Source organism: Pan paniscus, chromosome 1 (assembly GCF_029289425.2).
Source record: "Pan paniscus chromosome 1, NHGRI_mPanPan1-v2.0_pri, whole genome shotgun sequence".
In the NCBI taxonomy this organism is placed as follows: domain Eukaryota; kingdom Metazoa; phylum Chordata; class Mammalia; order Primates; family Hominidae; genus Pan; species Pan paniscus.
The window spans coordinates 84304374-84376458 of NC_073249.2; the positions used below are offsets into that span (position 1 = coordinate 84304374).

The window sequence follows — 72085 nt, forward strand, 5'->3', positions numbered from 1 at the left end:
TGATCAGGGCAAGAGTATATGAGGTTAGAGTTAAGAAAAAATAGCCAGGGGCTGGGTCATGGGAACCTCGAAGATTAAGTTACAGGAAGAGAATTTATTTCTCAGTGCAATGATAAATCATTAAAGGACTGTAAGCATGGGAGTAATATGATCAAATTTATGATTTATAAATACTGTTTTGGTTATTTTGTGGCTAATGGAATGGAGGTCTTAGCAGCAGAAACAGGGAAAGAAGTTAGGAAGTTTTTACAGAAGTCTAGGCAAAAGAAGATGATAGGATAAAGTGAATACATCAGAGACAGAGAAAAGTCACAGCATCAAATGAGAAATAAGGAGCTAGGGGGAAGTGGATTCATGAATGACTCTTAGATTTCCGGCCTGAGTAACCTGGTTGGGTCGAGATACCATCTGGGGATAGCAGACCCTGGAAAAACCAGGTTTGGAGGGAACATCGTGAGTTTAGTTGGGTAAGGTTAGGTGTGAGAAGATTATGAGATATCCAAGTGTGAATGTCTAGTGGGCCCCTTGACACTTGGATCTGAAGAGACTTGTGCCAGGAAGGCCAAGTGAGCCTGCTTCAGGAAAGGAAGGGAATAATCAGTTGTGTTGAGTGATGTCACGCTTGCAAATAAACATAGATAAGATTTATTCAAGTTTGAAGCAAAGGGATTTTTTTATGACCTTGGAAAGAGTGGTCCTATTAGAGTGAAGGATGTAGAGGCCAGGCTGTGTGGGTTGAGAAGGAAGTAGAAGGTGGGCATGAGGGTTGCCTAAACAACCCCTTCAAGGGTAGCTGGGAAGGGGAAGAGAGGGCAGCTATGAAAGAACAGTGTCACATAACACAGATTTCCATATCAAAATTATTCATTAGGCTGTGCATTCCGGAGAGCAGGAACCATTTCTTCAACTTCTTTCATCCTCTGGACCAGCACAGTACCTGGCAAATGGTAGTTCATTAAACCATATTTATTGAACCTATCGGAAAATACAAATCCTTAACAAAAAGGACCATTCTACTGCTCCACAGCATGTAGAGCTGGCTCAATGCTTAGCACCCCCTGCTGTTGTTAAGATTGATGACAGGTCCAGATAACTGCAGACTGTTGACAGCCATGGCTTGTGTAAGTTATCCCTATCAGCCTGACCCCTTGGGGGTTAAGCTGCCGAAGATTCTGCTTGGGAAAAATCAAAAGGATCCAGTGGATGTCTTGGTTAACTCCAGGGACTGGTTTTAGGGTTGAACTGTCCTCTCAAAATAAGAATAGCTGTAGACCTTCCTTATATTTATTGAGCACCTACTACGTATTGATCATGGTGTCATGTATTTTTGTACGTTTTTCAATCTGATTTTCATAGCTATCATCCATATTTCATAGATGAGAGCATGAAAGCTCAGAGAGGATAAGTATATTTCTGATATGGTTTGGCTATGTCCCTACCCAAATCTCATCTTGAATTGTAATTCCTGGTGGGAGGTAATTGAACCCTAGGGGTGGGTCTTTCCTGTGCTGTTCTCGTGATAGTGAATAAGTCTTGTGAGATCTGATGGCTTTAAAAATGGGAGTTTCCCTGCACAGGCCCTCTCTTTGCCTGCTGCCATCCATCTAAGATGTGACTTGTTCCTCCTTGCCTTCCACCATGATTGTGAGGCCTTCCTAGCCACTTGGACCTGTAAGTCCATTAAACCTCTTTATTTTGTAAATTGCCCAGTCTCGGGTATGTCTTTATCAGCAGCATGAAAATGGACTAATACAATTTCCTATGTGTTGTAAATAGCTGAGTCAGGATTTGAACCCAGGTCTTCTAATTTCACTGGGCATACACTTTATAAAGGTTAGAAAATTAGCAGGATAGAGGAGGACCAAGACAGGCCGTAATAATCCAAAAATATTGATGGTATGTCTTTTTGGTGACTTCTGAGGGACATGAAAAGCAGGTAGTTAAATGATCAGGGGTGGGAGGGAGTATAGAAGAGAGGAGGAGGAGGAGGGGCAACTGAAGAGTTTGAGTCATTGATGGGATGAGATGTCTCATGTAATTCAGGTGAGTGGGCCTCTGAGGGGCTGTATCCAGGGATGCTCATAAAATGTTGGTTTTCTGGTCCAGCCTTTTTTATTTTTAATGCATTTTGTTGTGTATATTTAAGGCACAGAACACGATGTTATAGGATACATAGAGATAGTAAAATGTTTCTATAGTAAAACAAATTACTATATTCATCATCTCACATAGTAACCCATTTTTTTTGTGGCCAGATCAGCTAAAATCTACTTATTTAGCATGAGTCCTATATGCAGTACAATTTTATTACCTACAGTCCTCATGTTGCACACTAGATCTCTAGGTGTGTCATCCTACATATCTGTTGCATCTCCCCCATCTGCCCTACTTGCACCCCACCTCTGGTAACCACTGTTTTGTTATCTCTCTATATGTGAATTTTTTTTTTTTAGATTCCACATATAAGTGAGGTCATGTAATATTTTTCTTTCTCTGTCTGGCTTATTTCACTTAGCATAATGTCTTCCAGAGGCATTCATGTTGTGGCAAAAGGCAAGAGCTCATTCTTTTTTAGGGATGAATAGTATTCCATTCTATATATGTACTAGAGTTTTTTATCCATTTTTCTATCAAAGGACACTTAAGTTGTTTCCATATCTTGGCTATTGTGAATATGTTATTGTGAATATGGCTTGGCTTCAGTGAACATGAGGGTGCAGACCTCTTTATGAGGCAATGATTTCATTTCCTTTGGGTATATTTCTGGAAGAGGAATTGTTAGGCCACGTGGTAGTTCTATTTTTAATTTCTTTAGAAAGTTCCATAATGTTTTTCATAATGGCTGTACCAATCTACATTCCCACGAGTAGTACACAGAAATTCCCTTTCTCCACACCCTTGCTAACATTTGTTGTCTTTGGACTTTTTGATAATATTTGGCTTCAATCTCATGGCTTTTTCAGGGAGATGAGGATTCCAGGCTATTTTTGTTTGTTTGTTTGATTATTTGTCAGCTGCTCGCTCTATGAAATAGAATGTATGGAGGAAATGGGCTGTGACTTGTGATATACCAATGGCAAAAATAAACAAGTCAAAAGATTAAAGAACATTTTTGTTTAAGATTTTAAAATATTTTGATTATTTTTCTCATTGTAAATGTAATACATGGTCATAGAGAATTTGTTAAAATATTGAATACTGTAAAATAAAATAAAAATCACTTCAAGATTGTGTGGTCTAAAGTTCAACATTGTTCAAATTTTGTTATATTTCTTTCCAGACTAAAGAATGTTTTTGAAAAATCCAAAGCTACTTGAAACTTAGATAAAATATTGAAAGGAATGATGGGCAGTTCTCTTTTTTATCTGCAGGCACATTTGATCTTACACTAATGAAGGAAAAGAAGAGTCTAGTTTTTCTTTAAAAATTCATAGAAAGAGGATATGTATAGCCACCTAAGGCATTACCTTCCTATGGACCCTACAGCCTGGAAGCCAGGAAACTCTTTCAGTTTCCTAATCTAAATCACTCTTCTTTTTTTATACCCACCTCCTTTAGTCCTGGCAGCAGTAGAAACACCTATGAAATAAACACACAAAATAGTCACACTCAACTTGCCTTTGCGGCAATTAATATTTACCGAAAGAGCTTAAGCCAAAATATAAAACCAAGAAGGAACTAAACTGTCTTCATTACTGTGATTGGCTCAGGACCTCAGTTATAAGTGAGGAAATAGCAGGAGGTAAAAACCAAAGCAAAGGTTAACTAGAAGACAGTTAGTGACCACATGAGGAGGAAGCTCTTTTAATAACAGAATCATAATAAAGTGTCTGTGAACAGATATGCTTCTCTTTAAAAAAAAAACCCAAAGCTCTCATAGCTGGCTGGTGGCAAGCTGGGTCCAGGACCCAAGCTATCAGACTCTGTGGCAGAAACTAATGTGCATAAGTGCCCAGTCCAGTGTCTGAAACATAGAAGGACTCATTAGGCGTGACATTTTTTTCCTTTGCCCCATCTAATGTGCTTTTCATTGCACCAACACCCTTCTAAGCTGTGCAGCATGTCCTCAGATGGACCAGTAGTATTTAATAAGGTTATGAAGTTTCATGGCATGGACATTGGCATTGGCATTGACATCTTCATAGTGCACAAATTTTCTGGTTCTCCACGTTGGTAGGACTTATGGAAAACATCTTGGGTCACAAGCCTGTTTCAAACAGTTATGAGAGAACTTGTTAAAATAATCCATTGGTGAATACAAAAAACTTGGGTTTCTAATTTTTTTTTTAATCACAACCTGGTTTTATCCAGATTTTACATGTGCTTATGTGTTTAAAAAGCCATGGGGGCTCTCAGTTTAAGTACATGGGGTTCTAAAATTGCAGTAGCACCCAAAAATCTGGAAATGTTCAAGAAACCCCACAGATAGCAGGGCCCAGACAGGAGAGGCCACTCTGAGAGACAGGAACCAACAATATTGTTTGTTCATTCCCGCTGGTGCTGACTCTATCTATCCACATTTGCGTTTTCCTCCACTCCCATCCTGTGTGCATCCCCACCCCCTTTTCCCATCTGCAGGCTCCCTATTCTTATCAAAACCTGCTCCTCTTCTCCAGATCATGTAATGCCCGTTACCATAGCACCCGGGGTACTTCACATTATTAAGACAATCTCTTTATTAGTAAGGCGGCTCCTCCCAGGAAGCCAGGAGCCTTGGAGCCCATTTGACAAGATGATGAACCTGTGTCTTGGAGGCTTAGAGATTTATCAGGGGGTCAGGACAGGCAGATTCAGAGAGCTTGGACCTCATGCTGCACTCCTGGCCCACACCTCACTGCTTAGAGAGGCACTGAGACTCCTCACAGCCATATTTCACTCCGTCGCCTTTTCCTTTTCATCATGCACTCACAATAATTATACATGTTATTACACTTCATGTTTTACAAAAGGCTTTCAGATACACCCCTTCTTTCAATCCTCACAATTTCCCTGTTAACTAAAAATTTTATGCTCATTTTAAAGCCTGAAGAAACTGGAAACTGACATTTAGAGGGCCCTAACTACTCAAGATCATATAGACACTCAGGAGCAAAGATGGACCCAAAACCAGACCCTGCACTATCTCTACAACCACTTCTCTAATCCTAGACAAGCAGACAGATGGACAGATAGATAGGCAGACAGATAGACAGATAAAGAACCCTATACTTTTTGCATAAAGAGTGCTTAGTAATTATCTGTTGATTTATTGGACTAAATGTGTTTTCTTTTGAATCAAATGTGATGCCACTGACTCACCATCACATGCCTTAGATTACTTGCCCATTAGAGGAATAGGTTTAACAACTATTTGTTTGAGTACCTACTATGGACAAGGCACTGTTGAAAGTGTTGGGGGAATACAAAGGGCGTCCTATATCACCTATATTCTTAAAGACAGTGAAGAGTGGATGAGACGTACACTGTGCACACAAAGCTATAAGCAGAGTGTGATAAATGCTATTCATTTATTCACCAAATATTTATTGCCATCAACTATTAATACATTCCAGGCACTGGGAATTCAATGATGAATAAAAGAGGTATGGCCTTGTCCCCATGGAGCTTCCTATTGTGGAGGAAGGCAGGTGTTAAACTACTGGTTAGACAGTTATTTAATTATAATTGTGATATGTGCTGGAGAGGAAGAATGCATGCACAGTAAGAAACTTGTGTGGAAACATAGGTGCCAACTTTGGCCAGGATTGGGGGATGTGGGGCACACTTGGGAAAGGTTCCTACAGAGAAGACTTTGATCCAGATTGGTGGGAAGACATGCCTGGCCCCCAAGAAGGGAACTGGGCTCCCTGTCTCATTACAATTATGCCAAGCCCTTGGTGTAGAGGCTAAACATCAGCTAAAATGCAAAGGCAAAAGGCATGAGGAATGAGTTTTTAGTAGCAGCAGGTTAAGTGATAGCAGTCTGTGAGTATGCTTCACATTGAGAAAGATTGAAAGATTACACAGTTTAGTAGCTAGTGCAGATCAGAAATAGAGGTACATGATGCTGGGGGCTGGGGGCTGGGGGCTGGGGATGAGAGCTCAAAAGCAGAGAGAGAGAGAGAGAGAGACAGAGAAAGACATGCACAGGGACACACAGAGAGATGGAAAGCAAGATAGAAGGAGACAACGACTACCTAGTTAGGAAGGATTAGGGAGAGGAGCATTTAGGACGCCCAGAGAAGGATGAGATGGGATTCATCTAATAGGGTGGGTAGTGGGTAAGATGCTATTCCAGGACGGGAAAGCAGTTTGAGCAAAACCTGGGAACAAGGAATGTGCAAAGTGTGTATGGGAGAGTACATGTGCACTTTTCTAGACACTGAAATGTGCTCAGTCAAGTGAGGGCCAAAGGGCATGGAGAAATGAGATGAAACCCAGTGTAGATATCTCTCTGGGCAAAGGAGAAGCCATTAAAAGTCTTTGGCTTAAGAGCCCAGCATAGTGGCATGTGCCTGTACCTCAGCTACCCCAGAGGCTGAGGTGGAGTAGTTGGGCTACAGGCACATGCCACTGTATGTGGATTGCAAGAGCCCGGGAGTGCGAGGTTGTGGTGAGCTATGATCACACCACTGCAATCCAGCCTGGGTGATAGAGCAAGACCCCATTTCTTAAAAAGGATAAAAAAAAAAAAAAAAAGGCCTCGGTCCTAGGAGTCCCATCAGAGCTGTGCATTAGGAAGATTAATCTGTCAGAAGTGCATAGGATGGGATGGGCGGGAGAGGTAGGGAGGAAGGGTGGCAGCCCTCCACCTCCCTCACAGCGTCTTCCTGGTTTACCACAGACAAATCGGTCAATAAATCGAAGTTTTAAAACAGTCCTCTGCCCACTCTTTCACAGGAAATGGGTGATTCATTTTTAGCGCTGATCATTACTGCTTTTCTTAATTACCAGGCAGGACTGATCCCTCACTGAAGTATGGAGAGGGCACATCCCTGTCCCTCAAACAGTCAGGAAGCCATGGCTGTTCAAGAACTACTTATTGAATTTCCTCCCTTTTTGCTTTTGCTTTTGGTGGCCTGATGTCTTTGGAAGCTCTCTTCATCTGCCAGGCTGTCAAGGAGAAGTCTCCTCCGTCACCATTGCAGTCTCCATTTCTGCCTTCACACCCTTTCAGTCTTGGCTGGCTGAGGCCTGCCAATGATCTGGACCACAGGTGTCTGTGCAGGACCAAGTGGCCTCCTGTGGAGGGGAGAGGGGGTGCAACATCAGCCTCACACATAGCCTTTGATTTGGCGTCAGAAGGGCTCTGGCCCCTAAATGTCTGTATCCCAGTCTGCTGATGTGTCTAAAATTCCACCACAAAAGTTGCTGATGTTTGGGCCATTTCAGAAATAGCGTAGCATCCTTAACAGCTGCTTGTGGGTGAGGTCACAGACAGCCAGAAAAGCCTTCCTCTCTGCCAAGGAATTGTTTCTAATATTGACTCCACTACTAATAACTGTGACTTAGGAAATTGGACTAAAATGGCATAATATTGACTCTTCAAAGTAACCAGAAGGCATCAACAAATAATCTCTGATGCTGTCATGCGGCATACCAAGTTCACACCTGACTTTCTGCAGATACCATTCTCTAAGGCCGTGATTCTCACATCATGCTCATGGGTGGGAATCATCTGTGGAGCTTGTCAAATGGACATATGTCTAGGCACAATCAAGCCCCAGATTCTGATTCAGAGGGTGGGAGCAGGCCCCTTAAGTCTGTGTGTTTAGCCACCTTCCAGGTGAGTCTGATGTAGATGGTGCCAGGAGACTTGGAGCCACCCTGCTGCAGGTGGAATGTCTCAGACCCCATCTTCCTCTACCTCCCATGGATGCTACTCCATGGTTGATACCAGCCAAACTGGGTCTAGTCCCTCTTCAAAGGCTAATATAATACACTAAATACAGAGGTTTCTCAAACTCTGATATTGCTACACATTCTGACTATGTCCTTCTGTACCTGCACCCCCCACCAAACTTTTCCCCAATCAACTATTTCTCTACCTACAGCTATGTCTATTCATTTTCACTACTGGACAGAGTTATCCAAATGCTGGTGGTTAGTGTGGTTTTCTCTCAATTCCTTCCAAAACTAAATGCCTTCTGGCCTTTTGGTATTAGCTGCCTGGAAATAGGGATGGTTACAGAAGGGATTATGCAGTGTTTGGCTTTCAGCAGTAAGAAAACTATGTCTCTATTGAACACCTACTCAAAAGGCCTTCCCTGCTATAGAGGAAATCACTATGGCAAGATAAATTCTCATGTCTTAATATCCAATATCATTTCTGATTGTAGCCTTCTTGAATTCTGCTTTAACAATATTTTATACCCATTTATAAATGGGCTACAAAAGCATATTATAAATTATCAGGTGTTATACATGTAGACAATTTCATTATTTAGTTATATAATTGCAAGACCTTCTTATGATGCAAATGCCTGAGAACAGAACAAGGTTGGTTTTGTCTAAGGCCTACCTTGTGACATCTACATGCTTTGTTCAGTGGGTCTTTGGAGGGCATCACATAGTGCTTTTCCTGCCATACAAAACCCATTCTCAGGAGCTCTTAAATGAAAACCAAGCCAAATAATAGACATTTGCCCTTATGTAAATATAGCTCTACAAGTGGTGGGGGCCTTTGAGTTGTGCTGAGGTTAATGGTGGGGCTCCTGACGTCCCTGTCTGCCCCACCCTGCTCAGCTGCCAGCAATGATAATCTGCCTCCTGCAGTCACTGGGTGGTATATTTAGAGCCTCTCCCCAAGAGTAAGTGGGATCTGAAAATAGACTGCTTTGCCTGTATGTGATTGGGTTGCAGCCTCCAAATCTACACCTGAATACATGAATACATGTAGCCAGTAGCCATTACACAGTGGTTCTTAATACATGTCCGTTCAACAAAATCCAAGTGGCAATGACTTGGTCTCAGAGGCTGGGCTGTATTTTTAAATTTCCTCATCTCTCTCTCGGGGACTTGAACACATTTTCCTGAGCTCTAATGCTGACATCTACTTCTTTGGCTGGGGTTCCTTGGATCTGGACCCAGTCTAGATTAGAGTCCTGTATTTGCACTGCTGTCTCCTCTCTAGAGGGGACCAGATATTTTCCCCTGGTCTCAGCCCTATTCTCTCAGTGTGGTCACAGTTGTTCTGTATTCTGAGAGCTCCCATGTGCACTGCAGCTGTGGTGGAGTTGTTTATGACAGGAAAGGTTTTGTGATCATCATTTGGCTGGGAACCAAGAGATGGAGGCATCTATGCAATGGTTCCTTCTACCTTGAAAATTTTGTAACCGGTGTTACCTAGTTTGGAGTTAAGGGTAATTATGTTACCCTTAACTCATAGCTTATAGCTCCATAAGAGCAGAGATAGCGTCTGCCCTGTTCATTGTTGTAATCTCAGCATTCATGCAATAAGCATTTATTGGGCATTTACTGTGTACAAAGCAAAATGCCACATTCTTTGACAATATAAAGATGAATAAAAGATTGTCCCTGAACTCAAAAGAAGATTCCAGTTTAACAATTAATTTTGATACTAAGGGAAATTAAATTCATGCTGTAATGAAGAAGTAAGAATTTTGAGAGAACAGTGGAAGTATTAACTACTTGTAAGGGAAGACTTGATAGAGGGACTGGCCTTTAATGAGGAAGATTTTGATAGCAGAGGCAGTGTTGTGGGAGCATGCTATGCTGAGGACACAGTGCCAGGAAACCTCAAGTCAGTATATTCTACGTCTACACAGCAGATGGCCATAGCCACCATATCTCCCGCTAAGCAAGAGCTCCTTGGACTCATAAGCCCCAATTGTGTGTACTAGCAGATGGGTAAAGTGGATCTTATTAGTTCCCTGGAATTATCCAGGGAAACAGTTTCTCATTTTCTGCTGTTGGGCTTTTCTTAGCTTGTTATGAGAATGTTCTCTTGCTGCAAGTCAATGGTTCACAAACTCTTCTGCACATTAGAATCACTGGGGTTCTTCTGGTAGTTCCAAAACCCAGACCACAATCCCACATTAATTGAATAATCTCTGGAGGTGAACATGGGTATGAGTAATTTTTTAAGCTTCCTGGATCGTTTCAACTTGCAGATAAATTTGGGAATCGTTTCCTTAAGGCAAACTCAGTCAGTTGGTTTCACCAGTGACTTGATCAATTAGCTATGATGCAAACTTATAGTTGGTTCCTAAGCCGTGTGTGACACATTTTAGATTTAATTTGTGTTTTTGGACAGGCCTTTTGGAAATGGCCCTGTTTTGGATCATAGACGAAACTGTTCTAATTTAAAGCTAATCATCAATCTTTCTGATTTAGGTGCCTCATTTCCATCGTCAGTGGGACTTAGTCATCAAGACTGATGTACCGCACTAGCGCCAGCATTGAACCTGTCCACATAGGAGTCTGCTTCCAGGAAAAAGGAGCTCATGAAATGAAAATTGGGCTGTTAAAAACTATTGGAACATAGGAATGGGAACACTCACTTCCTCATGCCCAGTGACCTGGAGTTGACATCAGGACATCTCAGCATAATCAACAAACTTTTATTCATTCATTCATCATGTATTTACTGGGTTTCTACTATGAGTTGGGTTCTGGCATTAAAGGCTTTTGGAGCTACAAAAATGACTTGGATTCAGTTGCTAGTCATCTAGTAAGAGGGTTTTTCAGGTGCAGTCATGATAATCATATAAGAAGGAACATATTGAGAGACACGAGAGTGGTGAGTTACTGGGGAGTGTCATAGAAAAATGGCGAGTCATTGATCTGACCAGCAAGTGAAGGTGAGGCAAAGCCAGGAAGGATGGTTTTCTGGCAGCACAGAGCCCAAAGTTGACATGGGCATGTCAAGCAAAAAATCGTAGGTGAGACAATGAAACAACGGAACTCACTGCAGGCGGGGCAGGGGATAAGAATGTTCAGAGCTCCCATGTTAGATGGCCAGACCATGGTTAGACCTCCCATGTTAGATGGTTCAGATCTCCCATGTTAGATGGCCCGACCGTGTCAGATGGCTCATGTTAGATGGCCAGACCACCTCACATGGGAGATCTGAACATTCTTACCCCCCAGCTTCTCGGATGCACTGACTTCAGTCCCTCCTCAGGGCTGTTAGACCTATTGTTCTCTCTTTCTGGTCCACCCTCTCCTCATCCTCCTGCTTTCTTCCCCAGATTGGATCCTACTCAGCCTTTAGATCTGAGTGTAACTGCCATTTTCTCAAAGAAGTCTGCTCTGACCTTCCAATTTAAATGAGATTTCCCTGCTATAGTCTTTCATCTCATCCAATTATTTTCCTTCATAGTTCTTATCATGGTTTATGCTGGTATATATGTGTCTACGAATATTTGTTTAATATTCATCTCCTCTATTGGGATGCATAAGGGACTATATCTATCTTTCCCCTTAGTATATTCCTGCTGGTTGTCAGATAATAAGCTCTCAGTAAGTGCTAGCTGAATGATAAGTGAATAAGTGATTAACAGCAACGAGAAAAAAAAAAACTATGTATAGAGAAACCCCATCCGCAGTAACACAAACATAGATAGGAAACATATCACTAATGAGAGAAGGATTGTGATTTCACAAAAGACACATTTACTAGACAGCAGAGTTGGGGACCTGGCTTTTACACCCATTTCTTTCACTACCTAGTTGTGAGACCAGATCCAAAACCCAATTTGTTAGAGTAACTGTCTTTCATTCTCTGATTTCATAGTCTTAATCTCAAATTGCCCATTTATAAAACTGGGGTAACAAAGCCTGCCCTATTTAAGTCTAGTATTGGGGATAGCACATGGAAACTTAATGTACTATTATGTAGGTAAGGTATTACAAAAATATAAAAATATTAATACATGATATTAGTATGGAGATATTTGCATCTAAATTCTATAGTTAAAGTTTATTGGCCATTGTCAAATGAATGAGTTTGGTTTTTCATTTGTATTTGCTGCAAAATACTATTTTATATCACCACGGGTCAAAAGAGAAAAAAAGAGCAGACGTAAAGCTATATCCTTTGATTACCAGGGTGAATATTAGATATTATTGTCCGAACTTGTGTCAAACAGTCAAACATACTAGTCAAAATCCATGCTCTTTTCACTTATTCAAAGGCACTAATGGCTTTAGTAAAAGTAGAACATATTATTTAAGAGGACTAGTTAATTAGCCTTGACAAGAAGTAGGCCAAGAATTCTTGTGAATGAATTAGCTAATTCCTACTGTAGACTTTGAGCATTTGGTCTTTCACTTGACATCCTAATGAGAATTCAGTAACAGCTGGAGACACAGTTGTGACTGAAGTCAGTGGAGCTGTTTGGGAAGGGCTTATGTTAGAAATACCAGCCACTTAGGATAACGTTGTTATACCAATAATGGTCTTAGGGAAGACACAATGGTGCCAAGAAAAAAAAAAGTGGGTTAAAAAGAAAAAACCACATTCATATTTCTTGATCTTTAGGCAGAGCTTATGGTTTGTTATGGGGTATTAAGCCATATGGAAGGTATCATAAGAAAAGCATACTGGGGTACTGTTTGGTATATTGTTTTTGATGTATTTGACTATGTCAAGCATTTTTGATACAGAAATACCTGTTGAGCACCTACTGTGTGTTTTAGCACTTAGGTGAGAAAACAAAGAGACATAATACATTATCACTATATTTGAAGAGTTAACAATCATGTTATGAAGATAAGACATATTCAAAGGAAAGATAAATAACCATTCCTTGCCATTTCACTGGGGATGCCACAAGGCCATACATACTAAGTGTCACCTGAACACACTGGACAATACGTTTTATCAGACCTAGGTTAGGGAGACATCTTTTTGGATAAGTGTTTTCATGGTGGGAAATGAGCTGGAACTTGAATGATAGGTAAGAATTTTAGTGATGAGAAAAAGTAAATGGGCATGAACAATGAACTATGTGTTAGTCCTTTTAGTGTTGTTATAAAGAAATACCTGAGGCTGGGTAATTTATAGAGAGAAAAGGTTTAATTGGCTGACAGTTCTGCAAGCTGTTAAAAAACAGCATGGTGTCAGTGTCTGTTCAGCTCCTGGTGAAGCCCAGGAGGCTTTCAATCATGGTGGAAGGCAAAGGGAGAGCTGGTGTGTCACATGGTGAGAGAGGGGTCAAGAGAGTGGAGGGGGAGGTCCCAAACTCTTAAACAACCAGATCCCCTGAGAGCTAACTGAGCAAGAACTCACTCATCACCAAAAGGATGGCACTAAGACATTCATGAGGGATCCACCCCATGATCCAATACCTCCCACTAGGCTCCACCTCCAACATTAGGGATCACATTTCAACATGAGATTTGGAGAGGAAAAACATCCGAACTATATCAAACCAGAAGTTGGAATGAACATACCGTACCCGTACAGTGGGCAAAACAGCCAGATCAGAAGGAACTCTCAGAGAAAGGGAGGAAAGAAAATCAGGAAAATATTAATTCTTTGCATTTGTTTTACAAAGCCATTGTATAGAACTTCGCAGTGTAAAAATGAGCACGTGCCCAACTCTCAACACATCTGATCCACAAAATCAAAACTAAATCCAGAAACCTTAGTGAGGCTGGCAGCATGGATGTTTTTCCCAGAGAGTGTGTATCCCAAGCCTTGTGATTACTGCCCCAAAGCACTTTCTTCTACATAGAGCTCACATGATAGGCCGAGACACCCCACAAATGGTGAGCCTTTTCCATGCCAGGTTAGGATTTGGTTTTTCTTCTGTGAGGAAAAGAAATAGACAATGTACTGAACTTAGAAAAAGGTGAAGAAAGAGTCTATCTGTTGGTGGCTTAACCAACAGATCATCTTGACAATGACCTTGGACAAGTCTGTAGACTGTGATTTTTAAAGAATGGTTTTTGAGTACTTGAGTACTTGGAAAAACCCTTGAAACATGGGTTCACACACACACAAAAAAAACAGTTTAAGTAACTCATTTCCTTCTCTGACATGCGTACAATAGAAAACTGTAGATTGTAAGACACTTGCTTCAGATACCACTATGGAGAAAATGGACAATTATGGAATGGGTGATGCATTAGTCTGCGTTCAGTTTTAAAGCTGAAGATGATATTGGAGCCCATGTAGCTCTGCTCCATCATTTTACAAATGAGAAAAAGGAGAGGAGCCATAAAGTGACTTGCTTAAGGTTACATCCTCTTCTTCTTTGACCTCCTCCTCCTCCCCATCATTTGCCTCAAATTAGATTACATGTATCGAGCATTTAGTATTTATCTGGAGTATTTCAAGTGCTTAACATGTATTGACTCATTTAATCCTCATGGTAACCCTATAAGGTAACTGAGGCTCAGGGAGATTTACTCATTTGCCAGTATCATGAGGCTGTAAGCAGCAGAACAGGGATTTGTACCCAGCAATGTTGGCTTGTGAGTTGGTGAGTTGGTGCTTTTACTATACATATAGCCTTTCAAGGCCATATAACTAGTGAGTAGCAGAGCAAAGTGTCTAAGGCACTAATGAATGGACTTTTTAGTGATATAAGATGTTGTCTTTGCTATGTCTATGTCAACATTTTTATCAATGAGTCGAATAAGATATGAAAAAGCAGTTCATCAGATTTTCAGAAGTCATGAAATAAGGGTATGAATAAGAAATACTTTGGACAACAGAAGCAGGATCCTAAAAGATTTGGGATGATGAATGAAGCCAAAAAGTTTTAACTTCAGAGGAATATAGGAAGCATTTCATGTAGGTCCCAAAACCAATTGCCCAAGGATGGGATGAAGAATATGCATAAGAGAACACAACTTAGGGGAGGTAGGGGTGGGGAGATTTTTATCGAGTTAGTTCTACATGAATTAACATGCAGAGCTGCCCACCTAATGCAAGTGAGCAAATGGTCCTCCTGTATTCTATATTACTTATGTCCACTGGACTCTCATCCCAGCAACAGTCAAGGCAGCTCTGGGCTCTCCAAAGCTCTTTACAGTGAAGGCCTGGATATTTCTTCCTCCTTTGTGACATGCTTTTGCTTTGATTCCCCATTTTGGCCTCCTCCTTTGTCATCATGACTTTGTTCCTGACTCTGGTCTTTTATTCTACGTTTTTGTTTTGGCTTCTCCTAGCATTTGAATCTTGATTTTTTACTCTGGGACCCTGATTTGACTTACCTCTCTGGCTCTCTATGTCTTATGCTGCATCAGGAGAAAATCTCTTATCTTTTTTCCAGCCCAACAGAGCTCAGCCCATGAAACGGACCTTCAATGGGTATGTTGACAGCACCCCATCACCGTGCCAACACATATACCATGAGGAAAAGGTTTGGACCATATCTGGAGTATTGCATCCAAGTCTGGCCAACCCCCTTCCTCACTGTGAGGGTATCTATGTAAACTGAAGTACATTATTAGAAAAAGGATAGGTTGGGAATAGACATGAACCCTTGGTGATACATAGAATTACTGAAAGAGCCAGAGATGCCTAGGGAAAGGGGGATTATGGGCACAGCAGATCAATCTCAGGATTTGCAGAGGATCCCACTGTGAAAGACTTTTTGTCTTTCAGCCTTCTCTTGTGTGGCCCCTGGGAGCAGTCTAGCACCTGTGGGCAGAAGCTGTAGGGAAAAGGAGCAGATTTTATCTCTATAACAAACTTTCTTGTGGTGAAAACTATCTAGAAATGGAATGAGAAAGTGGTGAGCTCCCCATTATTGGAGGTGTTCAAGTATAGGCTGAGCGGTGACTTGTCACGAAAACTGTATGACAGACCCAAACATCAACGGGGTGCTTAGATTCTTTGATCTCGGGTCAGTTCCACACAAGACAGGCTCTGTGTTAGTGAGGACCCAGTGGTGTTTTTGAACAGGCGGCAGGATAACAATGGTATATAAAATAAATGCAGAGAAAGACCTCCACATCAAGCCAACCCCTCCTCCCTACCTGTAAGTTTTCCACCTGAGTGAGCTCTGGCTCAAACTGCACTTGTCAAACTCCCATTGTTAGAGCACAGATAAATGCTTCCGGCCACCCAAGCAGGAGAGGCCCACCTCAACTTAAGGGCTACTCTATTTTAGTTTTCCGTAGCTGGAGATTGAGTATCACGCTTTTCTAATCTTGTGCTTCTGAAAGGGCCCTGTTCTCTCTTGAACCCTACCCCCTCCTCCTTTCACAGATCAAATACCATGTACATTGGACAGATAGAAGTTCGAATGAGAAAATGCATTTTAATAAAATCCCATTGATTTTTGTGGATGTAAGTCAAGGAACAGGCACCTAAAGAGTCTTCCATCCCCTGCCGTCTCCCGCCTCTCTCCTGACCTACACCGGGCGGTCATACATCGATTGGCTTCCTAGATAATAGATCGTGCCACCCGGTAGGGACCTCTGGGGACGCGCCGGGAGCTGGAAGAGTCGCACGCAGCAGCCCAACCCTGAGTTAATCAAACTAGCAACAGGATCTCAAGCAGCAGCGACGGCGGTGGCAAGAGTAGCGGTGACGGCGGCGGCGGCGGCGGCGGCGGCGGCAGCATTATGCGTGATTACTGACAGGCACCAGCTGCTGCCGCCACAGCCGTCTCAAACGCACTATGTGGACTCTCCGATCTAGAGGCAGATTCCTGACTAATCCCAGAGGGCTGGCCCAGCCTGTGCTCCCCGGGCTGCTAGGAAGCAATGACCACTCTTGTTAGCCCAAGTTGAAGAAAGCCGGGCTGTGCCTGGGAGCCGAGAGAGGCGGTAATATTTAGAAGCTGCACAGGAGAGGAACATGAACTGACGAGTAAACATGTATGGAAATTATTCTCACTTCATGAAGTTTCCCGCAGGCTATGGAGGTAAGTATCTCCCTTGGGCTTCACTGCGTGGACCTGTATGAGAGACTGAGAAGAAATTGGGAAATACGAATGACTGGATTAGTATTGAATTAAAAGGAGAACATATATGTTTATATGCATATATAGTGTGTATATAGCGTTTCAGCGTGTGTGTGCACGCGTGCATGAGAGAGAGAGGAGAGGAGGAAAGAATGGTCTGTAGGTGAGGATACGTTTGCATATCAGAATGAGGATATGGGGATATTCTAAGGAGAGAGTAAACCAACATGCTTGAGAATGTGTCTGAGACAAAGATAGAATAAGAGCATTGTTATAACCCAGTGTGTTTGTGTGGGTGTGAAAAGTGGAAGAGTTAACGGGGAATTACTATGATGTTCCTATTAGCCAACTTGTAATGAGAAAAAAATGTGATTAAAAAGGTTTTGCCTATCTTGAGGTTTCCTGGGATACTTTGTAACAAGGGCATGATTGTTTTACTCAAAAGCAGATTTCCCTTTAATTGGATTTTTAAAAAGAAAACATAGTGCTTTAATTTGCTACTGTGTTTTCCTTCCCCTGTTTTCTTTCCTTTTGATTTGCTAATAGCCTCTTCTCTCCTCCCCTGCTGCTGCCCCCAATTCTACTGCAAGAGTTGCTGCAATCACTTCCACTCTGGGGGTAGAGATCTGGGGATGGGGGGTTGGGGCTCTTAGAGAATTGGCAAACTGAAGATTCAAGTCACCGTGCCAGGCAGGGCAGCCCAGTCACACTTCACAGAAGCTTCCGGAGACTAGGTCCTCAGGCTGCCTTAACGCCCAAGCACATCCGTCCCAAGGATCCCTTGATTTAGTGACAGAAACAGTACAGCCGCCCAGCTCTGAGTAAATGGAAGCAACAGCTGACCAACTGGCCTGTCGCTTGTCAGTTGGAGGCATGTAGCTTATGTTGTTGGGAGCCAAAGAAAGATTCTGGCAGGCAAGACAGCAGAAATTCTTATAAGGTTTTGAAAATTGAAAAGTCCCTGCTCTCCAGACTTCCTCCGTGGACCAATTCATCTGAAGGCTTGGGAGTAAAGCTTGCCTAACTTGGCTGGGCAGAACCCCCTGGGAGGCATGGTGAAACACTGCAAGGTAGAAGTGATCTCTGTCACCAGGAGGTGTTAGACCTGGGAGTTTGCACATTCATTCAGGGTAGTTTTTATGAGGCAGGCATGGTGTTGGGCACTGGGAATACAAATATGAATGAGACACAGTCTCTGCCCTTTGGGACTGGGGCAGGCTTGTTACACAGGCACATTATAATACTGCATGATGTGTGTAATAGCAAACGTAGGTTGCACTTGGACTTGGGGTGAGGGCCATGGAAATGTTCCCGAGGTGATGTTCAAGTTCTTTGGGCCAGTCTGATGACAGAGTGAGAGCAGTGGCCGATGCTGTGACCTGGGCATTTGATCTCTAGTCTATGGTTGGGCTGCAGATGTGAAAAGCCTCCTCAATTCCCACCTCAGTCCCATTCAGAGCTGAGAATTGCTTTTTCCTTTACATCTTAGTTCATTTGTAAGATGTGCATGCTCATTTTGAGCCAGATTCGTGGGCCCCGCAAGGTCTGTGAGACTGTGGCTTCATTAATGCCAAAGAGACCCTTGGAGACAGTTGGGGTGAATAAAAGGGTTGAAGCTAGAAAGATTTAGGGAGAGAACTAAAGTAAGAGCCAGAGAAAGAAGATCTAGTTAAAATTCCATGGGGGCTGGAATCTTGGAATGTTAGCATCCTAAGGCTCTCATCTTATAGATGTGTAAACTGAGGCTCAAAGGAAGGCAGGGACTAGTCCAAATTTATATGGGGCTGAGCTGCAGAACACTTCCAGAAAAGCCCCTTACTCAAATTTATAATATTGTTGCTTTAATATAGTGAAAAGAGCACCAGGAGGAAGAGGAGGCAGGAAGAGGTAGTGTGCTGAGTTTGGTTCCCAATTTTTCACCTACTAGCTGTGTGACCTTAGGCAAGCTAGTGAACCTCTCTGAGCCTTAGCACCTTTCTCTCTAAAATGGGATTTATAATCTCATCCTAGAGTATTGTGGAAATTAAATGAGCTAGCATGTGAAAAACAGCTGCTATAGTGTTGTCCATATATTTGCTACCTAATACAATATTTTCTTCCCCTCTATTTTACTCAGAGACTAACATGCAAAATAGTTAAAAATCAGACATTATTGTAAAATAATAAATAAGGAATCTGGGAAAATAAAATTAAATCCACAAAGACCCTCATATTTTGCTGGCATAGATTTTCATAATTGTGGGGGCTCTGATATTTAGCGTAATTAGATTTCAGATAGAAGTAAACACAATGGTTCAGCTATGGAAGGAAATAGTTCAGTATAGTATAGGGAACTTGAGGGGAAAGGGTCATGTATGTTGTCTACATGTCTCCTGTAAAGCTACTTTTCTTTGTCATTCTTGAGGGAGGCGAAGAATTATTTTGTTTAGTTCTGTTGAGGTTTTCCATTTTGTTGGCATGTGCCAGTTAAGAGGAGGCCTAAATGCTGAGCCAAAGGACTCTGCCCCCCTCTGCAGGGAGGTCTGTTTGAGAACTTTCTGTGATGAGGGAGAGGGACAGAGGACTCACAAGCAGGCACAGGGGAAAGCAGGATTAGAGTGGACGTCACCTTTGGCCTCTAACCTCCCCTGCCACAGTGCAGCAAGTTGCACTGCACTTATTAAAATACTTGGTGAATAAACCCCTGCCCTGTTACATATTAGCACATGGAATTACAGAGGGCCCCATGATTTGTATAAGAATCTCCAGGGAAGCAAAGTCACCTTTTGGAAATAACACCTGAGATTTGTGTCTGGGACCATGCTTACCAGATGTCAGAGCATCATCTCATCAGTGAGGAACAGATTGCTCAAACTGGCCAAAGTGTGGTGGCTACCTGGTGGCTCCACAAAGGTGCCCAATCTCCCAGCTTTGGGCCCTACCATGTGATGATGAGAGAAACCTTCTCTTCTCCTTCTCTGTCAAGTCCAGGGTTTGCCAGCTGCTCAGTAATAGGTTTGTTTTTCTGGGATGAGACAGTTGCTGCCTCTTAGAAGATGGCAAAACAAAGCCTGTAATCCCCCCCATCCAATTGTGTAGTAATCCTCAGGGTGAGAAGGAGATCAGGGAGAGAGAGGACTTCTCTCATTTCATTTAACAAACACACTGTAACACTAATGCTCGCTACTATTGTAAGCACTTTACCAGCCTCGGCTCATGTAATCTTCATAACAACCCTAGGAGTAGGTACTGTTACCATTGTTCTCGTACTCCTTTTAGAGACAAAGAAACAGAGGAATTGAGAGGTGAAATAACTTGCTTAAGGTCTTATAGCTAGAAAATGGCACAGCCAGGGATTTGAACCCAGGCAGACTAGCTCCCAGAGTTCACACTGCTGAGCTGCCTCTCACAGCTTCTGTGCGTGACACAGTTGCTCTGCAAAGCCAGGGGCAGCAGCACACCCCCAGGGAGCTCCCGGTGCTCCAATACAACCTCAGATATGCAGCCTCAGCACTGACTGGTTGTTGCAGACCCAGTGGACTGGCCATTGAGGAATAAGCCACGGGATAGGTTAAGAGCAACAGTGATCTCTGCAGAATTAATTGGTGGCTTCCCTTGGGTACATACTTATTTGCAAGAGTCCTGTCCAACTGACCCTGACCATTCATGTAGAATAGTTGCTTTCACTTGAAAATAGCCATAGAGAAGGGGTTGAGTTGGACCTGCTTGTATGTGTGCATGTGCACATGTGTGTATATTCTAGAACATATTTTTCCCCTCCACAGATATGTGGGTGGCTAATTGGAACCTATCATGGGCATAAGTGGTTAAGGTTTATGTGGAAAGGAGTAACTGTTTATGAGATTTAGGAAGGAACATATTTCGTATAAACTATTTTCTAAAACATTTACAATCTCACCAAGAGATAGAGAGCTGAATAGCAACTGGGGGAAGAAATTGTGCAAAGAGAATCTAAATGCCCCACCTCTTCCTTCCCCTCATTATGAAGCTTCTAGGTCTGCAGAGAACTTAGCCACCAGCATTGGATGGCGGGTGTGCCAGGGGCTCCCAGAGGAAGCTGGTGTTTTCTCCTCTTTTTAAAAGGAGAAGACACAGAGGCCCAGGGAATGAAGTTAATTTTCTAGAATGCATGGGCTTTGGTGGCTCTCATGAGATTGACTCAGTCCTGGCTCAGTGATCCTCAGAAAAAAGTGAAAATACAGGTTGAGTATCCCTAATCCAAGCATCTAAAATCTGAAATGCTTCAAAATCCAGAACTTTTTGAATGCCAAAATGATGCTCAAAGGAAATGCTCATTGGAGCATTTTGGATTTCAGATTTCTGGATTATAGATGCTCAATTGGTAAGTATAATGCAAATATTCCAAAATAAAAAAAAAATCCTAAATCCAAAACACTTCTGGTGCTAATAAGCATTTTGGATAAGAGATACTTAACCTGTATCAACTCGTTTCATAACTAAAACACCACTTTAAGGTCGGTAGTTTTATTACCCCCATTATACAGATGTAAAAACTGGGGGACAGAGAAATTAATAATTTGCCAAAGGGAACTTGGCTAATAAATGATAAAAGTGGCATTTGAATATGAGGAAAAGCAGCAGATCTGGATTTTAATCCCAGCTCTACCATGTACTATACTGTACTACTCTGTAAATTCTTACAGCAGTTACCCAGCACAGACCTTCCTGCCCCTTCCCAATTCAATACTTGGCCTCTCCCAGGATTTTGACCCTGGGCCTTTCTCACTAGAACACTCCACATCTTGACTCTATCTCTTCACAATTCAACCCCCAGTTTGGGTTCCCTTCCTCAGGGCTCCCAGCCCAGCCTAATCTTCTTCTCCCTCCTCTTTCCACATAACAGCCACTCAGACACCAGGGATTAGCTAATATGCATTTCTTATATTTGAATTATTATCAGCATATTCAAGGGGACTTTCCTATAAACATTTAGGCTGCACAATCACCCTGAGATGGAATGGGAAGGTATTTTATAACTGTTTTACTGGTGCAAAGCTTTACATTTTAACCGATGTAGAAAACAAGATGTTAGACATTAAATTTCCAGTGAATGGGGAGCAGAGAGAAGCTTTCTTCTGATGGGAAGGAAACCTTTTCTGCTACGGAAGCCCTTTCTGGCTTCCTCAGTGGGGAAAATCAAGGAATGCGTTGGAAAGTGGAGAGCATGTAGAAGAGGCCCTCCTTCTGCCCCCGGAGGCTCAGCCCTCTCAGCCTCTCAGTGGGAATGTGAGAATGAAAGCATGCATTAGCTGATGGGTTGACGCTGCTGCATGCTTCACGCAACCCCAGTTCGGACCAGCTGGCTAGCCTTTCGAAGCCGCACAGGGCAGTTCCACCTGGATTCATGTAGCCCCCAGAGAAGGGCTGATGAGCTGCTCAGGGTGGGAGCTGGGGTTGCTTCCAGTGCTTGAAGGAAGGGGGAGGGAGAGAGTGGCATCCTTGCCTGTCTCCCTCTCCTCCACCCCCCTCCTCCCCTCGCTCCCACTCCTCCCATCTTCCTCCACCCCCGCCCCCCTCCCCTAAAATCTGTAATGATGGAGGTAGTGAAAAGCAGGGAAAGATTGATAATCAGCCTCATTATTACCAGCATTATATATAATTATAGCAAAACCTCACTCATTTGGATCAATTGAGAGAAAAATCAGTCTAAATTCGTGACAAGTTGGCAGATTACTTTTAAATTACAATTTTATTACTTCTAAGTAACACATGTGAACAGTTTGTGTTTCAAGTACCACAAGCTAATGGTTACTCAGTGGGGATTTTAGAAAACCTGCTTTAAAAGATTCTTTTGTAATTAACACCCCGTTAATATGCTAATGTGCTCCTACTATGCTTTTTAAATTGCTTGAAAACATATGTATCTTAAATAGGCTCAACACTTCTACCATCTTATTTGCTTAACAAACCTTTTTTATTATTATTTTGTGAATGAACAAATACAAACTAGTTTATACCATGACCAGTTTAGTCACCACTCTGAATTAATTATGTTGTAAATTAGTAAGACCATGTTGGTTGTTTTTGTTTAGAAATCAGACTTTTAGAACTTGAAGAACCACCTCATTTTATAGAAGAGAAGTTGAGAGACTTGCCCAAGGCCATATAGGCAAAACCAGCAGATCTTCTGGCTCCTGGGTCCAAGTTTATTCCGTCTGCTAGATAATGCCTTACATTCCTAAAACTCTTTATAAATATGTGCTATTTATTTCCATACCAATCATTGGGTTATCTGTCAAAAAATATTTGGTGAGTGTCTATTCTGTGCCAAGCCCTGTGCTTAATCCCCATATAATGGGGATAATAAAACTACGGACCTTAAAGTGGTGTTGTAGTTATGAAATGAGTTGATGCAAGTTAAATATCCCTTAACCAAAATGCTTAACACCAGAAGTGTTTTGGATTTGGGATTTTTTTTTTTTTATTTTGGAATATTTGCCTTATACTTACCAATTGAGCATCTATAATCCAGAAACCTGAAATCCAAAATGCTCCAATGAGCATTTCCTTTGAGCATCATATTGGCATTCAAAAAGTTCTGGATTTTGAAGCATTTCAGATTTTAGATGCTTGGATTAGGGATACTCAACCTGTATTTTCACTTTTTTTCTGAGGATCACTGAGCCAGGGCTGAGTCAATCTCAGCACAACAGATAGAGGGGCCCCTCCTGGAGGCCACCGTCTATTTCATTCAAACTTCAAACTGACAGTGTAGTCCGTAAGGCAGAAATTATTCCCATTAGACAGATTAGGAAACTGAGGTTTAGAGTGATAAAGTGGCCCTTTTGAGGGCTTGCTGCAAATTATTATAGATCTAGAATTTGAGTCTAGTCTAGCAGAATTTCTGTGAACATTTCTGCATATAATGAATGACATTTTGCTTGCACACCACCTTTCCCAGCCAGCACCAAATTATAGACCTTGCTAGTACAGATGGATATTATGCCATCTCTAACAAATGAGAGGCTCCAGGGGATCCTGCTAACGAGGACCGGCTGGCTGTCCCTTTAAGCCAATTCCGTATACTGGTACATCATGTACCAGTTAGTCCATGGAGGCAGATGTCAATGAGTGTTTGAAGCAGATGCCAATGAGGGTGCCCCCAGTTCTCCTCTCATTCCTAAAGTCCTTGAACATCAATTATGTGCACACCCAGCTCTTGAATCCATGACCTCTGTCCATTACTGTCTCTGGATTTCTTGTTCAGATAGGCTCTCTCTATCTGAACAGGGCAATCTCTACAGATTGTCTTCTAAAGATGGCAGTCTCTTAAAATACAGCGAACTATATTCCTAGTCCCATGTTACCATTGGGTAATATTCAGAACATTATCTGTTCTCAGGTTCTAAAACCCTGAATTCTTTGAATCCATTCACTTAAACTCAGCCCTAAGAAAAATGTGCAGAAATAATTAATCTCCAAATATTGTGAAGACATCAGAGCTTGTAACTGGTTTGTACATTCTGCCAGGGCAGGGAATGGGCTTCATGCTCTTGGTGTCTTACACAGCCCATATACAAGCAGATGCTTAGCCAGGCGTGCTGGCTGACTGACTGACTGGCATTCTTCTTGGTCTGGGGTGTTCTTCCCCTGCTCTCCAACCTCTGCTCTCCACATCGCTAGGGCTGTGAAAACAGATACTGTGAGCCCTGAACCCTCCAGGAGGCTGCTTCCCCATGACACTAGTGACCAGTAAAATGAAAAGGAGGAGCAAAGGAGATGTTGAGTCACAGAAATGAAACCCAGGCAACCAGCCTAGAAGAAACACTCCAAAATATTCATTAAGTGCTTTGTTTTCCGTTCCTCTGACATCTTGTAAATGCTTTTTGAATTAAAGATGATAACAGGCTTTTCCACTTTTCAAGTTTGGTTGTTAATTCTGAAATCCCACCAGGAGTTTGGGATTGATCTTTAACCTTGAAACTCTTGCTGTCCCCCACTTCTGTCCCCATCTGGTTACAGTAGCTGATAAAAGAGGCCAAGGAACTCCAGGTTGTTCCATTTGCATTTGAGGAAATGGAGGGGGTCAGGACTTCTCAAGGTCACTGCCTGGGGTGAGGGTCTCCTGAAAATGATAGGAGTTGGAAGTCCCAGGTCATGGCTCCCTTTCTGTCTGACCTCATGAGTGCCTGCCCTGGGATGATTTGTTAAAACGTAGTTTTCTGAAAATGGTGCTCCCTCCGAGGCAGAATCCATGTCTTATTTACTTTGTCAGCATCTCATAGTGTGCAGTCTGACACTTTAAGAACAGGCAAATCTCCTCTAAGAAAAAGGTACATACCAAATTCTAGCTAAATTTAGTGCCATAGTCTCCAGATTTTCTATAAAGGGAGCTAACTTTTATTATGTGTTTACAATTTTCCAGGCTTGATTTTATTTAACCCTCACACTGTGGAAGGTTAACCCTTACCCCATGTGGTTGGTGGCATTGAGCTATTTTACCAAAGGGTGGGAGGAGGACTCACTGTGGTTCAGCCCCCTCTACTCCCCTTCCTGCCATCCTAGGTGGCTCCAAGGGGACTCAGGGAAACTCAGTTTGAAGACCACAAACAGCCACAGGTCATGGGCAAGCCTTACCTCCTTACCCCAGTGTCCTTGCTTGTAACTGAGGGGTTGAACTCGATGATCTGCAGGCCCTTCTGTGTAGCTTTGACAGTCAATCCAGCTCTGTGACGGGGACGCTGGAGGAAGAGCAGTGTGGAGCTAAGGTGTTGGGGATCACTGCTAACTGAAGAGAAATCAGAAATGGTAATGATAATAAAACTTCTCCAGAATGATCCCCTAGAGGTCTGCAAGCTTATTGGAATGCAGCCACATCTGTGTGCATTAGCTTACCCATTGACTGTGGCTGCTTTCACACTACAAAGGATATTGTGAGTAGTTGTCACAGAGATGGTACAGCCAGCAAGACTGAAATGCTTACTGTCTGACCCTGGAAAGAAAAAGTGTGCCAACCTCTACTCCAGAATGCAAAATTGGGTTTCACATATTAAAATAAATTGAGATCCACCTGGAAAAGTATTTTAATCCTTGTTTTATTAGCACCTTTGGGGGCCCAGTCCCCTGCCTCCCACTCCTAGTCATTTTGTTCATTTGGTGCAATTATGTGTGTTCAAAAGGAAAAGAATGCATTATGATCCATAAGTAAGTTGTGAAGAGCATAGGGTAAGAATTGAATATCTTAGTTATTCTTACATATAATCCACCCGTTTGGGGCTTATCTGGGCTTACCTTCCACTATCTCCCCTCCATCCTGGCAAGTGGCAAGCGCAGTGCAGGAGTTCAGCACAGCAGCCCCGGCACAAGACTGCTTGGATTTGGATCCTGGCCCTGCTCTTTACCAGCTAGCGGGTCTTGGGCAGTTTGCTCAATCTCCCTGTGGCTCCACTTTCCTGTCAGTAAAATGGGGATGAGGATACTAATAGTACCTTATTTCCAAGTGCCCTTGAGACTATTAAACAAGATGATGCATGCCATGCCCTTGGAAGGGTGCGTGGCACATAGAAGTTGCCTAATAAATGTTAGCCACTCCAAGCTGAGTATCCCTTATTGGAAATGCTTGTGAATCAAGATATTTCAGATTTTGAATCTTCTTTTGATTTTGTGATGTTTACATTATGTGCTTACTTGTTTTGCATTCCTAATCCAAAAATCCCAAATACTCCAATGAACATTTCTTTTGAGAGTCATGTCAGTGCTCAGAAAGTTTTGGATTTTGGAGCATTTTGGATTTGGGATTTCTAGATTAGAGATGCTCAACATGTATAAAGTGTTTAGAACCATGTCTGGCTTGTGGCAATTGCTCAGTAAATATTAGTTATTATTATTGTTACACAACAGAGGAGGTGACAGTCAGTTGTTGGTTGAAGTGCCTGTACCTGGCAATCTCCTGCCGACCTTGCTCAGCAGCATGTCTGTGTTAAGAGCGAAGCAGGGAAAGGATATACGAGTAAGTGTGCTGCAGACAAAGAAAAACAAGCCAGGTGTCTGAGAATCCTATCATTGTTGGGCCTTCACACCATATCCCTCCACTGGAGGAACAGAGACAGGCTTTGGTGTGCGACAGTTCCACTGTGGGAGAGATCAGAGTGGGATAGGGCCCCATGGTGCTCCCGTGACTTCATATGGAGACTCCTGACTCTGAAAAATGCCAAGTCTTTAGCTCTGTCCCTTTCCCCATGGGTGGGCATTAGCCGTTATCAATGATTCATTACAAGTTTCCATTCCAACCTGAAGAGGGTTGCTAATGGGAGAGCAAACTCTCTACCCTTCCTGGCACAGCAGCAAAGGGGTGGAAACACCAGGCCATTTGCTCCCTTGTCTGGCCAGTCAGAAAAACTGCATGCTTGACATTTTGCTTTTATTGGCTGAGGATGAGGTTGCTAAGCAACTTCCTTACCTTGGTAGGAATTCTGTAGTTCTAAGTACCCTGGCTTTTGTGTCCCCTTTCTCAGTAAGTCTCTCTCCCTCTCTGACACACACACACACACACACACACACACACACACACACATGCAATTCATTGTTTAGAGATTGTGGTTCTGGTAAACATCAGGGACATTGCTTTCTTATGCAAATAATTTCTGTTGATAAACTTTATACCTACTTGTATACATTAATTAACAAAAAATTAATGGACCTCATAGTCTCAGGAGCTCTCAGCAGTCCTCTGAGTTAGGCCTATTTGTCTCAATTTATGAATGAGGAAACTGCAGTTTACAGAGGTCATGTTCCGTGCTCAAATTTACATAGCTGGAAAGTGGCAGAACCTCAACCTAGAACTCTGACTTCCGAGCTGTTGTCTCCTCCTCAGTCCTGCATCCCTGAAGCCATAGTGCCATCAATGCACACAGGGACTTTTGGAGTCACTGTAGAGTTATGCACTGTACAGATTCCCTTCTCAGTTTTGGCTCCTGGTGACACTCTTAGCACCTTTAATTGGAATGCCAAATGGTTTGAAGGCCTAACGTGGTCCAGTTGATGGTGGGAGGTACCCCTCAGCATCTGGTCCAGACTCAGACCATTCCAGACCACCAACACCTGCACTTCTTTGTTTTCAATGCCAACAAGCCATGTCCTACCCAATGCTCATGAAACATTAGTGCTGGAAGTGATCTTTCAGGTCACTGAGTGCCAGCTCCTTACTGGGGGAAATGAGACCCAGGAGTATGCAATGCTATTCTTGGGTATGTTACCAGGAGAGAAGAAAACCTTTTGAGGAACTCCACTAGCGCTTTTTCATTAGGTAAGTTATTTTGCAAATAAAATCATTGCCTGAGCAAAGAGAATGAACTCTGCAGAATAGACTTGGTGCATTTTCCAGGCATCTGGCATAGGTGCCTGGAAGATCAAGAGGGCACAAGGGAAGGCAGGGAGCAAGGTTGATGAGATGGTGGGGCCAGGGGTCATGCCACAGAGTGAATTGGGCTGAGAGACTGGATCAGGCCATTTGTGCTGCTGGTATCTTGTGCTACAAAATACCTCAGACTAGGTAATTTATAAATAATAGGAATTTATTGCTCACAGTTCTGGAGACTTGGAAGTTCAGGATCAAGGCACGAGCGGGTTCGTGTCTGGTGAGGTCCACTATCTGCTTCCAAAGATGGTGCCTCACATGATGGAAGGGATGGAAAAATGGACAAATTGTGCATCCTCTGATGCAGAAGGGATGAAAGGGATGGAAAAATGGACAAATTGTGCATCCTCTGATGCAGAAGGGATGAAAGGGCCAAGTAGTTCACTGAAGTCCTCTCTTATAAGTGCATTAATCCCATTTATGAGGGTGGTGCCCTCATGGCCTACTCACTTCCAAAAGGCCCCACCTGTTACTACTCTCTTATGGTTTAAATTCCAACACAAATTTTGGAGGGACACACGCATTCAAATCATTGCAAGGACCAAAAGGGAGCATTAGGGAAAACCTTGACTTCAGATTTGGACTAGACTTATCCTAGGCTGAGGGCTAGACAGAATCTCTCCTGGATAAATTTGCAAGAAACACCACTCATCCTTCAAACAGGAGCCTGCCTACTTTCAGCTGGTGCTGAAGGGAAACCTGTCGGTTTTCTGCCTAGTTCATAGCTTAATCAGAAGGCTATGGGGAAGGAAAAGAAATAAGATATAATCAGGTATCTGGAAAACTTGTGGTGGCTTTTGGTATTGGCTGCGGTTTCCATGGGGCTGTGGAAAAACAAACAAAAAAAAAGGAGTGAGAGAGGCTGACAAAAACATCACAGACAGGTATGCATTAGTGTCTATTTGGGAGAATAGATTAATTTTCCACTGAGAAACACTTTTGTCATAAAAGTTATTGTTTTCTAACTTGTCTAAAAGCAAAGCTATTTATTTCTAAGAACTACTGGGACATTGTGAGAGGCAAAGAACTAAAATGCATTTGTCTAAGATGTATTTGTCTTTTAAAATTCTATTTTACTTTTTAAAATGTAGTTATAAAATAGCCCACCTCTTCTGGGTCATTGACTCAACAGAAATAAATCATATTTTAAAGGCCATTGAGAACCAAACTTTAACTCATTATTTCATTGTATCTCAACAATGTACCATTCTCACCACTGCTCTAAGTAGTCAAGTTAACTTACTTCTTATTAATAATGATAACAACAACAAAAATGTACTTTAATTTTCAAATCACTTTCACATCATTATCTCATTTTATTTTTGAAACAACTCATGAGTTCTTCAAAGTTCATATTTGTATATTTTTATGCAGGTTGATGTTTCTTAAACATCATTCCTTTGCATACTATTTTCATGATATTTTATATATCCTCTGTACTTAGACTTTTTCTTAAATCAATTTACTGTTTTAAGAAAGCTTAAATAGCTATCTTTAGGAAGATAATTTTATAACAAAAAATGAGAGCTCAGTCCCTCCCTATAAACAAAAGGAAACAGAAAACATATATAAAACTATTAATTTTTTTTTTAAGTTTGCTGACATACCACTTAAAATGCCCTTTGTCACTGGTGGCAGAGGGACCACACCCTGGAATTCTTGGGTTGATGAGTGTGAAGCAAATTCTTGCTCTTGCCTGTGCCCTCAGTCTAGGCCTGATGTCAGGCTTTGGTTCTTGACCCTGGGGATGAAGAAATAGAAGGCGCAGTCTCTCTGAGATCTGTTTAAAGCAGAATAAAAAGGAAAGTTGCAGGGTGGTCTGGTCTGTTTTTGGCAAGCCTAAGCAAGAAGGAAAAGTCAATTTCCTTCAGATAGCTTGGTCATGGGGGAAGGACAGCTGTCTTCTCAGTGGAGTTTATGGCTCCTCACCCATTGAATCAGGGCTGGCGCCTAACTCACCTGCCACACTTTATCTTAGTAACAGACTCAAGGTATACATTGGCCTCGTTAAATGTCACAGCCCCCAGGGCCTCAGAAGAGTCTAAAACTGCTCTTTCCAATGAGTGGCCACCTGAAGAGTCTTGGTTTTCTTGGCTTTCAGTTCTTGAGCGCTGCCCTCTTTTCTCTCCTTCAGATGAACTTTCAGCTTGAGATCACTTCATAATTGAGTCATCTTGTACTCTTGGTGCAGATGGCTCTCCAATCATCTTTGCTGTCCTTGACAACAAACACAGAGGAGAGCATGGGTTTCAGATTGGCAATTTGAATCAAGGCTTTGCCACTAAGTACCTGGGCAGTGCCAGGTAATCTGATAGAGATGGAGAAACAAAACTGGACATGGTTTTTTCCTTTTTGTTTAGTGGGAAAGACAGGGAATAAACAAATATAGTGATACAGTAAAACAAATGCTAAGATACAAGTAGGAACAGACAGTTTTAGGAAATAAAAAAGGGCAGGAAACCAGACCAGGAACACCAGGAAAAGCTTCGTGGAGGAGGTGGCACTTGAGTTAGACCTTGAAGGTTGAATAAGAGCTTCTAGACAATGGAGGCAGAGGTAAGTCATCCTGGAACTGGAAATGGTATGGGGTTAGATGGAGCCTAAGTTTTCTCATCTGCAAAAGGCTGAAATGATTTTCATAGGCTTATTGTCAGGATAAAGAGTTATGGAAACTGCCTGATGCTATTGAGAACACATAATAAATGTTTGAGTTATTAATTTTAACCACTTTGCCATGCCCCTGCGGGCCCACAGCATGTGTTTTCTCCTTGATTGTGGCACTTAGGACATGGGGTATTGGGACTTATCTGTTTATGAGGCAATTGTCCCTGATAGACCAAAGCTCCATACGTAGAATGACAAGAGGGTCACAGCTTCCTTGGAGTGACTTCCTTCCACAAGTAGCCCTCAACTAAGCTAGCAGAAGCTCCAAGAGAAACTGCAGGTTGACATTTTTTCCAGTGGGGTATTTACGTTTAAGAATAGTTACACAGTTATATTTCTGACACTTCCTGCTCTCTACCAGAACTTGAAAGAAGCCAGTTTCTCCTAGCATCCTACTCCTGACATTACACTTAGCACCCACTGATGTTGCCCAAAGGCTTAGGACAGTGCCTTGCATGTAGTAGGCACTCAAGAAATATTTGTTGGATGAATAATGAGCCACATAAAGTCAGGCATATGACTTCCTCCACTTCTTATCCCATCTGCTTGGCAAGGTGTCTGACCCACAGTAGGCATCTGAGAATGGGGTAGCTTCTCCAGCAGACTGTGCTTACTGAGCACTTAATCCTCTCCCTTTCTATCCATGTGGACAGCTTGGGTGCCATGGATGTGCTGCGTGCAGCTACTGTGCACATGGCTTCTTCGCATCTGTTCTTGCATGCTAGCTGCACAGGGATCTAGTGATGGGATCCACGGTGGGGTGCCCTGTGGTGTTTTCTAGTCTCTGCTTTGCTGCTACAGATCCTAAAGCTTATAGCTCCTCTCTTCTGGAGAGAATGTTCCATGCGGGGCTCCCAAGATGACAGGAGGGCACTCTCCTGTTTCATCTCGAGTTTGCTACTGACTACAGGGGAATGTGGGTTCAATTTATTGGAAGAAAGTGATACTGATGACCTCCTCACCCAGACCCTGTTCCACAGACACTTTTGGCTGCAGCATTCTATTCTTGGAGGCAGAAATGGTCTCGGCAGTCTGGTCTGCACTTGCCTTCCTGTGCTTCCTGGGCCTCTGTGGCCATAAAGCCATGCCTAGCCATTCCAAGTCTTCTTCCCTGAGTGCTAATTAACCCTGTACTATAGAGAGGGACAGGACAAGAACATCATGTACATAAAGCTTCAATAGATATAGGAAACTAGGGGTATGACAACAGCCACTGCCTTCCCCATCATTATTATGGAATGTGACTCCTGACGTCAGCGACTGTGTGCTCTTCTGCTCTGAATCCCCAGCACCTGGCACCCTAATAAATGTTTGTTGCATATAAATGAATGAATCTCAGCCCTGCCCTGATTATCAGAGCAATATGAGTTCTAGTCAGGGAATTATGGAGCAGCCTGGGAACCTACTCACTCTCCCCATCGAGGTTTGGTATAGACTCACCTTCCCTGGCTGGCTGGCCCAGGCCACAGTCACTCAGGCTGGGGTCTTCTGGACTGTGCCCCTTGTTGCACTGGCTGTGGATCCAGCATAGTCCAGAGTGGATTCCAAGCTGGGCCCCAGAGAACATCCATGCTTATTTCTGTCCTAGAGCAGGCCCTCTCCCCTCTGTGTCCCTCGCTTGTCTTTATACCACCAGGGTAGTGTAGGTGAGAGCACCTAGGGCTTACAGGTGTGTAGGTGTGGCTAAAAGAGGGGCAGGATACAGGAAAGAAAGGTGGGGCTGGGCCTCTGTCCCCCAGGGTCCCTTTCCATGTTCCCCAACCTCCCACCATCTATATTCTTCTTCTTACAGGCTCCCCTGGCCACACTGGCTCTACATCCATGAGCCCATCAGCAGCCTTGTCCACAGGGAAGCCAATGGACAGCCACCCCAGCTACACGGATACCCCAGTGAGTGCCCCACGGACTCTGAGTGCAGTGGGGACCCCCCTCAATGCCCTGGGCTCTCCATATCGAGTCATCACCTCTGCCATGGGCCCACCCTCAGGAGCACTTGCAGCGCCTCCAGGAATCAACTTGGTTGCCCCACCCAGCTCTCAGGTAAGTGTTCTTCCTCTCCAAGGCCTTTCCAGCCATCTTACATGGTTTCACCCAGGCTGCCCCTGGAGCAGAACCAGCACTCAGCAGGTCCATAATGCGTGCTTGCCAAAGGGTTTGAATGGTCTCTGCAGACGTCCCTCAGGCAGGGCCTTCACTGCATGTGTCCTCAGGCTGAGCAGTCCTGAAGAACTGACAACTCCTCATGGTCCAGGAGACTGTGACCAAAAGGGGGCCTTCCTTGTAGTTTTAGCAGTTCAGCCCTGGCTGTGATTTCAACATCTCTCAGCAGAATGGACCCCTTTTATTCTTCTCAATTCAATCATGAGCATTTATTGAGTCACTGAAGTGCCACGTGCTCTTGTTAAAGGCAATGCAGAAATGATCAGGAAATGGCCATTGCTTTCCAGGAGCTTACAAATGAGAGGAGAAATAGGCAGGTATGTCAATGGATAAGTTGAGAACAAGGCAGACTGCATTACATGCTATGCTGTCTCTGAGACTATGGGAGGTTGGGAAGGAAACTTTACCTTAATTTTGAGTGCCTTCTGCTATGATGGAGGAGAAGAAGTATATGCATGGTGCATGCTAGATTGCTACTCTGCAGAGCCTATAGGATGGCCAGATAACTTTACTTCCTTCTAGCAATGCCACACTAAGTTCATCATCCTTCCCATCTTGTAGTGGTTGGCTATTGCTGCAATAATGCTGCATAACAAAAATCCCCAAACACTTATCTTCTCACTCATATGTCTACCTTAGGCTAGGACAGATGGCTCTGCTTCAGATGGTGGGTGAGTGGGCTCAGCTGCAGGCTCCTCATGTTTCAGTAGGAGTGGCAGCTACTTGGGGCATGCTTTTCTCGTGGTGTATCACAGAAATGCAAAAGTCCAAACCCAATCCAGAAAGCACAGTGAAGCCTCTGCTCAAATCATGCCCACTGATATTCCATCAGCCTAAGAAAACCATGACTGATTCAGGCCGGGCGCGGTGGCTCATGCCTATAATCCTAGCACTTTGGGAGGCCGAAGTGGGTGGATCATGAGATCAGGAGATGGAGACCATCCTGGCTAATACAGTGAAACCCCGTCTCTACTAAAAATACAAAAAATTAGCCCGGTGTGGTGGCAGGTGCCTGTAATCCCAGCTATCGGGAGGCTGAGGCAGGAGAATTGCTTGAGCCTGGGAGGCGGAGGTTGCAGTGAGCTGAGATAGTGCCACCATGCCACTGCACTCCAGCTTGGGCAACAGAGCGAGACTCCGTCTCAAACAAAACAAAACAAAACATATGACAGATTCCAACATTGATGGGGCAAGGAAGAAGGCTGTGTCTATATTAGTGGGAAGTACTGCAGAGAAACAATGCAAAGAATATGAAGAACTAAAAGGAGTGAAGTATTAGGAACAATAATCCCATCTGCCATAGCTTCTTCTCTCCCTGTATAACAGCCAGAGTCCCTGCTGCCCCAACTACCAGCACACCTAGAGGCAGAACTGGCAGGGCCTTTATGTGTCAACTTGACTGGGCCATAGGATGCCCTCGTATTCGGTTAAACATTGTTCTGGGTGTTTCTGAGAGGGTGTTTTTTGGATGAGATGAACATTTAAATAGGTAGACTGAGTAAAGGAGTTTGCCCTCCCTAATGTGAGTGGGCATCATCCAATTAGTTGAAGATCTGAATAGAACAAAAAAGCTCACCCTCCTCTGAGTAAGAGAACTTTCCTGTCTGATGACCTTTGAACTGTGACGTCATTTTTTTTCCTGTCTCTGAACTTGAACTGAAGCATTTGCTCTTCCTGGGTCTCAAGCCTGCTGGCCTTTGGAGTATGTCATGAGCTTTTTTGGGTCTCCAGCTCACTGACTCACCCTGTGGATCTTGGGACTTATCAGCCTCCAAAATCATGTGAGACAATTGCTTATAATAAAATTTAAAATATATATACACATACACACCTCCTATAGATTCTGTTTCTCTGGAGATCACTGACTAACAAAGTCCCAAAGCCTCCTTTGAATACAGTTTTAGAGAGGAGGAAGGGCTTCTTTTATGTCAGCATTTTCTGCTACTCCAGAGAGAACTTCAGTGACCATGCCTAGAGTCTCCTCTGAGACACCTCATATTCTAGGGGTCTGAAAACAAATTCATGTGGAGTTATAGCATAGAGCCAGTAAGGACTTCAAAAATGTATTGCTCCATAGATTAGATAATTTGGAGACGGCCTTAGAGATCAGCTAGTGTAGGGATTCCAGGAGCTGGGGCCAGTCAGGTAACACAGGTGAGTGAAGGAAGGGGTGTGTAAGTCAATGGGGCAGGTGTGGACTGTGGAGAGCTGCCCTGCTCCCTCAAAGCTGTTCAAATTCAAAGACTTTTAAAGCATTCCTCAGGCCAAATAAACTACTTTACTGGGTATAATTTGGCCAGTAATCTTCACCCCAGTTTCTAATCTTATGGTTCTCACCTGTAGGACTTTTTCAGAGTACACATTTCTCTCTCATCCCATATTTTGACCCTTGTGCAGGTAGCAAAAGCCCCACAGGGGATCCTAACTGCCCCACTCTTGCTCAAATGAGGATCACTCATTCTGTCCAAACCCTTTATGCCACAAATGAAGTACCAAGACTTGGGGAGCCCAAGTGACTTGTGCAGCCTCACACAGCCAGTCAAAAACAGAGCCACAATGAAAACCTGTCCCCTGGCTTGCAGCCCTGTGTTCACAACCCTGCATTTGCCTAATGCTGTGATGTATGCTGACTTGCACAGTGACCCCAAGATCTTCCTGTTGGCAGCCAAGGATTAAAAGATGGATAATCAGTGCTCCCGGGTAATCTTGTGGGAGAGGTGGCCACATTATGCAGATCCATTGCACTTCAGTGCTGTCTGTGTGCTGTCATAGACGCAGGAGCAGACCTGAAGGGAGCAAAGAGAGGGAATTATAAACTGCTCAATATATATTCCTTGACCCCAGTGCTCAGAGGAGTGGGGATGGGGCAGCAGCGGGGGTGTACATGTATTTATGCCACCCCCACCCACTATAATCAGCAGGGCCATTGATACCCTATGCTTCATAATGTATGCGGTTTGTTTATTTCCTTTCTTTCCTGTGAACAGAGTCCAGGAAGGTGAGTAAAATCTGGTAGTTACAGACAGAAAGTACATTGTAGTTTTGGAATGAAAGTACAGTTTTGCAAAGGGCATTGACATTCATCCCAATAACTATTTATGTGGACCTACTATGCATCAGGTACTAATTGATACTGTCCTAGGTTTTAGGGATAAGCACGGAATAAGGTGGCCAAGGTCTTTACTCTCATGGCAATCACACAATAGCAGGCAGGACAGGCAAAAACCTAAGGAATAAACAAGATAGTTTCAAATAAAAATCGTAATATCTGAAAAGAAATAAAATAGGGTGAGGTGGTAGACAGATCCTGTGGGTAGGAATTGGGCAAGGCACCATCCCTCTGAGGCTGCTTTTAGCAACCACACTCAAGTCTGATTGAGCCAAACATGGCCAGTCAATTCATCTTCAGAGCTGTGTGAGTAGCAGGGCTGCTATTCCTGGACCATATGTCTGTACAGAGGGATTGGGGTTGAAAGGTCAGATGGAAGCTTTGGTCCTGGCCAACTGGGCTGTGTGCAGAGGCCAAGGCCAAGTTTGGCTTTGGGGAGCTATATTAAGCTTGCCAAGTGCTGGGGAAGCTCAGCAGCCTGAGACCCTGAGCAGTGTTCTGGGCTTGGGCTCCGGAACCACACTGCAGCAATGCTTTGCTCGGTTAACGAGATGACACTGGACAAAAGGCCTTGGTGTTAGCTACAGTGAGCTGGACTCTGGATCGTCTGGGCAGATTATTCCTATGCATCCTGCCTTCCTCGCCCAGGACTGGTCTGAGAGGGATTCATGATGGAAGCATGTTCATTCTGTGACCTGGGTCTCGCGTAAGTACAATTTGGGGGTGAAGGGAGGAGGAAGTGTCTAGGGGTGGGAGCAGCAGGCAGGGCCAGTCTCCTCTGTGCTCTGTCATTTCATTGTTTGAGCTTCTCTTTTTGCAGTTGTTGGATTTTTGATCTTGAGGAGTGAAGAGATCGGAACTGGTACGATGAAGGCAGGAATTGTGTAATCTTTTGCAAACCACTTTAACTTGTTTCTGTTTCAGTTTCCTTTTCTTTATCGTGGGGTTACAAATACTTGCCCTGATTACCCTACAGGGATTTTTTTAGGCATGTCAAAGAAGATGTGGATTTAAAAATCACTTCTCTAGACATGCAATGCTCTATAGCAGTAACTTGGTATTATTAGGATTATTCCCAGGTGATAGTATTATACACTTAGGTAATTCAGGTGTACTGTTTCTGAGAGGTTCTAGAGAAGTTCATTTCAACAAGCATTTATTGAACCAGGCCCAGTACTGGGCACTGGAGATACCAAAAATGTGTATGAGATTTAATCCCTGCCCTGGGGAGCATCTAAGTGGAGTGATGCAATTTCTAAAGACATCAATATATCATTGGGAAGATATTTATGTACTTTGTAGATAATGTGATATAGGAAACATTTTTCTGAGTGTGTTTGTGTGTGTATGTTTGATATTGCATCTTTGTCAGCATGATGTCTGCTGGCTGGACTCCGGAATGGGCCTCACAGATCTTTGCAATACTCCTGTCTTTTTCTCCCCTCCTGAACTCTGCAGCCTGACCTGGGTTCTATCATTGCTAATTTCTGCTTAGATATTTATTGATAACTGAATTATTATCCTCTTAAGTCTGTTTGCATTTTTATAGAAAATAAATAAAAATTGCAAATGTTAGAGCTGGAATAGACCTTAAAGTTCATCTCGTCTGATGATTTTAAAAAATTAAGTCATCAAGTCTTTTCTTCAGATGAAAGCATAGTTGGAAGCCTGATATACACATAAGATAAAAGCAGATCTGGTTGAGCCAGGGACAAAAGACTTGAAGCCTCAACCTCCCTCCCCACCCCCCCCGGCAACACACACACTCACCTAAAAATGGGGAAATAGAGTCTTTGCTAAGTGAAGTGACCTGATTAGGAAGTCGCAGGTTTAGACCAAACCCATGTTGGAGGTCCAGGCTTATTACTCCTCATGATGAAGGCCTTAGCTAGATTAAGGCTGTGCCACTATAAGAGTTCTGCTCCCTGGAACGGGAGTGCCTGCCTGCAGCCTAACCTTTGGTGGAAGGATTTGGGCTGAACACAGTTCAGAAATGCAGGACTCAATGTTCAAGGATGGCTCCAGAAGCATGCAGAATGAATTGGTCCCTGGCTGAGTCTGCAAAAGGGAAGACGATCCAGCAGACAAGTATGTTTCTTTCCTGTTCTCAGGGAGCAGCTGGCTTGCGTGCAGCAGCAGATAGGAGTTGCCTGGTGAATCCCGGCTCTAAAGTGCTTATTTCAGTAGACTGTTTCTAATGGAACAAGACAGCCGGGATTGGGGGACTTGGGGACCAGGCAGCTAATGGGTTTATGCTCTGATGGCTGCCTTTGATCTCATCTGCCATTGCTCTGAGCCCAAAACAAACCCCAAGCCAGCCAGAGAGATGGACAGAGAAAACATCAACCAACCTGTCTCACTGCCCCTCCTGCCACTATCCACTCATGAAGAGGAGGAGTGTTGGAGAGGGGCTGCTGGCTCAGACTGGGGAGAAAGTGCCCCAAAGCAAGTCTGCTCCTGCAGGGGCTCCTGGCCAAGGAGGTGAGGAAGGAAGCTGCTAGGGCAGTTGAGGATTGAGGATCACCTCTCACCCAAGGCAGACAATGTGGTGAATGGGGAATGATGATCTGAGATCCAGGATCTTGGGGTTCTGGCTCCAAGCAGTCAAACCTGGTAAGGTACCTAACCTGGTATCTGGGCAGGTGCAATACCTTGGATGTCTCCTCTAATCTTTCCTCATGCTGTACCTCATTCACTGTATTACTGAAATGGTTTCAGGTAATTATTTCTCTGCTCCAAGCCTTTAGTGGCTGCTTATTGCTTCCCAAACTAAATCAATTCTCCTAGCAAGGCAATTCAGCTTCTAGGCTTTGTCATAGCGCACTTCTCAGCATTATCTCCCATCCATCCACTGGACATGTTTGCTCCACAAACACTTGGGCTTCCCTCTAGGCCTCTGCTCTCAAAGCCTTCTGCCCATCACTAGCCCATCCAAATCCTACCCATTTTTGAAGGCTGTCACGTCCCAGCTCAAATGCCACTTCCTTCATGAAGCCTTCCCTGATCTCAATAGCATGTGATCTTTCCTTCCTGAATGATCCAAACTGACTTTTAATCACATTAATGGCCAATTCCTTGAGGCAGCGCCTGCATCTCCCTCCATTTTGGATCTCCATATTGTTCCTGAATAAACAAATGAATAAACCCACTTTAAGGCTCAATGTCCTTATCTGTAAATAGGAAGACCTCTTAGGGTTGTTGAGAGGATTAACATAATTAATTAGCACTGAGCAAGCTTTCCATAGATGGTAGCAATGGCAATCATTACTATCCGTGGTTGCTGCTGGCTGGTGGCAGTGGAGCTGGTCCTGCTGGAGTTGAGGGTCGGAGGAGAAGGAAGGGTGGGGACCCCTTGAACCTCAGGTGGTGGTGGTTTCTTCCTTATTCCCATGATTTTTCTTGTCCCTCTGAGGACTTGGGGACAGAGCCGTGGTCAGCTAGAGGGCTCTCTCTGTGGGGTCATCTGACCTAAAGTTCTTCCATTTCATGAGTTGGATCCAAGTGCTAATCTCTGTTTCTTTGAGGCACTTGAGGAAAGTTATTGCCTAGAAGTCATGCTATGGCAGTGGTTCTTAACCCTGGATGCACATTAATGTCATCTGGTGAAATTAAGAAATGCCAGAGCCAGCCAGGCACAGTGGCTCTCCCCTGTAATCCCAGAACTTTGGGAGGCCAAGACGGGCAGAATGCCTGAGGTCAGGAGTTCGAGACCAGTCTGACCAACATGGTGAAATCCTGTCTCTACCAAAAATACAAAAAAGTTAGCTAAGTGTCGTGGCATGCTCCTGTAATCCCAGCTACTTGGGAGGCTGAGGCAGGGGAATTGCTTGAACCAGGGAGGTGAAGTGTGCAATGAACCGAGATGGCACCACTGCACTCCAGCCTGGGCAACACAGCAAGAGTCTGTCTCAAAAAAAGGAAAAAAAAAAAAAAAAAAAAAGAAATGCCAGAGCCAAGGCCCTACCTCAGACTCATGGAATCATAATTTCAAGACATGGATGAGGTCCATGTTTTTTTTCAAAGCCCCCAGGGTTGAGAACCAGTGTACTACATGAAAACAAAGCAAAATACTGGTTACAAGTTCCACATGTCTTCTCATAGCCTTGTATAAAAAAAGGGGTGGTGCTGGAAGCGGGAATTTTTCTATCACATATGTGTTGTCATTTATTATGCAAATTAATTTTTAAAAATTAACAGTGATGTTGATTTCAAAACAAAGCACCAAAGGCTGTGTCTTTTCTTTTTTGTATCCCTCATAGTGTTTAACTGAGAGCCTCTGTTTGCCTCCTGCGCTCAATAAATATTTGCTTAGTGAATTGAAAAAGCTCGTGAATTTAGAAGGAACCTAGCTTACGCTCTATTGTAGTTTCTGTTTATTGAACCTTTCTTCTGTCCCAAAGGCCTTGAATAGAGAGGAAAATCATACCTTTGATTCAGTTTGAGTATTATTGTCACTTTGGTTAGGCAATATGATTCAAAATTCAGACAAACCATGGGAAGTCAGTGGTTCCTAACCACTAAACCTTTACCTCTATTGGACACTTAGTAACATGCATATCCTGCACCACCATCGTTTGAACTTGCTTGTAAGTGTTCTTATTTTTTTGTGCATGTTCTGACTCCTTGATGACATTGTACATTTTTGAGGAATGAGAGATATACCTTCTGGGTTTCTATTGCTGATTGGATGAGTGGCTCAAATGTATTCAATTTGCTTTCTTTGGTGAACACAAGATACTTAGCCTCAGTTTCTGAGGAATCTTACCAAGAGCACTGGGAGATACAGGGATGGTGATGGGGAGCTGATATTAACTTACAATAAGGGATGTATTCGAGTTAGCATCTTCAGTGTGCTTGCAGAGATGACCATTACACATGTCCTTTCTCATTTTACCGTGAACTCCTTCTGGGTGTGTATTTTTCTTTGCCTTTGTACCCCAGAGCCTGGCACAGTGTCTGGCATTCTGAGTGCCCAGGGAATATCTGTTGATTGACTAATGAATGAATTTGCATTTTTTTGCTTGGCTCTCTTAGAGCGTAAGTCTTTAGCCTGAGGGTCGTAGTTCCTCTTGCAGCACGGCTGAATAGGCAGTCAATAGTTGATAAAAATTTTAAAATACACAGTTGACATTGTCCTGGGTGTGTAATTTGGCATGGATTTCTAGCTTAAATAAAACATATGAGTAAAATGAATAAAAGCAAATAGACTCTAATGGAGATGTGTTGTGATTTTTGGTTTAAGTTTTGGCTTCTAGAAATAATTTTGTTCCTCCTATGGCACTTTTATCCCTCCCTTAAGTTCATCTCACAGATAGGCAGTTTCAAATACTCTGTACTTGGAAACTGTTTCTTGAAATAGAACTTGTTTTTTCTTGAGTAAGCCCTCATTGCCTTAGGCCTTGGGGATTGAGTTTACTCTGGCTCTGTGCTTTACAGTATTTTTTTCTCTTGCAGCTAAATGTGGTCAACAGTGTCAGCAGTTCAGAGGACATCAAGCCCTTACCAGGGCTTCCCGGGATTGGAAACATGAACTACCCATCCACCAGCCCCGGATCTCTGGTTAAACACATCTGTGCCATCTGTGGAGACAGATCCTCAGGTACATGCAGAAGCAGACACTCCCTGAAAAGTGCCACAGAGAAGGGGCTGCTCACTGTCTGCCTGGATACTTTGTACTCAATGAAAGGAAAATGGCCCTTTAGGATGGGCTAACTGGGGACCCACCTATACATTTATGTCACTGGGTTCACAGGCTGCCGTTTTGATGAATTTAAAGGATGGCTTTATTTTTTGAGGATGAGATTTACAGGAAACATTTCAGAAACCCTTCTCTGGAGTCACACTATTACACATGTATCTGAGAAACAGAAGCTGTTGTGATTATCAAGTATTTCTGCTGGGTGTGGTGGCTCACACCTATAATCCCAGTGCTTTGGTGTAGTCCCAGCTACTTGGGAGGCTGAGGTGGGAGGATAGCTTGAGCCTGGGAAGTCAAGCCTGCAGTGAGCCATGATCACGCTACTGTACTCCAGCCTAGGCCACAGAATGAGACTCCATCTCAAAAAAAAAAAAAAAGTATTAAGAATAACCCCTCCCAGATAAGCAATTGTAAAAATAATGTCCTAATGTAGAGGATTTGAACGAACTAGAAAACTGCAAAGAAAAGTAAAAAAATTACCCATAATGTCCCCAAGAAAAATAAACCCTTTAATATTTTAGCGTATTTCTTGCTATAACATTCTAGATTTTCAATGTGCTTTTATAGGCAGAAATAAATGTGTTTTCACCAACTTATCTTTGATTCTCTTCTCCTTTTCTCAGTTATTTCTTTCCTTGCTTCTTTCCTCTCCATTCTTCCTGCCCCATATTTCCCTCCCCATCAATTTTGAACACATCTGAATCTCCGATTTGATTATTTGAAGAACAATAATAAGAGGAGGTTATTCTCTTTTCTATAGCTGTCCATGATGGCTAACTGAATATTTCCTTATACTCTTAATGCCACCAAAGCCACTAAAGAATGTCACTCCATTGAAAGTTCCAGGCACCTAGAACTTACCTAGCTGAATGGCTGATGTTTTCTTGCTCTCAAAAAATATTTCCCAAATCATGCAGACTTGGCCATTGCCGTAATAGCACACCAGCCACAGCCCGACAGTGTTTTCTCTGCTATGCTTATTCTAGTTGAAAGTCTATGAGGTTCATTTAAATATTGAAAAGCCATGGGAATGACTATGTCACACAGTTGAAAAATTGGTCCCATATTTCTCTAAGACAAATATTTCAGAACTGAGAGCACTAGGTTTTCTGGGCCCAAGATAAAATCCTGTATTTATCATTGCTGTGAGTTCAGCAATGTGAAAAGCCGGCCTGTAGTATGGTCAACCAATGAGGCAAAGGCTGGCTTTTCTTCAGGCAGGCTATCTGTAACCATCATTTCATCTTACAGTGGCTTCCTCTGAACTGTAAACCCCTGAGATGCTGGAAACCTAAGTAAAACAGAATTAGAAAGTCATGTCATTTCTGTAACTCAATGACATCACATATTACATTCAAAGAATCAGACACAAATATGTTTTGAATGATTTGTTTCCTTATATTTTTGAAGTTCTGCAATTTCAATCAATCAAGCATAGTGCCTGGTATTAAGAAGACTTCTACCTAGAAAAAGGATTGTGATTGATTCATGATGCCTGTCTGAGGATGGGCTTGGTGGCTCTCCTGACCCAAATTAGCCACCCCTGCCTGGGGTAATTGAAAACTGCATGTGTGGACAGGTAATAAGGGCAATGAAATATGCAACAAATTAGTCTGGATTAAGCAAAATCACCTTCTTTTTTTTTTTTTTTTTTTTGAGATGGGATCTCGCTCTGTCACTCAGGCTAGAGTGCAGGGGCATGATCTTGGCTCACTGCAACCTCCGCCTCCGGGATTCAAGTGATTCCCATACCTCAGCCTCTGGAGTAGCTGAGACCACAGGCATGCGCCACCATGCGCGGCTAATTTTTGTATATATATATTTTAACAGAGATGAGGTTTTACCATGTTGGCCAGGCTGGTCTAAAAGCTCCTGACCTCAAGTGATCTTCCCACCTCGGACTCCCAAAGTGCTGGGATTACAGGCGTGAGCCACCATGCCTGGCTGCAAAATCAGCTTCTATCAGATCTTTATGTCATAGCTTGATTGTCATATGATGATATAAAGATCAAACAGCAATTAATTTCCTCAACAGTCAATAGCACTTAACAATTCATAACTCAGAATTCTGTTCATAGTTTATGGTAAAGGATAATAAATTTAAATAGGTTTCCTAAGAACTTGGGTCTCAATTATAATTAGTTAAGTTGGGGTTCTTTTCCTGCTAGGTAATATGTGACAAGCATATATATTTTTATTTATTATTACACTAATGTTTTGAATGGAGGCAGAACATTTGCTTAACTAAACCCAAGAGTTGCCTTTATAAAATAAATATAAAGAAAGACTTAGCTTTAGGAATTTTCTAATAATTCTCTCTGGAATTAGTAATGCAGAGGAAAGACACAAGGAAAAGTGTATTTGCTGTGTCTTAGTTTGGTTCCTGTGATCAAGCCTGCATTCTCTGCTAGTGATTATTTGCTTTCTGTCCCAATGCCCAAGTGATATGCCTGTTTCTCTGGGGGAAGAGCCAAGAGGTTCTTTTGAATGAAAGATCCAAATAAACACAAGAACAATCTATGGAATGTTCTTTTCTTCTAACCAGGAAAGCACTACGGGGTATACAGTTGTGAAGGCTGCAAAGGGTTCTTCAAGAGGACGATAAGGAAGGACCTCATCTACACGTGTCGGGATAATAAAGACTGCCTCATTGACAAGCGTCAGCGCAACCGCTGCCAGTACTGTCGCTATCAGAAGTGCCTTGTCATGGGCATGAAGAGGGAAGGTGAGACACATTCAGTTCCAAAACTTGTGTCTGGAGAGAGGCATTTCCTAGGCAAGGGGACATTCAACTGCAATACACGAGAAGTCATGGTGCCCAAAGTCATCCTAATCTCCACTTCAAATTTCTTCCCCACAGGGCTCTAAAGAGAAGTCTGAATAGGAAATTAGGATGACTTTGGGTACTCGTGTATTGCAATTGACTGTACCCTTTTCCTAGGAAATGTGTCTCTCCAGAGCAGAGAGGGCAAGAGGCATCTTCCTCCTCCACATTTACCCATCCTCTTCTGGAGCCCAGATGGTGATCCCCAAACTGGACCGTCTCCTTTTTTCTTCCAATAACCAGGCAGCAAGTCTCAGAGCCAAGGTTTCAGGGTCCTTATGCTCTGCTCTACCAATGGATCGTCAGACTGACCTTCAGGGTGGAGGTGACTTTTCTCCTCTAATCCTAGGTCTCTCTCTGGGGCAAACTGTAGGTTTCATTTCACTCACTGAGTTTTTTTTACCTGGGTCTGCTATCAAATCTTTGATATTAGTATATTCCATCATCTTTTGGCATTACTGGCATTACACAGGTTTGACAGACCTAACCTTCCCATTCAGAGAGACCACCACTGTGTGTTGAAACCATCACATCTTTTAATTTATAGTGTGGTTTAGCTGGGTATTCTAGTATGAGAGAAAAAAACCTCAGAAGGTGCTTTCTGTCCCGTTAGTAGACAGAAAAGTCTTTCCATTAAGTATCACAGATAAATTGAAGTGGGCAGTTAGTTAACTAGTGAGCTCAAGCAGGGACATGGGGATAGTGGTGAATCTTAATAGATTTTAGAGTAAGAAGGTCCTGCCTCTCTTTAGGAAATAAGAACAAGGAGTTCAGTCAGGCCCAGCACGCTCCTCATTCTTGAGGAACTTCTTTTCTGTGAGAAGAGGGCATCTTACTGAAAGGGTCAATGAAGAGGGGCTCTTTGTGTCCCTGCTAAAAGTGAATGTCACCCATGAGCAAACAAATTCTTGTAATCTTAACATGTCAAGATGCTACAGGTGGCCTTACAGAGTCACCTAATCAACTGTAACCATCCGCCAGATGAGAAAACAGGCTCACAGAGATGAACGGAGTTTCCTGAGGTGCCAAAGGCAGTTAATGAACTGACCCCAGGTCTCTGACTTTCAGATCAGCCCTAGTCTGTGTCTCCTTCCCTGCCAGGTTGTGAAGAAACTGAAGATGGCCCTCGCTGTGATATCTAACAGCAACCTCAAAAGTGAGAGACCCAAATCTCAGCTCCTGAAAATCTGCCCCACACCCCAGCCTGTTCCTCACACAGTCTTCCCCTTTCAGGAAATGGCCACTTATTTTCCAGTTGCTCAGAACAAAAACCATTGACTCCCCTCTTTTTTCACACACCACATGTAGTGGGTGAGGAAGTCTTGTCTCTTCCTCAAACTATGCCCAGAATCTTTCCAAGTCTCACTACTTTTACCACTAACCCCCCAATCCAAGCTAACTGTATATTTTGTAGTGATCTACACAGCATCCTAAGACATCTCCCTGCTTCCATCTTTGTCCTCCTACAGTCTCTTCTTAGCACAGTAGCCAGAGGGAGGCTTTGAACAAGTAGATTGGGTCAAGGCGTTCCTTCAGCAGAATCCTCCAATGTCTTTCCTTCTCACCCAGAAAAAAAGGCAAAAATCTTTGTCATGACTTAAAGTTGTACATAGTCTGGATGCCCTGTTGTCTCTCAGCCTCAGCCTTCCTGGCCTCTTTGGTGATCCTCAACTATACCAGAGATGCACCCACCTCAGGGCCTTTGCACTTGCTGTCTGTCTAGAATGATTTTTTTTTTTCAGGTATCTGATGGCTCACTTCTTCTCATCCTTCGTATCTTTACCCAATTCTCACTTTCTTGGTAAAGCCTTGCCTGGTTATATAATCTAAAATTGCACCAGCCACCCCCAACCCTTCCTTGTCTCTTTTACACAGTAGTTATCATGATCTAACACTTGTACTTATCTTGTTTACTGTCTGTATCCATGAAGGCGGGGGCTTCATCTGCTTTTTTCCCCCACTGCTTTATCACCAGTGACTAATACATTGTAGCCATTTAATAAATTGTTGAATGAATAGTTTAAACTGAATGCTGAAATCAGAAGTTTTAGAAGTGCAGGAGCTCCTAAAAATGACTCATTCATTTATTCATTGAGTATTAGCTGAGTGCCTACTCTGTGCTTATGTCATACTTGCTGTGGCAGTGGGATCAATGATGTTACAGATTGGAGCATGCGATATGAAATACCTGCTGGTGAAGAACATCTTTTTTCCACAAGGATAGAATTGGATACTCCTTGGAGCTTCCCCCACCATGATTATCAAAATGAAACTAATGACTACAAGTATTTCTCCCATTAACAAGAGTCCAGTGACTGCAGGGTCATTTTTTTCCTCCTAAAACACTTGAGATAAGTTTCCAATTGACTTGGAACAGTAACAGTTTTCATTAAGCACATGATATTGAATTAAAAGAAAGTGAATAGTCTCAGTCAGAGAAACCATCATTTCTATTTCTCTAGAGTTATTCTAATCCATCTCTGAAAATGCAGGCTGAATATCCCCAGCTCAGTTAGGGACAGAGTGGTCAATAGGCCAAATGTTGGGAACTGTGGTTCGTTAAATGTTTTTAAAAAAGGAAGGAAAACAGGGACATGTGAACTGTAAGAGACACTTCTATGGTTTGGGTACTTTAATAGAAAGTTGGACCCAATTTTTGCTCCTGCATTTTTTAAAAGAATGTGGAGAAACAGAAAGAATAGTGAAAAGCTGAGTAGTAAAAATTAGGAGAGGGAAAGGAGCTCTTAGGGAACTTTCTGAAGAGATTGGCACCGTTTACCCTGACAAAGGGAAGGCAAAGGAGTGAATCAATTCCTCCGCTGACTATATAAGGGGGTGCATTTCAAAAGGCTACTGGATAGCCTGTCCACCGCCATCATTTCTGGTCTTGATTTATAGAATTTGGGGCTCAGTTTGAACACTTTCTTGAGGACAAGAATAATAACATCCTGGAGCAGATAACAGAGAGACCATGGAAATCACACAGATAAAGAGATGGAATTGGGGTAGGTACAGAATTTACCTGCCTGGGATCAGGGGCCAGGACCTGTTGCCCCTTTAGGATAAATAATGTTAAAGCTAGAGTGGACATTTTCTATTCTCTAACGTAACACGTCCACTTCCTGAAAGACAAACTAGAGGTTTGGAGAGTCTAGGGACCTGCACAAGCCCACACAGCAAGCACATGGCAGACCCTGTATAGGACTGGGACCCTCTGATTAGTGGGCCACCTCAGGAATTCTGGAATGTCTATTTCCATGATTTCTTGTCATATACATGTAGTTTCAAGACTGGAGAATGGATTGCCTTTGAGGCAGTTCATGGGCAGCATTGGTATCCTTGTGAGCCCTGTGTGGTCTTTATTAATAGACCTAGCCCAGTACCTTGGAGGCAGTACTGAGAGGTTAGAGATGGGCCCAGGAGGAGCCATTGTGGGTGCATGTGCTGGCTCCATCATGGCCTACCACATGCCCTCAGATATGTTACTAGTTTCTCTGTGGCTCGTAGTATGTCAGAGCATTATCGTGAGGATTAAATGAAATGTAATCTATCTGAAATGTTGAGCATAATTCCTGACACAGAGAAAGAGCTTCATAAATTTTGCCTATTGTAATAAGTGTGAAATAAACACGTGTTGGATGAATGGTTAAAATCCTTTCCTAAGGCAGAAGTTTGGTTTTATTTTTGATCATCCAGGGTTCCCTGGATGTACCCTGATGTGTGTCGTAACAGTAGCTCAGAATGTCTGACAAGTAGAAGCTACCCCCCAATAACAATATATGACTCCTCATTTATGACAGGAAGATTTAAGGCACAAAGAGGAAAAGTGAATAGCAAAGGGTTTGCTCATACAAAACCAGAATTCGAATCAAATTCTCTGACACCAAGGATATTTTCTCTGAAGCTTGAAGGTTATTTTCCTTGAGTGTTACAAATCTCTAGAAGACATTGATTGAGGACCACGAATGAAACTTAACTTAGTTTGCTTTCCCTCATCTTTTAAAGTCAAGGCAAATAGAAGCTCATAACCTACCTTTAAAAAAATTAATACAAGAAGCATTCAACATTTCCCAGTAAATCCAAATATAATAAAAAATACATATTATAGTTTCTACATGTTGTCAATGAATGAAGGCTGACAGAGTGAGCAGAAAGTAAGGATGAGACAGAAGGAGGAAGAAAACAGGAGAGAGAGGAAGAGGCCAAAAAGGGAGATGGAGAGATGAGCCCAAGGGGGTAAAAAGACACCAAAGGCAAGAGGAAATAACTATTTGTATTGAGTTTTTATAATTGCTTCATTCATCCCTACGATATTATTTCAGTTAACTACTGAAGAGTACCAACCTTAACTAAGTACCAGCCTTAACTATCTCAGTTAATCTCTGCTTCACAGATAAGGGATCTGGGGCTTACTAAGCTCAGTCATATGGCCAATGCCATTTAGCAAGGAAGGGGTAGAGTTATATGTGAAAAAGTTTTCTTTGACTCCAAGGCACATGTTTTTTGCCCCTCTTTTCCCTATTTTCTCCTCTCTGTTCTCTCTCCCTTCTGTTTCCTCTTTTTCTCACCCTGTTTTGTTGTCTCTTTCCCTTATTCCTTTTCTTTCTACCCTCCTTGCCTCTCTCTCAAATGACACAGTACCATTCTTGTCTTGAAGCTTTTTGGCGTATCTCCACTAAGTTTTGGAGTATAAGTTGTGTTTTTGCAGTCATACCCTTCTCTGACCTACCTTGAGAGACTGATATGGCTCGCATGACAAACTAGATGTTCGGCATTGCGATTCCAGTCCATTCTGCAGCCTCTGGGGCTCACTATCTCCTCAGAGAGTAGGAGGCACTCTTGCAAGTGGACTATGGGGAGGAAGGGAGAGAAACAGAAATAGGAGCTGCTAGTGGAGTAGCTGTCATGGAGTTTCAGGCTAGTCACCTGCTTAAAGGATAATTTTCTTGACTTTGGGGATGTAAAAAATGTGTTCTAATATTGAATTCTCTTTATTGCTGCTGTGAATAAGATGGAAACTACAGCCTTCTAGATGATGGAAACTAACCCAACAGAGACTTTTCTCCTGATGAAGAGCATAGAATTGGAGGGGGCAGCAGTCTGCTTTCAATCCTAATGTATAGACATGGAGGGTTCTGAGAGTTGCACTGAACCTTGATGAAAACCCTAAGCTTTGGAGAGGCTGAGATAGTTTCAGCCTACACCTTTGCCTATGTACCCTCCCCCACCTCCAAAATGAGCCACTGATTCTGAAATGTCATCTAGGTGACATCCCTCCACCCCTTCACTTACTAAATACCCACAGCTGGCTCCCTAAAGATCTTCCCTGACAAGTCGGATCAGGTGATGTTGTGTTCAAGCTGGTGCACTAGGGGCAGACCTAATGGGACGTGAATGCCAAGGATGATGCATAGGATCTGACAGAGGGAGTTTTTAAAGTAATGTGCTTGTTACTTAACTATTTCATGCTCACAGTTTTTTAGAGGCAGCAGGTAGAGCAAGAATGTGGGGATCTGCAGGGATAGCAAGGAGTGGTTGGCCCATTAAAAGAGAGGACATAATTAGAGTTTATTAAAGCTTAAAATGCATACTTCCTAGTGTCGTCACCATAATGCATTGGAAAGAATATGCACTAAAGAACCCCTCATTCTCCTTAGGCATAAGCAAACAGCTTTGCTTTCCTTGTTTCATCTGTCAACATTCCAACATCCCCAATTCAGGATCATAATGATTCCCCTTTCATAGATGAGTAAATTGAGGCTTAGGTGGGTAATAAACTTTCCCACTGTTGTCCTGGGCATTATGGTAACCTCTGCATGTCCTGCTGCATGTCAGCTGTGCAAGAAGAAAGACAGAGGAGCCGAGAGCGAGCTGAGAGTGAGGCAGAATGTGCTACCAGTGGTCATGAAGACATGCCTGTGGAGAGGATTCTAGAAGCTGAACTTGCTGTTGAACCAAAGACAGAATCCTATGGTGACATGAATATGGAGAACTCGGTATGTGCTCTTAGACACACATGTGTGTTCCATTTCTTGGGTAGGGCTGGAAATGGGAGAAAGGGGTGTATTTGAGTCCTGGGACCTGTGCCTCACAGTACTTTGTTCCTTTTTCAGACAAATGACCCTGTTACCAACATATGTCATGCTGCTGACAAGCAGCTTTTCACCCTCGTTGAATGGGCCAAGCGTATTCCCCACTTCTCTGACCTCACCTTGGAGGACCAGGTCATTTTGCTTCGGGCAGGTAAAGCACATTGGTTGCCTTTTTTCCTGGGACAATTTTGAAATTGCTCTCGGGATCCTAAAAAAAGTAGCCTGATGGAGCTGCAACATGTCCAAGCTATGTACCATGCTGATGATGAAATAACCCTGTGCGGAGTTGTTCATTCCCAAAGGAAGCATCGTTAATGAAGGAGTGGGACTCTTTTCCCTTGCAAATTTTACCATGGCTTTATAATTTGCATAAATTTTAAAAAGACTATTAAATCATGTTATTGAGGATAATTTGAAGCAGTGGCTCATTATTGTAATGAAATTGGCAAATAGAGGTATTCCCATTTCATAGGTGAGATAAAGAAGCCAAAGATGTTTGCTCAAGCTTGTACTAGATGGGTTCCACTGTCTTCCTATTTTAAGACTCTATGTGCTGTATTTTCTTTTGTCTCCTATTTCTGGGACACTTGCAGGCCGTTGACATATGCCATATCTCCTCTTTGTCACTGAGCCAGCAGGGAAATTTCATGAAGATTGGCTGAGCATTGGGAACCAGTCCACTCATTCATCCCTGTTAGATAATGAGCACTCACTGAGTGTCATCTGAAAGCTACAGGCTGTGTTGGGTGTTACTAGACAATGCCAAAGAAACAAAACTAGGTTGTCAGATCCTAAGGGGAAAAACTGCAAGGTATATTAGCTTTATCCACCATGGCAGCTAACATAGTGACTATTATCTGCTAAATGTTCAATCCACATTTGTTGACTGATTAAGAAAAAAAAGAATCCTTGTCTTCAAGCTGTCATTCTGGGTTGCATCTGAGAGAGAGTGGGGGGATGTGCAGAGCCATAAGTCAGGAGACCCCAGTCTTATCCTTTGTTTCTTCGCTAATGAACTGTGTCATCTTGAACTAATTCTTAACCTCCCTAGATTGTCAATTCTGCTTGTGTTATGTGGGATAATAGTACATGCCTTGGGTGATTATAAGTAAAGAAAGAATGTGTTCTGTTTTCCCTCAAGACCTCCTCCTTATCCTTGCAGGGTGGAATGAATTGCTGATTGCCTCTTTCTCCCACCGCTCAGTTTCCGTGCAGGACGGCATCCTTCTGGCCACGGGTTTACATGTCCACCGGAGCAGTGCCCACAGTGCTGGGGTCGGCTCCATCTTTGACAGGTGTCTCTCTTCTGCTTCCAGTATTTGTGTGTATTATGTGTGTGTGTGTGTGTGTGTATACACATGTGTATATACATGAATTCTCACGTGGGCATGAACCTCTGGGTAGTGCTGGGATGGAGGATGGGCAGCCCAAAGAGTTAGCTACACATGACCATGCAGAGACCACTAGGCACATGAAACTATAAACCTGGGGAATGAGGGAGAGATTATAAGAAATATTGAGATCACAATAAGATGGAGCCACTCAGAGGCCAGCACAGTTGCCAGGCAGTTGGGAGAACCTATTCTCCCAATGGATTTCCTAAGGAGAGATTAGATCTTGACATCAGCTAGTAAGTTGTGGGTGGAGAGGGTGAACTGTTAATCCTGGGGGCCAAGGATGGGAAAGGGATCAGGATCTGTCCTCAAGAGGCCAGGCAAGATGGACTGTTTATGCTGGGCTCTGGATGATCTCAGAAGGAGGCCTGCAGCAGGAGCAAACCCATCTTTGTCAGGCAGGGATACCCTGACAGAAATTCTGTGCCTTAAATGATACTAAAGGAAAATTAAGCCATCTGATAAGGAGTTGAATAAAATGAGTAGTTAATGACTTGAGAGTGAGAGGATGGAGAACTAGTAAAGAGGAGAATTAAGTTGAAATTAATCTCTCTGTCCAATGCCAGGGCCCCGTGGTCCCTTTCTACCTCCATCGTAAATGGTCTTCTTTGGTCATGTGCACATCCACTGAGCTGTATCTACTACTTCCCTGCCCTTTCCCACATGTTCCATGTAGAGCCCAACATGGTGTTTGGAATGACTCATCCCCCTTCATGGTAACTGGACCTTTCTACCAGTTCATTGAATGCTGCCCTCTGCTGTGTTTTTCTAGACATGCAATCCCCTTACCTTGCTGTGCCTGTTGCGTTTCTAATTTCCAAGACTTCCATGATGCCTTTCCGTTTCCCTGCTTGGAGTTCATTGCTTCCTCTTTGGAACCCACTTGGACTTTGCTCATGGCAGTTATATTCCTGGGCATCATGCTGCTGCTAGTTTTTATGTCTGTTTCTTTAGTTAAACTGTAATCTCCTTGCAATGAGGGGTTGCATCTTTTTCATTTCTGTACCCCTAGTAACTGGTACATCATCTGGAAACAGAGTGGGCATATAAAAATTTTGGTTGAATTCATTTTATTGGCTCTTGGCCTGTTACTTATGGTTTTCTCATTACCTGCTTGTTTCCTGTTAACAGAGTTCTAACTGAGCTGGTTTCCAAAATGAAAGACATGCAGATGGACAAGTCAGAGCTGGGATGCCTGCGAGCCATTGTGCTCTTTAACCCAGGTGACCACCCTTCAACCCCAGGGGATGTGTGTGTTCAGCCCTCTTCCACGGTCAACCTCCAGTGCTCCCATGTTGTTGTCCTCCATCTCAGCTGAGACACAGATGGCAGAGCCAGGAATCCAGGAGAGCTCACAGTGTCAGCTAGAGCCATTTTGGAAAATGTTTTGAATGAGTGTGGCAGGCGCATGTCTGGGGCAAGTGGGGAAGATGAAAGATGACAGTGGCCCAGGGTGGCAGTGAAGGGGGTGGTAAAAAGTGATCACATTCTGGGTATATTTCTAGGTAAAGCCACTGTGATTTGCTGATGGATTGAATATAGAATGAGAAAGAAAGAAAGGAGTTATATATGACTCTCTGGGTTTTTTTTTTAAGTTTTGTTTTCCTGAACAATGGGAAAAATGAAGTTCTTATTCACTGAGATGGGGAAAACTCCATGAGGAGCAAGTTCTGACAGTGGGTGGGTAGGAATCGGGATCTTGTCTTTGGACATTAAAATAGGAAATGGGTAGTAGATATCCAAGAGTGGCTGCCCAGGAAGCAACTTCTCATGAGTCTGGACTTCATGGGAGAAGCCATGTGCATCTGAGAGCTGTCAGCCTCTGCCTGTGTATGGCTGTGACATTGGGGTGAGATCATCTGGGGAGATAGAGCAGAGAAGATGGCTGGGGACTGAGCCCTGGGGCATGCCAACATTTAGAGGTCAGGGAAAAAAGGGAGAGCCAGCAGAGGAACCTGAGAAGGGGCAGGCAGTGAGATAGGGACAGAATCAGAAGGGTGGTGTCCTGGAAGCTCGAGGGAAAATAGTCTTTCAAGAAGGAGGCGATCAACTCCAGCAAACCCTGCTGTGGTCAAGAAAGATGAACCTTCAGAATTATGTAGTCATTCATGCAGAGGCTTTATCTCCGGAATTAGGCAGTTAGTTCATCAATGCAGGACATGCGCCAATTCAGCTTTCATGCCCCATCTTATGACTCAGTCCATGCTCAGCACAGAATAGGCACTCGGTAAATGTGTGCAGGTAATATTTCGAGAACGGTCCGGATAAAATTAAGCTCTCCTCCTTAGAGTCAGTGGTGGGTACATTTGCCTATTCATGGAGTTTAAAATCTTTGCCCCAAGAGTTTGTTGGGTAAATTGGGCACAGAAAGAAGAGCAAGGGGGCATGAATGACCAGCTTTGTTTATTTCACCCTTGTCCCCATCCAGGGTGTCTCTAGTAACTCTAGAGATGGTGGCCAGAGAGAATGGGGACAGCCTCTGCTGGAGGGTGTGTAATCAAAGGCTAACTCAGTCATGTCTTTTAGATGCCAAGGGCCTGTCCAACCCCTCTGAGGTGGAGACTCTGCGAGAGAAGGTTTATGCCACCCTTGAGGCCTACACCAAGCAGAAGTATCCGGAACAGCCAGGCAGGTGAGACAGTGCTGGCAGAATGGTAGTAGCAGCAGCAACTACTCCCGCTCTTCATCTACTGAGCCCCTAAAGTGCAGCAGGCACTGTTTAGGTGTTTTAAAATGTTATTTAATCTTCATAACAAGCTGAAAGCCACAAAAATGTTAATTCCATGGGGCTAGCGGCCTTATCTGTCTTGCTCACCATTCACTCCTCTAGCCTCAACATGTAAAACAGTGCCCGACACATAGTATACACATCTTTAAATGGAGGATGAATAGCAAACAAATGAATAAATGTGGGAATTATTATCTCCAATTTCTATCAAGAAGCAGAACCTCAGAAATGTAAGTAACTTGCTGAAGACCATAATGCTAGCACGCGATGGAGGTGAGATGTGAACCCTGTTCGTGTGATTTCACAGAGCCTGTGTTTGAGGAGTGACTGCATTGCTTTCTGGTCTGCCCCCATAGAAACCCCCATGCAGTAGGAAGTACAGGCTTTGGTAGCCAGAAGATATGGATGCTGGTCCCCAGGGTGCCACTTGTGTGGCATCTGGGAAGGTGCTGGGTCTGAGTCTGGGCTCCTCATTTGGAAAGGTGGATGTTGGTCTAGCAGATCTCTGAGGCCATCTAGCAGATCTCTGAGGCCATCTAGCAGTATAGGTATTTCTGAGTTATTAAAAGATATTCTCAAAACTTTCTTCCAAAGTACAGCTAAGCCAAAGAGTTTTCCCTCTCTGCTAATGCCAGTTAAAATGAGAAAGTATGATCCTCAAATCTCATAGAAAATTGGAAATGAAACGGAAAAGCCTGTCTTGAAGACATTAATTTTGTTTGGGGGATTAATTTTACATGCTCCCAATGCTCACTAATGGTTTCCATTCCTCTGTGAAGTCTAATATCTACTTAGCTGTTTATCCTGAATCATAAGCCAACCTCTAGCAATTGTCCAGAAGAGACTGAGCTGTGTTTTTTGTTGGAGGCTGTGGATGAATTCGAGTAGGTGGGTTTTGGCCCTTTGGTGCAATGAATAGGCAGGGCCTAGTATATTAGTGAGATTAAGCTGTAATAGACCCACCAGATGCCACCAGTTTAACACAAACATCTATTCCTTGCTCACAAATCTGGGTGGGCAGTCAGTTCAGAGAGGTGGTTGCCTTGCATGACATCACTCAGGGACCAAGACTCCTTTTTTCTTGTGTCTCCACCATGACCCAGAGCCATACTGTGTTTTGCATCCAGATGATGGAAGGGGGAAGAGGTGGAGGGGCAGAGAGGCTAGGCCATATGGGCCAGACCTGGGTCTTAGAGGGCCCTCACCTTTTCATTCACTTTCATTAGCTGATGCCAAGTCACGTGGCCCAGCTGGACACAAAGGAGGCTGGAGAATGTATCCTGTTGTATGCCAAAGAACAGAAGAAAATATTGGATTTTGGTGAACCTGGTAGTTCACTATAGATGAGATTGAGAGAGCCCTGGCCAAGGGGTCAGGACCTGGCTGCCAGCAATAGCTTGGCCTCTGTCAGGTGTGAGCCTTGGGCAAGTCATCTTATTGAAGCCCTGAGTTGGATGCTTTCTATCAAATCTTCCATTTTTTGAGCACATATTATGTGCAGGACATTACAAATAATGAGTGTCGTACATATCATTTTCCTGAAATTGTCTCTGTCTTGCTGTTTATCTTAAAAAACCAACAAAAAACTCCAACTCACTTTTTTCCTATCTATAAAAGCAATGCATGCTTTGGTTAAAACAATTATAAAAATATTTTTTAAAAATGTGCAGTGGCTCACGCCTGTAATCCCAGCACTTTGGGAGGCTGAGGCTGGCAGATCACCTGAGGTCGGTTGTTCAAGACCGGCCTGACTAACATGTAGAAATCCTGTCTCTACTAATAATACAAAAATTAGCCAGGTGTGGTGGCATGAGCTTATAATCCCAGCTACTCAGGAGGCTGAGGTAGGAGAATCGCTTGAACCGGGGAGGTGGAGGTTGTGGTGAGCTGAGATCATGCCATTGCACTCCAGCCTGGATGACAAGAGCGAAACTCCATCAAAAACAAAAACAAAAAGAAAAACAAAAAACAGGTAATAAGAACTTATTGTAAATATTTTGGTATATTTCTTTCCAGTGTTGTCGTGTATCTATTATGTCTCGTGTGTATCCTCGTGTAACTATTATGTATTACGCATGTCATGTATGCATTTCTAGATATGAAATTATACAGTTTGGTGTATTATTTTCTTCCCTTAGCCATTCTAGAAATTTTATTCAATTATTGACAACTACAAATTATCATTTTCAATGGTTTTGTAATATTTTGCAGTGTGAACATATCCTAATGTATTTAGTCATCGCCCTGTGATTGACATTTGGGTTGTTTCTAATTCATATCACTTTGAAAACTTTGGAACTTGACTCTTCTGCCAGAATATGGCTGGCAGGGGGCTGGGCTGCCTCCACACACTGGGGAGAGAGGCCAACACTTGTTGCCAGGACTAGGGCAGAACTTAGAACTGCAAGGAGGTGGCAGAGTCCCCTGCATAGTCTCCTGGGTTTGTCCATCACAGCTTGGACTGAGGCTGACTGCCCTGATCAAGTGTTCATAGTTGGCTCAGTAGGTATATCAGGGGTGTCACTGGCCAGGCATGTGGGTGTGCTGAGGGCTGGTCACCTCTGGTCCGCAGAACCTGGTTGAAGGGGATCCTGGCACAGCCAGGTGGAGGCAGATTTCTCAGTGGGAGAGTGCTGCCACTCTGTGGAAACGTTTCAGAAGTACATGTCACAGGGGCCACATTCTGCTTTCACTCTGATCAGAAAGCAGAGATCAAAAGTCAGGTCACAGAACTCACACACACACTCTCTTGCACACACAGCAGGCACCTTCAAAGGCATAAATGCCCCTTGCTGCTAACCTGTGGGCGAGGAATGCTGTGACATTCATGGGTGTGTTTATTTCTATTAGCCTTGATCTCAGTTCCTAAATCCAGGTCACACAACAAAGAGGGTAGTATGATGGCATACTTCGAATTTTAGATATTGTAAAATCCTGCCTTTTTAGAGTTAAAAAAATTTTTTAAAGTTAATCCCAGTCTAACTTTGCACTTACAGAGAAGCCGTTTCCTTTGCCTACTTCCATAAAGCTTAACGGCAGAGGCACGGCCGGGAGTTCAGCCTCCTTATTCTCTAACTACCTCTTTCCTGAATAGTGATGCCACTCAAATGCTTTCAGGGGCTTTACCACTGGAGGCTTTTGAAGTAATGTGTGGCATTGGCATAGACCTTTAATTTTTCCATATAGGGAAGCAATTTCTACTTTTTTAGATGGTGCCACTTTGTTTTCCTTGTATTGCTACATTTCTTTAAAATGTCATATGGCATAAGTATAGAAATATACACATTTTCAAGGAACATTGAAATTCTAATTTGTAACTTTTTCATGAAACAGTGTTGTGACACTCAGTAAAGATTCATCTGGAACCAGAAATCTCTGACTTAGGGCCACAGTGACTACAGTGATTTTGGTCCTTGAGCTTTTTTTGGAAGTTGTGAGTAGAGTGACTTTATGTCTAGTAGCATTAATAACGTTAAAAATGAGCTGGCATTGCACTATGCACAGAGGGTCACACAGACAGAGTGAAAAATGTCACAGAGAGAGGTACCCGAAAAGACATGCAGATGGGAGATGAATTCCTTCACATGCTGGTCTTTCTCCCTTTTGTGAATCTCACAACAAATGTCCTCAGTTATAGAAAAATGTGTGTGAGGGTGTGTATGAGTGAGTGTGTGAGGGTATGTGTGTGTGCATGTTGTAAGAACGTTAGAGTGTGAGTGTGGAGTGTGTCTGCATGTGTGTATGTGTGAGTGCATGCATGCATGTGTGTGTAAGAGTGTGCATGTGTATGTATGTGAGACCACAGGCATGAGATATGTGAGAATGAGTGTGTGCACATGTGTGAGTATGTGTATTGTGTATAATGTGCATGAATATAGTGTGAGAGCATGAGTGTGTGGATGCGTGTGCAAACATGTGAAGTATGTGTGAAGGTGTGTATGCATGAGAGTGTGTGAAGGTGTGTGTGCATGAGTGTGTGTGAAGGTGTGTGTGCAGGCACATGTGAGTTCATGTGAAAGTGTGCATGAGTGGGCATGTGTGTATGTGTGAGGGTGTGTGTGTAAGTGCATGTATGCAAGGGAATGTGACAGTGTAAAAGAGTGTGAGTGTGCGTGTGTGAGTGGTGAGGATGTGTGTGCGGGCACATGGGTGTGAAGCATGTGTGAGTGTGTAGGATAATGTGTGGGTCAGTGTGTATGCATGTGTGCCATGTATCCTCTCCCCAAACAGACCATAGACTCCTCAAGGGCAGAGACTATGATTTTCTAACTCTTTTTCTAATTTAAGGGTAAGCATAGACTAATAAGTTGATCATAAAAATTGGTAACAATTGGCCAGGTGCAGTGGCTCACGCCTGTAATCCCAGCACTTTGGGAGGCTGAGGTGGGTGGATCACCTGAGGTCAGGAATTCAAGACCAGCCTGGCCAACATGGCAAAAACCTGTCTCTACTAAAACTACAAAAATTTAGCCAGGCATTGTGGTGGGAGCCTGTATTCGCAGCTACTTGGGAGGCTGAGGCAGGAGAATTGCTTGAACCCGGAAGGCAGAGGTTGCAGTGAGCTGAGACTGGGCCATTGCACTCCAACCTGGGCAACAAGAGCGAAACTCGGTCTCAAAAAAAAAAAATTGGTAACAATTGGTTACAAATTGGCAACAAAAATTTGGTGACTGTGGACCCCAAGGCATGTGCCTGTAGTCCCGCCTACTTGGGAGGCTGAGGTGAGAGGATTGCTTGAGCCTAGGTACTCAGGTCCAGCCTGAGTAACATGGTGAGAACCCATTCTTAAAAAGATTTTTTGTGGGGGCTGGAAATTAAAGCAAATTGATGGCATGATGGCTAGAGTAAGGTTCTCAAACGTGTCATCTAATGGTGACAGCTACCATGGGTTGAGCACATTCAGTGTCTCACGCTTGGCTCTAAGTGCCTCAGCAGATCTGTACGGGTACCCGAGGGACACAGAGAATGTGAGGAGCCAGTATGGCTGGCAAAGTGAGTGGACACAGTCATCTAGTTCTTCCTCTTCTCCACTGTGAATGAGGGGAGCTGAGGGCAGTCCTGGGACATGGCTACAGAATTCAAGATTCTTGAAGGGTCATGCGCTCCAGCTTCTGTTAAGGCTGACAAGCCCTCCAGCCTGTTTCTGAAGCTCTTTAGGCTTAGAGATTCTGTGACCCCCTTGTCTCCTCTTCCAGCTCTTTTATCACAGATGGGTCGAGAAGGCCAATTGGACGGCCTCCCGCCAGCAGGTGCAGGTGTGCAGTGCCTGCCCGTCCCTGTCCCTGATGCCTCTTGGCTTCCCTGCAGGTTTGCCAAGCTGCTGCTCCGCCTCCCAGCTCTGCGTTCCATTGGCTTGAAATGCCTGGAGCACCTCTTCTTCTTCAAGCTCATCGGGGACACCCCCATTGACACCTTCCTCATGGAGATGTTGGAGACCCCGCTGCAGATCACCTGAGCCCCACCAGCCACAGCCTCCCCACCCAGGATGACCCCTGGGCAGGTGTGTGTGGAACCCCACCCTGCACTTTCCTCCACCTCCCACCCTGACCCCCTTCCTGTCCCCAAAATGTGATGCTTATAATAAAGAAAACCTTTCTACACATGAGACTTTTATAGGTGGACTTTTGTATAGATGTTAAAGGTAATACGCTTTGCTGTCTACAGGGCTGGGAGACTTTCTGGAAGTTCTTGGGAAAACTAATGAAGCCTCTGTACATACAATTGGTTTAAATTATTTTTTCACTTGCCCTGGAAAGCAAACAAATGAGTAATAAAATAATATATGTGAAATTGGCACTGCTGGAGCATGGGGTGTGTTATTGTGCTGCAGGGAAGTCGTCTCAGACATAGAGAAGGGATATCAGAGGCTGGGGTCGAGGCTGGGGCTGGGGTCCTGAGACCATAAATCCCAGAACACAATGCCTGAATCTAAGCTGGGCTTTGCTGCACAGCCAGCTTTGCCCCAGGGCACATTCTGGGGAGACTGGGAAGAGATGCTGTCTTTCAAAATTAACTTGGTTTTTTGTTTTTGTTTTTCTACTAAGAATAATGAGCAGAAAAAGACTTATTCTAATTGGAGGCAATTGAGTATAAGGCCACAGGAGAGACGTTCTCTGTCCTGGGAGTTGGTGGAAGATCTCAGGTTCTGGGAGTTGGTGGGAGGCGGTAACAAAGGAATAGATTTTTCTGTTATATCATGAGCTAGCAATGATAGTCAAAAGACTAGAGTACACCAAAGTTATTTTCTAATCTTATCTAACCCTGTGCAGCCTGTTCTTAAAAGGGAAAGAGAGGAAACCTCTCCCACCTTCTAGTCTAGGATGTCCAGAGTCACCTAGTTTTTGGATCCCAACCATTGGCTGGACAATGAGCTCCTTGAAGGTATAGACTGTGTCTGACACCACAGACAGCCCATATAGCTCACTGTCTTCAACTCACGTTCCTGCCATCTGCAGGAATAGGGCTTAACAGATACACAAATCGATGTATGCTGTGAATTACATGGTACCCCCTAGGGTTGTAAATGTAAATGTGCAGCCTGAACAACTGTACACGGCAGTCCTGCTTTACCTTTTCCATACCACCAGAACCTGACCCAGGGCCTGGTGGACAAAGCACACAGTAATCTGTGTTGTTGAACTAGGTTCCACACAACTAGAAAAAATCCCCTAAAGGACAATGTGGATGACATTTGTCTCATTCCCTGTCAATAACTTGTCCCCTCAAAACCCCCATGATTAACTCTCCAGTCCAAATACATCCCTCAGTGATCATACAATGGTAGAAAAACTAACATCGCTTTATTACTAAGAAAAATCTAGGGATCTCTTAGCCTTGGACATTAAGCAATGGAATGAAAATCTTAATTCTGCTGTTCTTTCCCTTAACTTGTGTATCTGCATTTACTGTGAACTATGATGAAAATGGTTGGAGGTGGGTGTTAAAATTTAATTGTGGCCTCCTTGATCTCTTTCCTCTGCCAGCATAATTCACTGGACACATTCAACTGCCTTACAGGTAACAAGGGCCTTCCAGGAAAATTCACTTCCCCGCCACCGCTCGTGTCCCATTCCTTTTTTTTTTTTTTTTTTTAAGATGGCCTCTCACTGTCGCCCAAGCTGGAGTGCAGGGGTGCAATCCTGGCTCACTGGAACCTCCACCTCTTGGGTCTGAGCCATTCTCCTGCCACAGCCTCCCAAGTAGCTGGGACTACAGGTGTGTGCCACCATGCCCAGCTAATTGTTTTGTTTTTAGTAGAGACGGGGTTTCGCCATGTTGGCCAGGCTGGTCTCAAACTCCTGACCTCAAGTCCTCTGCCCGCCTTGGCCTCCCTAAGTGCTGAGATTACAGGCATAAGCCACTGCACCCAGCCCCATCCCAATCTTTGATCCCTTTTCCAGCCAACCCTAGCTCTTGCCTGCAGCAAAACACAGAGTGGTCAGGGCCCAGCAGGGTGCTGCACATCCATCAGGTGCGATGTCTCCCGAACTGCTGCTAGGGAGCCTCACTAAGCCTGAACAGAAGCTTGGCAGGAGCTGGGCTGTCTTCATTGCATGGACTGGTCCCATGAGATTCAGAGCCTCAAAGGCCACCTCCTTCCTGAGCTGGTCCTCCTTATACCCTAGGAAGAGCAACTGAGTGGATGTTCAGCCCCACCTGGATTGAGGTTCACCTTCCTGAAGGCCCGGCTCCACAGAAGCCATGACAAGCTTCTAGGGCCCCACATCGCTGAAGAGCAAAAGCTTTCCTCATTCCACATGCCTCACCTACAAGCGGAATCAGCTGCGTGAGGGGACAGCGCAGTCAAGGCTGACGAATGTTTTTGGAGTCCCACACCCTGTACTACGTAGCTGACTTAAAACAGAGGGATGAAGCCTTATTTTCCACAAATTCTCGTAGAGCCTGAGCTCATGGCTCTGGGGTGAAAAGCTTGTCACTCTGGACTTAGGCAGCCAGAGCCTGGCTCCTGGCTCTGCCAGCAGTAGTCTTGGATTTAGGGAAAGTTACTCACCCTCTCTGCCTTTTATTTCCTTCTCTTATTTGTAAAGGTCAGATAATAATACACATCTTATAAGGATAATAAGATGAAAGATGCATAAAGCCTAGTGTAAGAGAATGTACATAAGACATACTTGGGTTCTGAGTCCTGACTTTGTCATTCATGATGGACTTAAACCTCACTGAGCCTCAATCACCGAATCTGTAAAATGGGATTCTTGTGAGGATTACATAAGCTAATGCTCTTAGTGCTGTGACTGGCACGGAAGATGGGCAAAAATATTAATTTATTTTCTGCTGAAGATTGAGATTGCAATTAAAACATAATCTTGGAGTTTCGAGGAGATTGCCAGAACATTCTATTCCACAGCTTGCCTTGGATCATCCAACATACTGTAAAAGGGACAAACAATTTCTAGTTTCTAGTTTTGGTTTAACACTTTTCAGCAGGCAAATGGCAATGAACCAACCCATTTTGCTAACAAACAGTGCTGATAACAGGAAAGCCTGGGTGAGCTGCAGGGACCAAGCGAGTGCAGGGCTCTGGTGACTGTGGAGCCTGCCTATGAGTCAGATTGGAGGAAATGCAAGCAGGAAGGGGCCATGGTTACAAACACAGGCTCGGAGTCAGCCCAGCCGGCCTCAATTAAAATCCCATCTGATCACTGAATAACCCTGGGAAAGTGATTTAACGTTTTAGACCTTAGTTCTCTACCTTGTAAACTGTGAAAAATAATAGTACCTATCCACAGGGGCCTGTTGAGAGAAGCAGATGAGATGATCTATGAACCATACACAGGGCTATGTCCAGCACGTAGTGAGCTCTCAATTAATTTTAGTACACCATTATTATTATTATTATTATTCATCCAAATATCTTCTACAGGATTCCTGCTCTGGAAAGAAAGTCCAGACTCCATGGAAAAGCCCCGCCCTACACCTAACTCCTTCTCCACACCCTACCTAACCTGAGAGCTCTCCGCACCTTAGCCCCCATCCTCCACGCTGACAACTCACCTGTGCAGTGTGGGCCCGCCCTTCCTCACATGGTTGGTGTGAAAGTTAGGGGAGATAATTTAATGACAGTACTTTGTACACTATTAAAGACTGTGAAAAAGATGTCATTTGCACAGTAAGTATTTCTTGGCCTTGGCCATTTTTTTCATATCCTTTAGTGAAATCAACCAAATATTTGTTTATAATTTTATACTGCTTTCTTGTTCAAAAACTTTCAATGACTTCCTTTAGTCTATTAAGCAGTCTCAGGCCAGGCATGATGGCTCATGCCTGTAATCCCGGCACTTTGGGAGGCAGAGGCGGGCGGACCACCTGAGGTCAGGAGTTCAAGACCAACCTGGCCAACATGGTGAAACCCCGTCTCTTCTAAAAATACAAAAATTAGCTGGGCGTGGTGGCAGGCACCTGTAATCCCAGCTATTTGGGAGGCTGAGGCAGGAGAATCACTTGAGGCAGAGGTTGCAGTTAGCTGAGATCACGCCATTGCACTACAGCCTGGGTGACAAGAGTAAAACTTGGTCTAAAAAAAAAAAAAAAAAAAAACAGTCTCACCAGGGAACAAGCGTGTCCCTCCCCACCCCCAGGGACATTTGGCAATATCTGAAGACAATTTTGATGGTCATGACAAGGGGAGTTCTGCTAGATGGAGGCTGGGGATGCGGCTAAACATCTATAAGGCACAGGATGGCCCCACAGCAAAGAATTATCTGGCCCAAAATGTCACAAGTACTGAGATTGTGAAACTCTGTTACAAAGTGTCACTAATGGAATAAAATACCAAATAGTATTTTCCTGTTGTTTTGGAATTTTTGCTAAAGCCCCAAGGTGAGGCCATGGGGTCCCCTCATGTTCTAAGGACTTATGAAGGTAGATGAGCTGGTTCTGTGACTTATTCCTCTTCTTGAGCCAATGTTCATAGAAGATTGGAATTTAAGGAGAGAAGTCCGTAGAATAAGGAGTATTTGGGGAGTAGAGTCATGGCTTTACCCTACCCCTTCAGGGTATACAGCAAGAGGGAGGGATCCCCATTCCCGTGGCAAATGAAGGGGGCAGAAAAGAGCCACTTATTGAGTGGGCGTGGGTACCTACACAATGGGGAGGCTGGCACCTGGCATCCTGGCTGATGCTTGCCTAGCAGCAGAAACCCACTGCCCCACCTTGCCACAGAGGGTGGGGAGGGAGAGCTGGGAGGGGCCTGAGCTACCGTGAGCATCGAGATGGATGTCTCTTCTTGATAGAGACCTCTGAGGACAGGGGCCCATTGTGAGGGTGTAAGTGGGGAAGGAAAGGGAGAGCACTGTATCCCACCGCTCCCCTCCCTGTACTTCCTTTGTCCAGGATGTGGCATTTTCTGTGGGCCAAGTGAATTCCCTGGAAAAAAGTTGTGTTTAGAATATCCCGAAGGTACCAAACCAACAGAGTGGCCTCTCAAGGCAAGGGGACTCCCGCAGTAGGAGGCTGTGGGTTGAACTGCTGTGGGCAGGAACTAAGGGGTCAAGCAGAGCATTCGCTGCCCATACCTATTAGCTCGCAGCAGAGTTCCCCATGGGGCCTCCTGAAAGCTCACCATGTGCACTAAGAAGAGACACCTGTTGGTACTTGCCACATGGAAGGCATCAACAGCACCACATGCTTAAGAGCACTTCTCTCTCTTCTCATCCTTTCTCCAGGGCCCAATTCCCCGGTAGAGAGAGAGAGAAGGAAGACCCAAAAAATGAAGGAGGGGGAAGAAGGTAGAGGCAGAGAGAAAGAATTGACCACTAAGTTTGGTTAAGACCAGACTTTATAACTACTGAAGTGAGATATTCTGGGCTTTGCCTGAAGTACTGTTAATAGGCAAGGAGTGGGAACGGCAGAGAGTTGGTTTGAAGACTGGCTGGAAAAGCATAAAGCTTTTCTGTTTGCATTTCATTGACTGTAGAGGCTTTGCAATACCAGCTGCACTAGTAAAAACCCAGGCCCCAGGCATGCACCAGCTTGACTTTGCCTTCTTTGGTTACCAGTCTCTCAGACTTAGAAACATCATTTTCACTTCTGCCTCTGGAATAGCCTACATGGCTTGTCTGAGCCCATCTGCCCAAAGCATCAGCTGTTATGATTTAGTTCTGCCTCTGAGATAAGCCCCAGCTTTTTATCAGGGCAATCAAGGCTGTCCATGGCTAGGCCCAAAGAAAAAGTTCCCAGCTCTCTCCTTCTGTACATCACACACACCTCCAGCTGATTTAGCTATTTCTCAAATGACCTGCTGTCTACGTCTTTGCTCAGACATTCCTCTCTGCCTGGCATGACTCATTCACCAGCTGTAGCTACCCGAGTCCTACTCATCCTTTAAGACCAGTTCAAAGGCCACATCTCTGTGAAGCTCCTCCTGATCTCTCCATCTTTGTAACATTATCATTATTCTGTGTCTCCACTGGGAACCCATTCAGCACTGCACGTTGCATTATTGACTCGTTGTATATGCTATCAACTTTACTTGTAAACTCCTTGAGAGCAGGAGATCATGTCTGATTCAACTGCATATCCACAACACCTTTGAATGGAGTGCCCAGCCCAAAGTTGGCATTCAACACATGTTAGTGCAATTGGCACCTCTGGTTTCATTCCCAGTACACGGCAGCCCACTGAAAGTGGTGTGTTCCCATAGCAAGCCCAGGAGCCTCCCCACTGGAGCCCTGAGCCAGAAAACCTGTCCTGGGTAGGATGTTAAGATAAGGTATGAGGTCTCCATTGACTGCCAAGTTACCCTTCATGGGCACAGTGGGCAATGGCCCAAGAACTTGAGGCATGTTCTTTGCGTTCAGGGAACTTACAATGGAAAAAAGCAGAAAGCACAAGGACCAAGGTATCCTAAGCAACAATACACCTACAGCACTTTGAAGTTCACAAAGCACACACGAAGATCTGTGGTGGTAATCTGGCCTTGGAGAAGAAGGCAGGGGAGCTGTTGAGGTCTCCATGTTAAAGATGAGAAACTGAGACTCTAGAGATTCAATGACTTGTCTTGGGACACACGTGGTGGTAGCATGAGGAACTCAACTACTCTCACGGCAGATGCAGAGCCAGTGCCACTCAACTCCAAGACCTCTGGGCCTGTATCCTCAGTGATTTTTTTTTTTTTTTTTTTTTTTGAGATGGAGTCTTACTGTGTAGCCCAGGCTGGAGTGCAGTGGCACGATCTCAGCTCACTGCTACCTCCACCTCCTGGGTTCAAGCAATTTTCCTGCCTCAGTCTCCTAAGTAGCTGGGATTACAGGTGTGTGCCACCATGCCCAGCTAATTTTTGTATTTTCAGTAAAGACGGGGTTTCACTGGGCAGGGGAGCTGTTGAGGTCTCCATGTTAAAGATGAGAAACTGAGACTCTAGAGATTCAATGGCTTGTCTTGGGACACACACGGTGGTAGCCTGAGGAACTCAGCTACTCTCACGGAAGATGCAGAGCCAGTGCCACTCAACTTCAAGACCTTTGGGCCTATATCCTTGTGAACTTTTTTTTTTTTTTTTTGAGATGGAGTCTCAGCCCAGGTTGGAGTGCAATGGTGCAATCTCGGCTCACTGCTACCTCCGTCTCCTGGGTTCAAGCAATTCTCCTGCCTCAGCCTCCCGAGTAGCTGGGATTACAGGTGTGTGCCACCACGCCCGGCCCTCAGTGAACTTTTTATATTCTGTGCCCATGAAATATTTGTAGGTTGAGGGATTGGTATATATGAAGAACAAACATAAAATAATAAGGGATGGTGTTTTTTAATAAATGTGGAACTTGGATAAACAAACCAACATTTAGCTAACATCTCCTTCAGGAGTTTTACTACAGTGATATTTTCCTTGGATAGTTCCCTTTTACATTTGTCTTCAGAGCTGGTTTAAGGCCACCTAAGATACATGATCTCATGATTCTATAGTAAAGACTTATTAAATAACAACAACTATAACATATCTCCTGGTCCAGGTTCATGTAACATGCCCATCAATCCGGAACCCAGCATACACCAGGGCCCAGGCTGGCACATTCATATTCTCAGCTTTATTTCCTACATTGCTCAAGAGATTTGGAGCTGAATGGCATTTGATTATTTTTAAAAACCAAATCTACCCTCTATGAATGAAAATTTGCCACCACTTCTGTAATTCAAAAAAACTGACTCAGGCTCTGGAAGAACTGGGTCTTGGAGCCAAACGATCTCAAGGCTTCAGGCAATAAATCAACAATGCCTTTCCACTAGGAAAAAGCTTGGGGCGGCAGCTACACGATTAATTAAGGCGTTACTGGGAGGGGCTAAGTGAGGAGTGGAATGGAAGGCACAAACCCCTTTTCTCCGAAGGCAGACAGATTTGAATAAGAGGTTTGTTAGTTTATGAAGAGAACTGGAGACCCAAACTCTTTCCCAGCCAGGAAGAGCAGCTTTCACCCTCCTCTACAGAAAACTCCATGGAAATGTCTCCCGTGACAGTGCTGGCGCACACAACCATCTCTGACCACAGACCACAGACCACAGAGGAACTGGCCCCGCCCAGCCTCCCCAGGGGAGGCATCTTGGGTTGTGCAGCTGCGAGGGACGCTTGCAACCTGCCCCTCCCGGCTGCACACTTTGTGCGGGAAGATTGTTAGGCATGGGCGCCCTCTGCTGTCCGCTCAGGGGCATCACATCCCCGAGAAAGCCGCTTCCAGGGGGACTGAGAGGGAAGGGATTTTAAAAATTGAAAACAAAAAGAGTAGTTTGAGAAATGAACCTCAAATAGACTCAGAGGAAAGGGTACCCTTAGCCAGATACTCACTCAATGGAGTGTTTACTTCAGACTCGGGAAATGGGCTTAGAAGAGGGATCTCAAGGGGGAATGGTTGGAGCATCCCATAGAGAGTGCATGAAAAGGAGTTGGGTTCAGGCTGGGAAACAACAACCTCCTCCTCACCTGTCAGCCACCCCACTAGCTAAAGGGGACACAGGTATGTAACTGCCAATTCACCGGCATCACATACAAAGCCGAAGGCTAATGCCACATCAGGACTGGTTCTTCAAAGCGGGTGACCACTCTGTACAACAATATTGTTCCCACAGCAACATGACAGTCAGACCTCTTTCCCACAGGTAGAATTTGAGATATTTGAGAATGGCTAAATGCGAGCTTTTAATGGGGAGATGTTTTAGGGAAATTTTCTGTTGTTCTTTTCCTGGTTGTCATGCAGAGTACAAAAGTGCCAGATCAGCCCTTCCCAAATTTGCAGAGCCAGATGTGGGTGTTCACAGCAAGCTGAAGTTGCAGTGCCCTTAGGAGGAGCAATGCTGATGGCAGGTGGCTCAGTGGAAGTAGCAGGGGACAGGGAGTTAGAGGGCAGGTGAGTTGTCTGACCTAGGCATGTCTCTAAACCTCTCAGGCCTTCAGCTTTCTCTTCCGTAAAATCAAAGATTCTAACCAGATAATCTCTAAAGTTCCTTCTACCTCATCAAATCAATAATGTCTTTTAGAGATAGATTGACATTCTACTTCATTACCTTACATGAAAGCAGGAGCTCACCCTAAGCTCTGGGCACTGGTTTCAGAGAGAACGCTGAAAAAATCCTATTCCTTAGAAAGCCCAGGATCTGAAGGATAAAACACACAGATTAAAAAATTATTAAATTATGAGTTGAACACCTGCTATGGGTTTAGTGTGCTGTTAAAGGATAGATTTATAAGCCTGGGCAAGATAGCAATACCCCATCTCTACAAAAAATACAAAAAACAAAATTAGCCAGGTATGGTGGTGCACACCTGTATTCTCAGCTACTCGGGAAGTTGAGGTGAGAGGATCTCTTGAGCCCAGGAGGTCAAGGCTGCAGTGAGCCGTGATTGCTCCATTGCACTCCATTCTGGGTGACAGAGTGAGACCCTGTTTCAAAAAATATATATATATATAGATTTATAAAGATGGTTTCTAATCCCAGGTGAGCAGAATTGAGTTTATCTATCTCAGTTGATGGCAAAACAGACCATCCAATTTACCTCTTTTGTTTATTCTTCTGCTGTCATCTGCTATCTCAGATCCAAATCTTCCCCAAAGATTCCAAGTTCCTATTTTTTTTCTAGTGGGTCCTTGAAAATCCACCTTCCAAAGGTTTATTTCTATACATGACATCCATGGAAATTATATGGTATTATTTTGTTGTTTTAAAACTGTATATGAATGACTTTTTTGGTATCAGTTTCATTTTATCCATTCTTTTTGTTTCTCTCATCACTGTGCTTTGCCATCCATCAGCGATGCTCTGTGTAACTCTGGCCAGTTCCTTTTAATTGCTGCACAGTGTTTCAGTAAACACGTAGATGGCTGACAGCTCTTTACCATGACAGGCATTCTTGCATACGTCTCCTTGCTTACCTGTATGGGAGTGTCTCTGGGGTGTATACCCAGGAGTAGGAATTGCCTAATTGCAGAGTATCCACATACCCAGTTTCACTGTACTTTCCTACTGTTTTCCAAACATTTGCGCTTATATATATATATAGTATATACTCCCACCAGTGCATAAGGGTCTCATTTCCACACATCCTTCTTAGCATTTGTTATAGTTCAAATTTCTAATTTTGTCAGTGTGCTTCATACAAAGTCTTTCTCTGATTTGTCTTTCTCTTATTACTAGAAAGGTTGGGATCTTCTCTTTCCTTATTAGCCATTCAGATTTCTTATGTGTGTTCTATTGCTTATCTTAAAAGAATTACAATTTAGGCCTGGCCTAGAAGGGGCAAGTGCTTACTATATATTGCAATGGACTGAATGTTTATGTCCCTCCCCCCCATTTCAAATGTTGAAATCTTAACCCCTAAGGCAATGGGGGAGGTGGGGCTTTTGATAGGTGATCATGGGGGCAGAGAATGGGATTAGTGCCCTTATAAAAGAGACTCAAGAGAGATCCCTTGGTCCTTCCACCACATGAGGACACAATCAGAAGTTGGCCATCTATGAGCCAGGAAGTGGGCCCTTATCAGAAACCAGACTTGCTAGTCCTTTGATCTTGGACTTCCCAGTCTCCAGAACTATGAGAAATTTCTGCTGTTTTATAACAGAAATGTTACAAGTAGTTTCTCCCAATCTAATACCATCTGTTCACTCCAGCAGAATCTTTAATTTTGGTGTGGTCAAATCCATCCGTTTCTCACTTTATGGTTTGCAATTTTGGGGTCTTGTTGGAGGAATCTCCTTTGTCCAAAGGTCCCAGAATCATTTTCTCATTAACCTAACAACAGACTCAAGGAGCCAGGTGGGGATCAAAGTATTTGCTTTGTAAGAGACCGATCTGGAATGGAGAACATGACAGGCTTTTCTACCCTCTTCCCTTCCTGAATTACAGATGTCCAAGTCCACAGTACAGGGCTGACCTGACTTACCTATGCTTTCCCAGGTGGAGAAGCTGAAGAATGGGGAGCTTCTGTGGTGAGAGTGCCCCTGTTCAGGGATTCATCCCATGGGTCCTGGAAGTATGTGGCTCACTGAACTTCAACACATGCAGGTCCAGGCAACAGGTCAAGATTTTACCCCTCCACCTTGCCCAAGGCAGAAACATGGCTGAACAAATGGCTGCTTTTCTTAATCTCACCAATCTGACTAGTCACCTCTCTCCTATGAAGAGGAGCAAGTGACAGTGCAGACAGGGAAGCCAAAGGATTTCATCAAGGACTTTTATGTCCAGTAGAAAAGCAGGAGCCCTTCATCTTTGGGCTAAAATGAGTATGTGAGATTAGGAAGAGTAGAAAGTTCCTTTCTCTAGCTAATCTTAGTATCTTTATATTACAATTGAAGAGGAGTCTCAGAGAGGCCGAGTCACTTGCCCATGGTCCCACAGCAAGTAGTAAAGCTGAAAGTCAAAATTAATCTCTAAAGTGAGACAGACTCTAACTTTTAACCACAAACTCTTAATTTCTCCTTTGTCACCAAAAACCTAAGTATAGACTGTGATTCCCCTATACTCTATTTCCTCCAAATCATAGATGCTCAGGATGTTGCAACTTCAGCGGCCCCTTCTTACTTCTGCCTGATCTAACTGTAGAGGTCCTAGAGACCCAGAGGGCAAAGGGACTTGTCCAAAGCTGCCAGCAAAGTAGAAGCAGAAAAAATACATGTTTTCCAAACATCATGAAGAGTTCTGCCTCACTGCTGGATGCTTTTAGCCTTGAGCTT

The 72085-nt window shown here is 43.7% G+C and overlaps 1 protein-coding gene across 2 annotated transcripts; it reads left to right on the forward strand.

Annotated features, from left to right (window-relative positions):
* Positions 1-16313: 16313 nt before the first annotated feature.
* Positions 16314-60710, forward strand: RXRG (retinoid X receptor gamma). 2 transcript variants are annotated; one of them, XM_003824582.5, is made up of 10 exons: positions 16314-16829; positions 32702-32949; positions 41633-41777; positions 44422-44601; positions 50536-50696; positions 50814-50943; positions 51955-52087; positions 53318-53409; positions 54713-54818; positions 60222-60710. In XM_003824582.5, exons 1-10 carry the CDS (start codon positions 16781-16783, stop codon positions 60367-60369), a joined length of 1392 nt encoding a protein of 463 aa, XP_003824630.1. In that variant the 5' UTR covers positions 16314-16780; the 3' UTR covers positions 60370-60710. The 2 variants fall into 2 exon arrangements, with proteins under 2 accessions (XP_003824630.1, XP_008976501.1); XM_008978253.4 differs by lacking the exons at positions 16314-16829; positions 32702-32949 and adding an exon at positions 36699-36884.
* The last annotated feature ends 11375 nt before the right edge of the window (positions 60711-72085 follow it).

What these genes read in the sequence shown, in the direction of transcription:
- RXRG (XM_003824582.5), top strand. Translation starts at nt 16,781, where the DNA reads ATGTATGGAAATTATTCTCACTTCATGAAGTTTCCCGCAGGCTATGGA. An exon ending in CTGTGGAGACAGATCCTCAG is followed by an intron (nt 41,778 to 44,421) that starts GTACATGCAGAA and finishes TCTTCTAACCAG; the next exon opens with GAAAGCACTACGGGGTATAC. An exon ending in CATTGTGCTCTTTAACCCAG is followed by an intron (nt 53,410 to 54,712) that starts GTGACCACCCTT and finishes CATGTCTTTTAG; the next exon opens with ATGCCAAGGGCCTGTCCAAC.